The sequence below is a fragment of the Myotis nattereri genome (assembly GCF_964212035.1).
Source record: "Myotis nattereri genome assembly, chromosome: X".
Taxonomy (NCBI): Eukaryota; Metazoa; Chordata; class Mammalia; order Chiroptera; family Vespertilionidae; genus Myotis; species Myotis nattereri.
In genome coordinates this window covers 109,931,085-110,003,173 of record NC_138078.1, presented here as the reverse complement: position 1 = coordinate 110,003,173, position 72,089 = coordinate 109,931,085, and the positions used below count along the sequence as shown (strand labels likewise).

At 42.9% G+C, this 72,089-nt stretch overlaps 2 protein-coding genes across 2 annotated transcripts; both read right to left on the bottom strand.

Annotated features, from left to right (window-relative positions):
- Window positions 1-9,507: 9,507 nt before the first annotated feature.
- SLC25A5 (solute carrier family 25 member 5) lies at window positions 9,508-12,559 on the bottom strand. The gene is made up of 4 exons (XM_081081211.1): window positions 12,141-12,559; window positions 10,652-11,135; window positions 10,293-10,433; window positions 9,508-9,931 (listed from the first exon to the last, which is right to left on the bottom strand). Exons 1-4 carry the CDS (start codon window positions 12,249-12,251, stop codon window positions 9,774-9,776), a joined length of 894 nt encoding a protein of 297 aa, XP_080937337.1. The 5' UTR covers window positions 12,252-12,559; the 3' UTR covers window positions 9,508-9,773.
- Window positions 12,560-22,515: 9,956 nt separating this feature from the next.
- SLC25A43 (solute carrier family 25 member 43) lies at window positions 22,516-59,017 on the bottom strand (the record flags this gene model as incomplete). Its single annotated transcript, XM_081080972.1, has 5 exons — window positions 22,516-23,747; window positions 24,707-24,841; window positions 46,983-47,155; window positions 50,565-50,806; window positions 58,743-59,017. The coding sequence occupies 5 exons, from the start codon at window positions 59,015-59,017 to the stop codon at window positions 23,547-23,549; spliced, it is 1,026 nt and encodes a 341-aa protein (XP_080937098.1). The 3' UTR covers window positions 22,516-23,546.
- Window positions 59,018-72,089: the final 13,072 nt, after the last annotated feature.

The following is a 72,089-nucleotide window of genomic DNA, read 5'->3' as shown; positions in this document are numbered from 1 at the left end:
TCAGTGTTCGGCATCATCACCATCACAACCAGATAGCCATCAAGTACTTACTATGTGGAAGGCTCTACATTAGGGGTTCATGATCAAATAGGCAGCATATGTTATAGGACGGTAGACACACTCGATGTGGTGTCATACCTGATTTTTACACAGATTTGGGGAGGGAGGTGTCCCAAGGCCCTACCTCTCTAGTTCTCTAGCATGGACAATGTAGCAGCAGTCCAGGAACCAGGTGATTTCTAAACTCTTGCTCTATCCACAACCTCCCACTCAGTTCAGGGGCTGGGCAAACAATGGATGCAAGGTAGGAAGGCCCTGCACTATCTATTACTGTGAAATTGCTCCCAGGTAGCAAGGGGCTGGATCCAGACAAAATTCATCCCTGCCAAACCAAAGGAACAAATTCCACATGTTGTTCATTCATTCTCTCATTCATGTCTCCCTCCAGTGGGCATTTACCACACACCCACTATGTGTTGTGTTCTATGCTCCATGTTAGGAATGTAAAGAAGAACAAGACATAGCCTCTAATGGAGATAGACAAGTGAACACTTAGTTACTATACCGTGAAATAAACATCATAATGCATTCACTTACCAATGATTTCTTTCCCAGCTGGTGTGGCTCAGCGGTTGTGTGACAACCTATGAACCAAGAGGTCACAGTTTGATTCCCAGTCAGGGCACATGTCCAGGTTGCTGGCTCATTCCCCAGTGGGGGGTGTGCAGGAGGCAGCCAATCAATGATTCTCTCTCATCATTGCTATTTCTATCTCTCCCTGTCTTCATCTCTGAAATCAATACAAATATATTTTTAAAAAACAAACAAAAATGATTTCTTGAATACCCATCATGTGCCACTGTTCTAAGCACTGAGGCTACAACCGTGAGTTAAACTGACAAAATCCCTGCCCTTGTGGATTTTGGCATAGATTACATTAGCAGTTCAAAGAAGAAGGCAGAATGTGCTGGTTTCTGGAATCTGGGAAGGCATGCAGAGGAGGTGTGACCTCAGCTGGGTCTTGAAGGACCATGGCTTGGCAGCGAGGTAGGGAAGGGCAGGCCTGGGAAAAGTAATAGTGCAACAAAGCTAGTGTAAAAAACAAAAATGGAGTCACTTTAAAATGGAGCCAGAGAAACTGCCTGTCATGTCTTATGCCTCAAGCCTTGGATGTTCAAATAGGGCAAAATAGCCTTTGGACTTGGCCTAGAGCAACATTGCGCCCCAAAGAACTATTTTCAAAAATAACAAGAAAGCAGATATTATGACCACAAGAGTGATGACTACCATACTGATAATTAAAAACATTGTTTAGAATTAGCATCATTATGGTATGTTATCTTCCCCAATAGAAATGCCTTCCTTCTATTGATGCAATTGTTCCTCTTCCCTTTCTCATAAATACCCACTGCCTTTGTCTCATAATTGGAACACTGTTTGGGCTTCTGCTTGAATCAATGCATCGTGAATAGCTATCTTTTTTTAAAATCTGAAATGTGTGTTGCCTCTCACTTTGAAAGGCCTTTTATTTTTAGATTAATACTAGAAAATATGCAGATGAATGGCCTGGCTAGGGAATAGCAAGTGGCTTGGCTTGGGACTGCAGAGCATGTGTAGAAGTAGCAAAACAAGACGTGCATGTACGGTCTCTCCATATAAAGTGCAGTCAAATAAAATAGACAAAAGCCCAGGTCTCAGCATTTTTCTGAGATGCTCTCATAGGTGAGGGGGTGCCAAATACCACCTAGTCATGTGGTTGTGTTTGTCAGGTGTGGCCATATCCAATGGCCCAGTAACCCCAGCACATAACTGAGGAAGCTCAGCACATAACTGAGGAAGCTCAGCCTTCATTTCTGTCCTGAAAAAGCAAATGAAACTTGAATCAAATCAAATTTAATTCAAGGGATTTTTTTTATAACAATAATTCTTAAATTGGCTGAAAATAGAAGATAATCCATACTCTAAAAATGGATTCTGAAGATAGTGCTAGGATTATTACAATTTCTATTTAATATCTGTCATGTAGATTTTGTCTGTTGGTGTTGAAACTAGTCAGCTTTCATATTTTAATATATTTCATGACACAAAATAAATAGTTGGACAGGATCACCTTGAAGTTCTCTTTGAAACCTTCTGTCAGGTGATAAAACATCAGTTTTATCAGTTGCAAAATGGAATTAATAATAATATGTACCTCTGGCAGTTTTTGAGAGGATCGGGAGAGTTAATCCATGTTAATTGCTTAGCACAATATCCAGCATATAAGAGGCCACAATAATTAGCTATGATTCTGATTCTGTAGTTTTAGAGAAATCACTGCTACTTGGTTGTATTGATTGTATTTGAGAAGCAGGCTTAACCTAATCCAATCTGTCTAGCTCTAGAAATCCTGAAAAGTGCCATAACCCCTAGTAGAAGATTTAAGAAATTACATTGTAACTCAAGAAAAGTTGATTTCCAATTTTCCTGGTGGGAAAACTGAAGCACTAACCATGATGTGGTGTGACATGACCCAAGACAAAGAAGCATGGAGTTCCAGTGGGATTACAAATGCAGTGGCTGAACTGCCAGCTTTCTTTTTAAAATATATTTTTATTGATTTCAGAGAGGAAGGGAGAGGGAGAGAGAGATATAAACATCAATGATGAGAGAGAATCATTGATCAGCTGCCTCCTGCATGCCCCACACTGGGATCGAGCCCGCAACCCGGGCATGTGCCCTGACCAGAATCAAACTATGACCTCCTGGTTCATAGGTTGATGCTCAACCACTGAGCCATGCTGAAAACTGCCAGTGTTTTATCATAATTGGCAAGCAGAATGCTTTTACCCAGAACCCCAAGCACCTTTACCCCCTGGCTTTCACCCCAAGCACCTTTACCCCCTGGCTTTCTCGTCTTGGGTAAACCACAACAAGGCTCAAGGTTTTATAATAAACAGTCACTTGCTATTCCCTAGCCAGGCCATTAATTTGTATATTTTCTAGTATTAATCTAAATAAAAGGCCTTTCAAAGTAAGAGGTATCCTATTTAATAAAGAGGGAATATGCTAATTGACCCTCACAACATCACAAAGATAGAAGTGCCCACAGCCAATAAGGAGGGAATATGCTAATTGACTGCCATAACCTCAAAGATGGTGGTGCCCACAGCCACAAGATGGTGGCACCCAATCCCCTCAGCCCCCCAGCTGCCCAGGGCCTGCCCGAGGCACAGGCAAGCCTCGGATGGCAGCTGCCCAGCCGTCCAGGGCCGCCCAAGGCTCAGGTAACCAGGGCTGGCCGAGGCTTGCACTGCCAGCAGTGGCAGCAGAGGTGTGATGGGGCATCACCTCCCCCTGATCGCCGGGTCACCTCCCACCCCTGAGGGCTCCCGGACTGTGAGAGGGGGCAGGCTGGGCTGAGGGACCCCCCTCCAGTGCATGAATTTTCATGCAACGGGCCTCTAGTTTATAATAAATGGACTCCTGAACCTCAAACTTAATTGCATAAGTGAAAGGCAATCTTTTGCTTCCCAAGGTCTGGGTACATTGCCTTTTCCCAACAGCTTCTTTCCCTAGGGACTGAAATCATAGGATTGTGTGGGCAGGCTGGGACTTTATGGTTTCCTTGAAATACAAGAGCAAAGGGAACCTCAGTGATCACATAGTGGCTCCTGGGCCAGCAGGGCTGTGGAGTCTGGTGTGAGGCAGAACAGATTTATTGTTGGCCTTTGCTCTCTTTCATAATCAGTGTTGTAAAATGCATGCTCTGAGTTAGAGTTTACAATTATCCCATGTTCCTATTCAGTCCATTCAAAAAAGGTTCCTTTCTTTCTTTAAAAAAATATTTTTATTGATTTCAGAGAGGAAGGAATATATATATATATATATATAAATGATGAGAGAGAATCATTGATTTGCTGCCTCCTGCACACCCCCACTGGGCATGTGCCCTTTACTGGAATCGAACCTGGGACCCTTCAGTCCGGAAGCCAACACTCTATCCACTGAGCCAAACCAGGTAGGGAGAGTTCCTTTCTTTCTTTCCAACCTTCTCTCTGATTCAGTTTCTATACTACATGTGATATTTTCTTGAGACTGTTTTAGAAAATCTGTAGGTTAAAGATAAATCCATTACACCAGTATCATGAATGAAATAAAAAAAAATTAAGTCTTCCAATAAAATAATAACAGTCATAATAGCAAAATTGGGTTAAGCAGGTACCTAGCATTATTTTAAGCATTTTACATATATTAACCCCTCTAATCTTCACACTACTCCTTCCAGGTAGATACTATTGTTATCCATGTGTGCCAGATGGGGAAACTGAGGCCCAAAGCAGTGAAAGCTGGATAGCTGCCAAGTGACAAAGTTTGGTATTTGAAAATGAGACCTCTAGCCTAAAAGATTCTCATGAGTGCAACATGAGAGGAAAGATGGGGAGCAGCGGGAAGATCAGGTGATGAGAAAGTCTCAGACTGGGTCCAACCTCTGCCCTGATGTACAGGGTGGGCTGCATATTCATTCATCTAAAGGAGTACATCGCTATGACACCTCCTAGGACTGGGAAGGAGCCCATGCCAGGGATGGCTCTGAAGCTAAAGCATCAGTAGCTTCACAGTCCCTCTGCCTCTGTCTGTGAGGTGTCTCTGCGCGTCACAGAGCAGGGCATTGGAAGCTCATATAGACAGAAGAGTTTTCCTTTTCACTGCCAAACACAAAGCCCTCGGAAGTTAATCTGTCAACAGCAATTTAGCACAAATTTTGCTGTATTGAAAACATTAGAGATGGTGAAACATGTCATGTGATTAGATTCTGCACACTCTTAAATCTCCACAGTGCTAATTTCCTCCCTGCTTTACGAAAGTTGCCCAAGGAAAGGAAATCCCAGGTTGGATGCTCAGCTTCAAAGTAAGACCTCTCTTCTACTGTCTCCTTCCTTGATAGTATTGAAAAAGGCATGAATTAATAGGCTCCTCTAATTGAACTCAGTTTTGTCTCCGAAGAGAGTCCAGTGAAAACAACTGCCCAACCTGTTACTTGAACATTGTTTATATATGTTGCTAGGATACCAAAGGCTCTTTTAAGCCTTTGGTTAAGAAGAGCAACATGCATCTGAACTTGTTCACCTGCACATAAAGCAAATAATGGCTGAAATGATGGGAAAGCTCCTCCAAACATTTTGAGTGGAACAGAAGGCATTTTGTGTGTGTGTGTCCAGAAATTGCAATGCCCAATATTTGTTGTGCAAATAAATCTCCACCTGCATGCCAAAGTGCACATTACACGTAATAAGATAAATCTTTGACAAGAAAGATGTTAATTATTTTGAGGTAAATCAGATCACCTTTGACCCAAACTCTGAGCTGTAATTTTGTTGCTCAGCTTCAAGGTTCCGAAATTAATGTAAATCTTTACATTCGCAATTTTACTTGCAATGCCAACCCACCCACACAGTCTGCAAATGACTGCTCTGAGTCAGAGACTATTCACTTACGACTCTGTTAGATATTTAAAAATGTTCTCTGGAAGGATTAAATCACCTAATCCTAGCCCTTTCACAGATTCTGTTTTCTGTAAAAATGATAGAGCTAGGGAGCGTTAAGACTGGAAAGGACTTTAGAGGAGAAACTAAGGCTCTGATGCTAGAAGTGACGGGCTCCACTCCGTGACCAAAGCTACAACCAAAAAGGGAAGGAAAGTACTGGTTTAGGGTTTCAATAAAGGGTCACACTTAGAAATCCTTGCTCAGAGTCGGGAAGCTACCACTTCCCCACCCTCCTGCCTCCTACAGCATCTGTGAGCTCTGGTACCCCACGGCTGACGCTGGTTGAAAAGAATCATGCCATTTTGAATACAAGCAGTGAGAATATGATTCAGATACAAACAAATCAGCTACAATTACAAGAATATACATTCATTTTTTGACAGATATATGAGAAACTGTTCATAATGGTTACTTTTGAGGAGGGGGACTAGGGCTGGGAAAGGCAGGACAGGGAGATATTTGCTTTTCATTTTATATCTTTTCTTCACTATTTGACTGATTGCCATGTACAGATAGTAACTGTGTTAAAAACCTAAAAAACAAAATAAAAACACTATGCTCACAAACTTCACAGGAGAAATGCAATTTACCCCAGTAACATTGATACTTGAAAAATCTATCATCCAGTACAGCAGTACTTTTAAAATTTTTCTACCAAAGTATCCATAATAACAGAGGAGGCTGAATGGGTCCTCCCAGGGGTCTGGGGGCAGTGCCAGAAATGGTCCTCTGTACATAAGAACTCTCTTTGCAGCTTCTGGTTTAAAAACGCATTCAAATGGTGCAATGGACTCTCTAACATATCCACATGTCTTTTAATATGAAAATAATGGCTTAAATGACTTACCATCCACACGACAACTGCCCCTGTGGGGAGACACCCCTGGCTTCCTTCTCCAGTGGTCCGGAGCACCGGCAGCACGCTGCCTCCAGTGACTGGAGGGGCCTCTGGAATGGGAAGCTCGGCTGTGCGCAAGCTGACCTGTATTCTGGCTCTCTCACCTGGAATCAGGCTTCCCGCATCCTGTTATGCATTGAATAGTAACAAAACAACAGCATAAATTAGGGTGTTGCTAAGATTGTGTACCATCAATGTTCACATGAGCATAATGGACGTAATGAATTCTATAGCACTATCCTGCACAGCTTGGAGAGATTAAAACCATTTTGTCTTTAAATTAAATTTCAAAAATCATTGAACAACAAGAATAGAAAGAACAGAAAAACAACAACCACCACCTCATTTATATCAGTCAACCAATTGTAGGAGGCACTACTTTTTGCTTTCTGATCGTTTATGCCTAGTCCTAGGTTTATTTTAATAGCTGCAGCTTGGTGAGTCGACATCTATTGTAATAACCATAAAGGGGGCTTGGGTTCTCTTGTATTGTGGTTTTCAGCCCTAACTGGAGAGCCTCTTAGCCCCTTTCAGGGTCAAAATCTACAACTGAAAAAGACCTAAGCCGAAGTTTATTTTATAGAAATTCTACACAATATAGTATGTCTGGGCTGTTGCAGGAAAAGTGGGCTTGAATTCATTCTTAAGTAGCGCTCTGCTGGGGCAAATCTTCATTCAACAAAATGGATGCCTAATTATGAAAAACTGCCATTGGTGTGCTTACTAGATGCCAGGTGCCATACTTACTTCTCTGCATGCTTTATGTTCCTTAACCCTCATTCAAAACACCAAGAGGAAATATGGCTGGCACTATTATATCCCAATTTTACAGATGAGGAAACTGCCACTTGGGGAGCAAGGTAAGCAGCAGAGCCAGGATTCAAATCCAAGTACTTCTTTTTTTTTTTAAATCCTCATGAGAGGATATTCCTCCATTGATTTTTTAGAGAGAGTTAAAGGGAGGGGGAAAGACACAGAGAGAGAAACATCAATGTGAGAGAAACACATCGACCAGCCGCCTCCCGAATACCCGGACCAGGGCAGGGATTGAACCTGCAACCCAGGCACGTGCCCTTGACTGGAATCAAACCCAGGACCCTTCAGTCCATGGGCCTACGCTCTATCCACTGAGCCAAAACAGCTAGGGCGCAGGTACTTCTTTTTTTTTTTTTTTTAAATCTATTGATTTTTAGAGAGAGAGAAGAAAGGAGAGAAAGAAACATCAATCTGTTGTTCCACTTATTTATCCATTCATTGGTTGCTTCTTGTATGTGCCCTGACAAGAGGTCAAACCTGCGCTGCAACTTTGGCATATCGGGACAATGCTGTAACCAATTGAACCACCCAGCCAGGGCCTCAAATCCAGGTACTTCTGATTCCGGAATCCTGAAATCTTAACTGCCTCTTAATAATTATCATAGTTACTATTTATAAAGTACTTATTATGTTCTATGGCAGATGCTCTGCATAAATTATTTAATTCTTGCAACAGCTCTTCAAGGCAGGCAATATTATCCTCAATTTATACATGAGGAAAACTAAGGCTTTGAGAAATTAGGTAACTTGCCCAACAGCACAATACCAGAGCAAGTTTTGGATTTTTATTTTTTTTTAATTTTTATTTTTAATTTTTTTGCAGTTTTTAAAAGGAAAATTTATTTTGACAAGTTTAAGTTTTGGATTTTTAAAACAACTTTAAGATCTTTTTCTTTTTAATCCGTCTCACCCAAGGATGGATGGAGATAAATATATACATATTATATATATAATATATATATATATTTGATTTCAGAAAGAAAGGGAGAGAGGGGGAGGGGGGGCGGAGAGAGAGATATCAATGATGAGATTCATTGATCGGCTGCCTCCTGCACACCCCACACAGGGGATGGAGCCCCAAACCCAAGCATGTACCTTGACCGAGAATCGAACTGTGACCTCCCAATTCATAGGTTGATAATAACTGCGCCATGCTGGCCAGCTTAAACCTTGTATATATTTAAAGTGTGCAACTTTGCCCTAACTGGTTTGGCTCAGTGGATAGAGCATCGGCCTGCGGACTCAAGGGTCCCGGGTTCAATTCCGGTCAAGGGCATGTACCTGGGTTGCGGGCACATCCCCAGTAGGGAGTGTGCAGGAGGCAGCTGATCGATGTTTCTCTCTATCCCTCTCCCTTCCTCTCTGTAAGAAATCAATAAAATATATTTAAAAAAACAACAAAAAAAATAAAGTGTGCAACTTTGTTTTGACATATAGTGTGAGTTCTTAACTAAGTTACACTTTTCAAGTGACTGAAACATCTAGGGCCCTCTGGGCATTAATGCATGCCATGCAGATCCCGTGACCAGCACTGAAACTTGCCAGCATGTGTGATACTCCTCAGGAATCACCTATCACTTTCCACTATTAATGCTGTGGCTTGGTAACCATTGTGCCTTATTCAGTAATCTTGTTACTGGCTTCCTGAGGCTCAAGAACTACAGAAATTGCAAACATTCTCATGTGGATCCTAAATAAGGGTTTATCCATAAGAAACTTAAATGTCCTTCATTGACTGGGCTTATTAATATTAGCACATTAAACAAAATGCAGATACATTCCCTCTCCGGAAAATGAGTTTTGAGGTCATGGCAGTTGTCTAGATCTCCCTGTAATCTTGAACAGCACTGCAATCTCAGCACCGCTTAACTGTGCCAGCTCTAATCCTTTGCTTTGAATGGGATTAAAATGGCTTGATCCAGTTGAAGATAGATGAGGGAAGGCAACTGGATGAAAACTGCTATTACTGTATATTTTACAACTCTTGGAGAAAGCTCATTCAGCTATGACCTTCCACAGGCCACGTACCAATGGTTTCTGGATACAGTGGGCCTGAATTTCATTTTGCTAATGTACTGGGAGTGTTGACGGAGTCACACAGCCAAGCTACTTTGGTAAGCGAAGGTTGAAGGTTGGTTTTAAAAAGAAAGCTCTTCATGTCTCAGGAGACACAGCAGTATTTATTAAACATGCAGCATTTACTCAAGTGTAGCACTCACTAAATTAAACAAGACATTTTTACAGGCAAATAAACCACAAACAAAATTATACTTCAGATATTTTTTATTTCTTCAAATTTGTTGTTTATCAGGAGTGACTGAAATAAAAAATATAATTGAGTCCCATCATCATCATGGAAATGGCTTTAAGAGAAAACTGGTCAGATGAATATTATTGCTTCCCATTTTCAACCAGTAAATAGTTGCCACTGATAAAACAGACAACCAAGTCTGTCAAGAATGCTCAAGATATGTTACATAATACAACATGCCTGTTCACGGGGACTGGGGGAGGGAAGACTAGGAAATAATTTATGTGAACTTCTTGATTTCATCATACAAGACAAGCACAAAAGCACCCCCCATGCCTCTGAGAACATTGGACCATGCACCCTTGAAAAAAGCTTTGCCTCCTTCATCACGAGCAATCTTCCTCCAGCAGTCGAGTGTGCCTGTGTACATGATATCAGCTGCAAAGAAGAAAGAAAGAGTTAGTGACAAAAGGCTGATGAAAAGTCCTAGGATTTACTGAACCAAACCAGAGCCCCATCTCTAAGAGCTAACAGTTTTTTAAATCCCAACATTAACAGGTTAGTTAATGAAATATTAACTGAAATGCTGAAATATTAATGCTATGACTAGAGAACAGTCATATGTAGACTACCCATTGGACTTAACCTCTAATACCATTTAAGCAGCCTCATTCATAGGCATCCAAAGGGCCTGGCTCAAAGGCAACTATGTGGTAGATACTACCAACCCCGTCCCCTGATCTGAACAGACTATCAACCCCATGACCATGTCTTCATCTTTTGCTCAAGGAGAACTTACATCCTTTGCGCCCTGACTGCATCATCATGCGGCGACGAACAGTGTCAAATGGATAGGAAGTCAACCCAGCTACCGCTGTGACAGACTGTGCGATCATCCAGCTGATAAAGATGTGAGTATTCTTGGGATCTGGAAGCATTCCTGAGAATAAGAAAGAGGCACCTTTACTAGAAAGCAGTTTTACAGACTTGTTTTCCATATCCCCCTAACATCTCATCTGGTCACAAGGGTTGTACTGGATGACTTAGCTACCTTCAGCAATTACAAGAAAAAAAAATCTCTGACTCTTGGAAAATTAGGATAGTAACCTTCCACACTGTCTCATAAGAACACAACTTAAAAGCATATAAAAAACTTACCCTTTGCAGTGTCATAGACACCGAAGTAGGCAGCTCGGTAGATGATAATACCCTGTACCGACACATTAAAGCCTTGGTATAGGCCTCTAAGCCCATCAGATTTGTAGATCTTAACCAGGCAGTCACCGAGGCCTTTGAATTCCCTTTCAGCTCCGGCTTTGCCCACATCAGCTGCTAGACGGGTACGGGCAAAATCAAGAGGATACACAAAACACAAGGAGGTGGCCCCAGCAGCACCACCTGATGCCAGGTTCCCTGCAAAGTATCGCCAAAACTGGGCTTTGTCCACACCACCCAGGAAGATCTGCTTGTATTTATCTTTGAAGGCAAAGTTGAGAGCCTGGGTAGGGAAGTATCTGATGACATTGGCCAGGTTACCACGCCAGAAGGACAGGACTCCCTGCTCCTTGGGGATACGAACCACGCAGTCTATAATGCCCTTGTATTGCTTATCTGCAGTGATTTGCTTGCTGGCATGCTGCACCTGAGAGACAAGGAGACCAACAGGGAGAGTTATAACCATGAAAGGAAAAGGGAAGAGAATTATCTCATCTCAATCAAAGCGATTTAAGATTAGCTCCCCACCCCCCTCCCCCATCTAGTCTTCTGTATCACAGCTGTCACAGGTGGAAGAAGCGATCTGCATCATTAGAGACATTAAGCCTCCACCCCTTTGGGTGGGGAGCAGGCATGCTCACGCGGACCGGTGCCCTTTAGACCTAGGAGAAAGGTCGGGCCCAAGTTCAGAGGCATTAAGGTGAGTCCCAGGTAGGGTGCGGTCACCTTGGTGACCAGGGCCTACGCCTCAGTTCTCCGGAGCTGCTTCCCTCCCGCTCTGTTCAGACCCTACTTGTCTCCTAGAGGTGACCCGCGGGCCACCAGGCCACTTCGCCCGTCCGAGTGCGCCATCTAGAGCCGGAACGTGCGAGCGCGTGGCGCAGGCGGCCGCGGGGAAACGCCGGCGGCTGCGCGGAGGCGGACGCAGCAGGCACACGCGCTTCCCGGCACAGGCTTCCGGCCAGGTTGGAGCGCGGCCGCTCTATCGGCCGCGTGGCTTCCTCAAGGCTGTGATCTCCTTACCGCGACCTTGAGGTCTCCTGTAAGGCCAGGTGTTCGCCGGCTTTCAGGCTTTGCCCTTGACCCGAAGGCCCGGGGAGACAGCTAGGCACTGCCGGAACCGCACCCCCCCACCCCCGCCGGCCCGAGTTCGCGGCCTCTAGGATGCCGAGGCCCGGGCCTTCGTCACCTCCCTCCACCCCCGACCCTTTCCTAAATCTGGAACTTAGGGTCACTAAAAAAGAAGCACCTCCCTCAAGCCTGCCTTTTCGTCCGCCTCTGCAGCCACCCTGGCTCCCACGCTGCCACTTCCCGGGACCTATCTAAAGAGTTCATTCCCCTCCATTCCTTGGGCCCCACTTTCTGCGCGACCCTCTTCCCGACCCCTCCCCTCCCCCACTTCCTGTTCGGGCTCTCTGATCCCACGAGGTACCTGCAGCAGCAGCTTGACCCGCTCGATGGGTGCTACGGCTGTCTTGGAGATGGCTGCGGCCACTCCACCTGCCAGGAAGTCCTTGGCAAAGGACACAGCGGCATCTGTCATGTTGAAAAGAAGAAGCGGGCGACTGCTGGGCTGGGACCGTAACCGGCTGAACTCCGGGGCTCTAGGGCGGAGCGAAGCAAATGGCTGGTATATATATGCGGAGCCGGCGCCCTGGAGGCCGGCCTTGGAGGCGTGGCTGGTAGGCTGGCGGCGCGCTGAGCCAGGGGACTGCTGAGTGGCCTGGCGCGGCGGAGGAGGAGCCACGGAATTGGGCCGGGCCGCCCTCCTCCCGGCTGGTCCACTAAAGCTGACCTAGCTTGAGGGAGGGGTGGCTCTAGGGAATACCCGGGATTCGGACCCTGGACCCTGGGAGGGGCTTGGGACCAGGAAGGGACGCTGACGTCACCATGTTCTTGGACAAAAACCTCTGGAGCAGGGCCCGGACAAGGATGAGGCTCAGGATTTAAGGGAACCGCAAAACAAAACACAACAAAACAAAAAGCACACAACTCGGCAATCATGATAATATTTAATGCAACATTTAAACTTTTCCATACAGGCAAACTGCGGCTCGCTGGCCGGTCGCCTGTTTTAGTAAATAAAGTTTAATTGGAACCCCCAGGCCTGAGATAAGGGTGATACAAGTTAGGCAAGGTCATACAAGTGTGGAGGCGTGGGTATCTTGTCTTTATTTAAAATTTTGATAATTTGTTCATTATGACTTTTTTTCATTACTTTTGAGTTCTTAAAATAGTGCATTAAAAATCATTTATTTTGCTTACTAAGTTATTTGGAGTCCCCTTAAATTTTGTGCCAAGGCAAGTACTCTAGGCCTGGCACTGTCCTGAAGTTATGTCTGTGAAGCCAGAGGAAATTGGGGGAACAGCACACATGCTGCCAACATGCTCCAGACCCGGGTTTGCAAATAAAGCCTAACAAAGATCTTTCTGGGAACTTGCAGAGGAGAGTCCAAAGGACTCAGCAAGGGGTGGGGAAATTGTAGCCAGAAGCCAAATATAGAGGTTGTACAGGGAAGGTTAAGAGGCTGTATGAACTAGGTTGGCATTTGGCCTCCCCGACTGCAGGTAAAGTGCTCTTGGATTGAGTTGATTCCTGAACTCCAAAAAAGAGGAATCAATAGAATTAGATAGCCATTGTTCAATGGAAAAGTGCTTACTGAGTCCTTTAATCCCTGCACTGGGTAAGCATTTGCCACACAAATTCTTGTTAGTTTGAATGCATTCTCAGGTTCAGAACAGGAACCAATAGTATAATCACAAGTCCTATGTTCAAGTAATCACAAGAATGTTTATAAAAATAAGGATAACACCCGAGAACCGCAATTGCAGCTAAACCCTAGGGTCCCAGCATATTGAAGACAAAGGGGCATATTCCTCACTTTCCTCTTCTCCCCTCTCCCACCTTTTCCAGATCTGCCCATCAAAAGATCCTATTCGAGGGTTCCTCCGAGATTGTAAGATCCTTTAAGCATACTTTGTAATTTGTTAGCCCTCCCAAGAACCCCAGCAACATATCACGTGCTCAAAGAAGAGCAAGTTTGAATTCAGCTTTGTTGATCTTAGGGAGTATCTTTGACTTGTGTTCATGAGAGGTTGCTACTTTTCTAAATAGCTGATTGTAATTAGTAATGCAAATGATACAAAAATAACCTTGTACAGTTTCAGAGAATGACAGGATATGTTCCTTGAAAGTAATAATCACTCCTCTACTTCTACCAGGGAGAGAATTAACAGGTAAAGCAAATCTCTGCAGAGCATTTTACTTAGAGGGAGGTGGTTTTTAGAACACATTTCAAAATAAAATTTAAAACCTTTCTAGTTTGAACCCTTGACATTTTGATTAATGCTTTTTATTCAAATGTTAATTACTCTTTGAAATGCAGGGCTATCACTTATCTACCCCCTTTCTATCTCTCCAGGCCACATCTGCTACTCCCTTGGAGCATGTATTCTATTCCAGATTCCTTTCACAGTTTCAAGCACTTCCGCATTTATTGCTCTGTCCCATTTCTTTCTCTCCACACAAAAAGAAGATCAAATAATTACATAGAATTTTCCCCTTCTTAGTCTTTGGGTAACGAAATGTAGTTTTACTGTAGATGAAATACAAGATGGGTCATTTAAAAGCAACTTCATGCCATAGCTTGGTATTTTTCCAAATCCACTGTGAGCTGGAGCTCTCCTAGTTTGCCTATGAGCAGGTACACTTAAAGGAGTCGAATGTTCTCAAAAGTGTCAAGGTCTTGGAAAACAGAAAAACTGAGTACTGTCACAGATTTAAAGAAACTAAGGAGAATGATAGTTTAATGCAATGTATGATCCTTGATTGGATCCTGAAGCAGAAAATGGACACTGGTGGGACTATTGGTGAAATTTGAAGATCTGTGGATTCCTTCATAGTTTTCTACCAATACTATTATTTTGTTAATCCTCACCTGAGGATATTTTTCCACTGATTTTGAGAGAGAGAGAGAGAGAGAGAGAGAGAGAGAGAGAGAGAGAGAGATGAGAGAGACACATAGATTGGTTGCCTCCCACACGCCCTCACCGGAGTTGAACCCAAGAGAGACCCTTCAGTCTAAGGACCTGTGCTCTTATCCACTGAGCCAAACCGGGGCTACCAATACTATTCTTAGTTACAGTGGTTATGTAAGATGCTAACATTTGGAGAAGCTGAGTAAAGAATATATGGAAATTCTTTATACTGTTTTTTGGGAGATTATATATATATATATATATATGTATATATATATATATATATATATTCTGAAGGTTAAAAAATTAAAAAGTAAAAAGAAGAAAAAAGAAACCAGTAGCAAGAGCCCAGGAAAATAGAGATGAATGTTAATGATAATGATATATGGCTGGTAAGTTAATTAAAAATGGATTCCTACAGTGAGGCATAGTGGGGGTTCTGTGTTTCTGGAAACTATGTAGACTACAAGCGTATTTAAGAAAGAAGAACTAAAGATAAGGCAGTGCCTAGTAATTCTCAAGAAAAAAAGGAAGAGGGTCAGAAATGATACATAAGGTCTCAGTTATCTATGTACCAACACCCAGAATATGGGAATAAAGTGAATGTAAAACGTTAATACAGGCATAAAAACAATTGTATAGGTATTGTTCAAACTTGGTAAAATGGAACTTCTGACTGGCATCTGGAAAAGGATAAACCTGTTCAGGAAGACACCATATAAAAGGAGAGCAGAGCAGTATTTTATTGGCTGGAGGGCGAAAAGCGTTCAGTGAAAACGAAAGGGAGAAATGAAAGTGATTGTAGTTGTGCAAGTATACAAGAGACTGCCTAGATAGTTCTGAATAGTACTTCATAAAACCATCACATAATGAAGAAGTGGTAATCAGAGACATAAGCCATCTGATATTTTCTTGACTCTCTTGCTGATAATTATAGTTCTCAGAAGACTGAAGAAGCATAGAGAGGAAATTGCTGAACTGGGCTTAATCTTCACAATAAACAAGGAAGATCTGGTTAGCAAAGTAAAAATGACAAGAATCTTGGGGAAACTGATGGTGCCATCTGAACCTATTAGGCAAGAGAATGGTAGGCATGGTCAGATGGGTTAACTGAAGTGTGTGTGTGTGTGTGTGTGTGTGTGTGTGTGTGTGTGTGTGTGAGAGAGAGAGAGAGAGAGAGAGAGAGAGAGATCAAAAGGATCAGAGAAAAGATAAATACGATAATATGATCTCCTGGCCAAATATCTAAAGAGATAGCTCAAGAAGGTGAGAGATTCCAAAGATTCAGACCTGTACAATTTAGAAAAAGTCCAAAGAGAAATTAAAAAGGGAGAAAGATCTAATAAACTAAAGTGTCCTTACAGATTATTCTCTGAGGAGCTCAGATTTTGAAAGTACATATATATAGATGACAGAAAGAGGGCTAGGCTTTTAAGGATGAAAACCAAAATGTATTACAGACCTCTAGGAACTGAGTCAGAAGAGCCTAAGGTCAGAATAAATCCAGGCTTATAAAAGCATGAAGGGCCACGCAAAGAGTTCTAATGCTTTATTTAGTGCAGGACATTTAAGGATGTAGCATTGTGAAAACTGAAGGTCTTAGTTGACTGTGAGGTGACAATGCAAAAAAAATGCTAATGAGAATTGAGCTGGGCCAAGAGGATGGTGGTGAACTGATCAGGTCCCATGGGCCTCACTAGCTGGCCCATAGAACTTACTCCTGGATTCCATGTTTAAGAGGACATTAACGAACTGGAACATTCAAAGAAGGCAGTCAGGAAAGGGAAGTGCCTATAAATCACATCATATGAGAAATGGCTGCATGAATGAGAGATATTTAACGGGGAAAGAGCTTTGGATGAGGGAGGGACATCCTGTTTCATAATCGAAGGACTTTCAGGTAAAGGAGAATTAGACATTCTATATGGAATCAACAGCAGCTGGTAGAAGTTTCATGAAAGTAGACTTCAGCTGAAGAAGAAATAACTTTCCAAAATATCAGCTACTTAAAAGTGGGCGGCTTGCTTTATGATGTGGGGAACTTCTTGTCACTGGAAATGTTAAGAGTGGAATTGGCCGCTTGTTAAGGACACTGCAGAGAAAATTGTTGTGTTGGCTGAAAAGAGAGTTCTACACCCTCCCAAAATCCGATGGCTATATGTTTTTGTATCCATAAGATTGAATTGGACTTGAGCATCTGAGTTTGGGAATCTGTGACAAAATAAGAGAAATAATTTAACCCAGTGTCAACAGGGTGGGTTCTGGAGTCAGACTGCATTCAAATACTGGCTCTGCCACTTGCTGTCAGGCCTTGGGTAAATTACTTAATCTCTCTAAATTTCAGTATCTTCAGGTGTAAAATGGGAATGAGAATAATACTGTAGGGACAATTCAATGAGGTAATATATGTATAAACAAAGTCTGGTACATAGTAAGCATTCAATATATGTTAAATTTCATTACTACCTAAGAAAAATATTGATGACCAAGTCACTCCACCCCTGCTTAAGAAGGGTGATAAGCCAGTTCTCTACCCCTGGTATGGGCCCTATCTGTAATCTGGTAACCATATCAGAGCCCATATAAGCAGGATTTGAGTCTCTAAGAAGTACCCAGATCAAGCATTCTCAGTTTTCAGACCTAGCTTGCATTTGCAATATGGAAGATCCTAGCATCACACTCTTGTTGACAGTGTAATTACTGAGGGGGAAATAATACTCATCATTTGTGGGCCAATCTTGCTATCTCCAGTCTCTCACTTCAGTTTCCAGAACAATCTTGCTCACATCCAGTTTTTATCACATCATTTATATTGCTCAAGAAACCAGTTACTCCTCTTTGCTTAGTAGGTCAAACCTAAGCTCACCTGCCTAGCATTTGAAGCCTTTTTCTCTCTCCCTCCCCCAAGGATTTAATTTCTTGCCCCTCTAGGCAGGCTTACAAATTTTAGCCCTGGGGTAACTGCTTAAAACAAAAACAGTATTATTGAGGTATCACACAATAAAACTGTACATATTTAAAGTGTACCATTGCTAAGTTTTTTACATATGTATACACCTATGAAACCATCACAGTTAAGATAGTGAAAATATCCATCACCACCAACAACCTAAATTTTCTTTCGCCCCATTGTAATTCCTCCTTCTCTCCCCAAACAACCGCAGATCTGCTTTCTGTTACTATAAATGAGTTTATCTTTCCTAGAACTTCATATAAATGGAATCATAAAGTATGTGCCCTTTGAGGGGGTGTCTGTCTTCCTTCCATATACTAGTATGTAGAGTTTCACCCATGCTTTTTGTGTATCAGTAGTCAATTCCTTTCAATTGCTAAGTAGTTATATAGCACATATTGTTTCTCCAATCATCAGTTGATAGACATTTGGGTCATTTCCACTTTTTGCCTATTATGAATGATGCTGATATAAACAAATATTTTGTTTGGTTGGTTTTGTTAATCCTCACCTGGGAGTATTTTTTCCATTGATTTTTAGAGAGAATGGAAGGGAGAGAGGGAGAGGGAGAGGGAGAGGGAGAGGGAGAGGGAGAGGGAGAGGGAGAGGGAGAGGGAGAGGGAGGCTGGGGATTGAACCTGCAACCCAGGTACATGCCCTTGACTGGGAATGGGTCCTGTGACCCTTTGGTGCTTGGGGCTGATGCTCTCTAATCACTGAACATACTGGCAAGGGCACATGTACAAGTGGAATTTCTGGGCCATATGATAACTCCATGTTGAACCACTTGAGGAATTGCCAGACTGTAAAATGACTGTAGCATTTTACATCCCCAACAGCAGGATACAAGAGTTCCAGTTCCTCCACATCTTGCTTGAGGCCTTTCTTTAGCCTCCATCTCCTCAATGTCATTTTTTGTTGCTTCCCTCTCCCCCAGGAGTTTCTTCCCATCTACTCCTCTGGCGGTCTCATTCAGTCTCTGGGCTTTAAATGCCATCTTCCTGCTGATGACATCCAAATTTCTGTCTGCAGTCACCACTCTCCCCTGAATTCCAGACTTATCCAGTTTGCCCAGGACAGTTCTGGGTTATGCTTATTATTGTGACATTAGGCATTATTATTAATAGTGTTCTATTAATTTTCTATTGGTGTTATAACTAATTACTGCAAACTCAGTTGCTTAAAGAAGACAAATTTATTATCTTACAGTTAGGGAGATCAGAAGTCTGATGTGGGTCTCACTGGGCTAAAATCAAGGTGTCTAGCTGGAATGTGTCTCTTTTTGGTGTCTGTCAGGGAAAGTCTGTTTCCTGGCTCATTCAGGTTATTGGCTGCATTCAGTTCCTTGTGGTTGTAAAACTGAAGTTCCCATCTCCTCGCTGGCAGTCAGCTGAGGGTTATTCTCAGCTTCTAGAGGCCACCCCCATTCCTTAGGTCCTGGGCTCCTTTGTCTACAAAGTCAGCAAAAGTGAGTCAAGTTCCTCACTTGCCCAGTTTCTACTGCCTCTTGTTCTGTCCCACTCTTCCACCTTCCTCTTCCAATTTTAAGGACTTGTGATTAGATTGGGCCCACCCAGATAAACCATGATACTCTCTCCATCTCAATATACTTAACCTCAATCACATCTACAAAGTCTCGTTTGCCATGTAAGGTAAATGTTCACAGGTTCTAGGGATTAGGGTGTGGACAACCTTGTGTGTGTGTGTGGGGAGGCGGTGTCATTATTCTGTCTACCACAACTGTATTGGGCAATTACACAGTCTATGTTCCAGACAACTGTCTACTTGGATGTCTCATGGAGCATTTCGAATTTAACATGTCCAAAAGTGACCTTTTAATTTATTCTATACCAGCGGTTCTCAACCTGTGGGTCATGACCCCTTTGACGGTCGAACGACCCTTTCACAGGGGTCGCCTAAGTCCTGTATATCAGATATTTACATTATGATTCATAACAGTAGCAAAATTACAGTTATGAAGTAGCAACAAAAATAATTTTATGGTTGGGTCACAACATGAGGAACTGTATTTAAAGGGCCAGAAGGTTGAGAACCACTGTTCTACACCAAAACACTGGCCCTCACCAGTCTTCCCCACATTAGTAAATGGCAACATTATCTACCTTGTCAGTCAAGTCTAAAGCCAAAAACTGCCCTGGCCCGTTTGGCTCAGTGGTTAGGGGGTCTCAGGTTCAATTCCCAGTCCTGGTCAGGGCGCACACAGGAGGCAACCAATTGGCATGTCTCTCTCACAATGATGTTTCACTCTCTGTCTCTCTCCCTCCCTTCCACTTTCTCTGAAAATCAATGGAAAAAAAATCCTTGGGGGATGATTAACAAAGAAACAAACACCAAACAAAAAAGCCAAAGACCTAGGTGCCATTTTGAGGCCTTCTTTTTATTCCCTATATTCAATCGCTCAGCAAATCCTGCTGAATCCAACTCCAAAATATGTCTTGAATCTATTCACTTCTCTTTATCTTTAAAAAAATATATTTTTTTATTGATTTCAGACAGGGAGAGTTAGAAACATCAATGATGAGAGAGAATCATTAATCAGCTTCCTTCTGCACTCCCCCTACCGGGGATTGAGCCTGCAACCCGGGCATGACTGTGACCTCCTGGTTCATAGGTCGACATTCAGCAAGTGAGCCACACTGGCCAGGCAACTCCTCTCCATCTTTATTGCTACTATTCTAGCCTAAGCCATCGTGTCTTACTTGGACTTTGTAGCATAGTCTCTTATCTGTTCTTCCCACTCACAGCCTTGCTTCCCTCCAATCTAGTATCCACACAGCAGCCAGAAAGAAATTTTTACAATGAAAATCAAATTGTATCTTCTCTATATAAAAACCTTCAATGACTCCCCACTGCATTTAGAGTAAAGTCTAACTTCTTCCTATGGCCCAAATGGCCACATATGATCCGGCCCTCTATCCAATGTCATCTCATACACTCTCTCCCTCACTCACACACTGGCTACACTCACCCATTTTCTGTTCACTAAATTCTCCCAACTACCAGCACCGCTTTGGCATCTTCTGCTTTCTCAGGGAGGAATGTTCTTCCTAGTTCTTTGCATGGTTGGCTCATTCTCACCCTCCAGGTCTCATCTCAAATGTCGCATCTCAGAGCGGCCTTCCCTGGCTTCCTGATTTAAAATATTTGCCTTAATCCCACATTATTTCTATAATAAAGTGCCCTGTTTATTTTCCTCATAATATTACAATATGTTGATTTGTTTATTTCTTTATTGATAGCTGCTTTCACTAGAATGCAAGCTCCAGGAGGGCAAGAATGTTATCTGACTTATGTACCACTGTGTCCAGAGTGCCCAGCAGCTGAATAAATATATGAAGCCAGTGTTCTTCCACTCTCCCAACACCTTTTGCTTGTTTCCATCTCTGTGACACTGCGCATGACCTGCCTTCAACCTGCAATATCCTCCAACTTATTCTTTTTTGTGTGTTGTTGTTAATCCTCACCTGAGGATATTTTTTCCATTGATTTTTAGAGAGAGTGGAAGGGAGGGGAAGAGACACACAGAGAGAAAAACCTCAGTATTAGAAAGATACATCAATTGGTGGGCTACTGCAAGTGCCTGACCAGGATGGGGGATTGAGCTTGCAACTGAGGTACATGCCTTTGACCGGAATCAAAACCGGGACCCTTCAGTCGATGCTCTATCCACTAGCCAGGGCTCCAACTTATTCTTGACCAATTAATATCCTCTTACTTTCTTCAAATTTAGTTCAAGCCCTAGCTGGTTTTTCTGTGTATAGAGTGTCGGCCTGCCCACTGAAGAGTCCCGGGTTTGATTCCAGTCAGGGGTACATGCCCGGGTTGTGGGCTTGATCCCCAGTGTGTGGTGTGTGAAGGCAGCCGATCAATGATTCTCTCTCATCATTGATGTTTCTATCGCTCTCTCCCTCTCCTTTCCTCTCTGAAATCAATAAAAATATATCAAAAAACCACTTAGTTTAAGACTCATTACCTCCAAAACGCCCTGTTCATTACTGGCCCTTCTCACCTGATGGTCCTGTTAATCATTGATTCAGTAAGTATACACAGAACTCCTTAGCAATTTTGCAAACAGCCGTTACCACATTATCATGCCTTTGCTTGTATTTGCTTTGTAATCATAGTCATTTCATGTATGTAGTTAAGTTTTGTTCCCAAAGACTGTAAGTTACTCCTGGGTCAATATTGCATCACACTTTATATAATTCAACTAAAGCACTTAGTCCTGTTTGGTGCACACTGCCAGCCATAAAGCAGAACACTCCTTTTATAGCCCAGAGAAAATGCAAATAGCTGGAAGTTCATTTTAGGAACAGAACTAGTCTTTTAAAGAGTTGTTTTGAAATTAGAAAAAGGAGGCATATGCTTTTCCCTCTTTACTTTATTTAAAAATATCAAAACAACAGCTCCAAAAACATTCCTGTGTGTAGCAGTAGCAAGAATTTAGCCATCTATTTCATCATACCTATGGAAGAATGCACAGAAGATATGAGGTAAGTAAACTGAGGTTAAGATTTTAGATTTAGTTATTTTTTTTGCAGCTTTCAGAATGACAAAAAGTAGTTCACCTCAAGGGAAATAGAGAATAACAAACATGAACTAGTCACTCCAGGTAAAGAGTTTCCACCCTCCAAACTCTAAAGGATTGGGCTACCAATGAGATTTTCATGTGTGTATTAACTGCTATTCCCCATGAAACACAATCTGTCATGGCAATTGGAAAAATGAGTTATTTTGGTATATTTCAATAGGACAAGGTTCTGAGAGTTTAAAGATTTTGGCCAGTATATATTTTACCATAGTTTTATAACTCAGATTAGTAATAATAAGTGACCAACACATAATTTTTATTTGGAAATAAAAAGGTTTAATAGGAAAAATACTTTTAACATACTTGCGTAATTATAAATTAGTATCATAATATTAGCTATTTTTAATGCAAAGACAGGCACTATTTGAAAGTACAGTTCTATAAACTTGACATAGAATCTCCAAGGTGGAACAATCCAAAATTTGACTTTTTAAAAATCTGGTAGACATGAAGTGTTTGCTCAGTTATTTATGTTTTTTTGGTATGTGTGTCAAATGCTCTATTTGATCCTTTCTAGGCAACTGGGACATCTTCTGAGAATAACTTAAGTTGACTAAATAATTTATTTTCAGGGTAGGCTTGCAAAGCAAGTAAAAAAGGCAGAGAATTCAGGCCACTTACACTGTACATGACTGCAATTCAAAGAAGGCCTTTTGGAGCATAATTAGGCAATCATGCTAAAAACTGCCTTCCTGAAACAAGATTTAAGCCTGGGATGCTTCAAATTTAGCTGAAGGATGGTTCTACTATGACACTTATAACTTTTAAACGTTGAATATTTTCAGTTAGCTTCTGAGAAGGCATAATTTACACTGTGGTGTGTGCACTCAGAAGTCAGCAAAGCTTATGAGTTTCAGAGCGATTATATTAGGACTCCTCAGGTCAAATTGAGCAAAACTAAGCTGATGTGGGTTAGTACAAGCTGTGACGCTGTGACTGAGAGCATGACGTGGTCTCTGCTCAGCTGCTTCAACTACATGTTGCTTTGAGGTGTCATAGGAATGCCCTTTCTTTGGTATTGTGTAAATAGCACATATCATTACTGCTAGCTTTTGTTCTAAAATCTGGTGGAATGCCATCAGGAGACGGTCATGTTGGGAAACCTTCCTGAGCTGCAGGTGTTCCCAGGGACATCAATTTGGAGCTCAGAGGTGGCGTATGGCTGAGTCTTCTCATTTCCCAGAGCAGCAGACAGGAGTATCCTCTCCTCACTCCACAGTTGTGCAATTTTGAAGCTAAATTTATCCGTGATTGCAAAACGCCTTCAGTCAGTGCACTTCTAGTTCCATTCAGTTTTAAAGAGTTGGTTTTCTAGAATTTAGTTTTCCAGTTTTGAAGAACTTCTTTAATTCCCGTAATTCCTGGGGTTTCAAACTCTGATCCACCCCTGGGGTCAATTTATAGCTCAGAGGAGACACAATGTAACCATTGTGGTAAAGACAAATTCTCTTGCAGAACTCAAAGGTACCAAACATAACTCCAAAATATGGAACAACCTGTTTAAAAATAAAATGAAAATCATGTTAAAAATCTAAAAAAGTGTCAATGTGTCTGCAATCAATTTGAGTCAGGGTAAACTGAGTTAAAGGCTGTGGATAATACAACATAGTAATTCTTTTTGGGAATCAGAGAGGATGGGGAGGGGGTGAGGAATGGCAGAGCAGTTGAAGGGCCCTGGAGAACACAAGTCTGGATTAATATGCAGGTAGACAATCTGACACTTCTTGTCAACATATGCTTGTCTTGACTGAAACCATTTATGTGTCAATTAGTACAAGGTTTAGTCCAGAGTTCTTTTTTTCCCTCATAGAATGTAATATGTGATTTTTTTTCCTTTCTCAATCCTCTCCCGAGCATATGTTTAGAGAGTGGAAGGGAGAGATAGAGAGAAACATCGATCAACTGCCTCCCGCACGCACTTCGACTAGGGATGAAACCTGCAACCTAGGTAATTGAACCCACTGGGTTCAATTGACTGGGAATTGAACCCACAACCTTTTGGTGTACAGGATGATGCTCCAACCAGCTGAGCCACCCGGTCAAGGCAGTCTAGCGTTCTTAACCTTTTTTTTTGGTCAGGAGTTTTTTTTTTTTTTTTTGGAATACAATGAAAGCTATGGATCCTTTCCCCAGAGAGAAGCACATATGCACACACATCTGCATTTTCGCATACAATTTTAGGATGGAGGGTTAGGTTCCCTTTGGGAGTCCATGAACCCCCATGGTAGGAACCTGTACACTAAATGGTCAGCTCCTTTGGGATGGGTTATCAGATGCCCCAACACTGCACAGGGTCCTCTCTCTTCAGGGCTGACAGCTAGGTTGCACTTGAGGGCCTTGGGCTACCATCAATGCTAGAGGGGACATTTCCATGCAAACTGTCCTAGGAGTGGCAAAGGAATAGGCTAGAACTAGCAGAGGCAGAGAAACAGTAGAGACTGACCACTCTTCTCACCTTCAGTAAGTTGGCTGCCAATCCATTCCAGAGTCCCAGTACCCCATGGGCCTTCACTATCTGCCGGAAGCAGTCCGTGGCTCCTGAGAAATGGACATCTACTCCTCCACAGCGGGGAAGGAAGGGGCTCTGAGCCTGATGGAAATAGAAGTTGGGATGAGGTGATGTAGTCACCAGGAAATAAATGTTCTAGTCAAATTAGCTAAGGTCTCAAGTCTGGATTCTGGATGCCATGCTCCTGTCTAAGAGGATGGCAAAGAGAAAGGCTGTCATGGGGCTCCTCTTGTTCCATGGGCTTAGAATGAATATGAACATGCAGTAAAGTCATGGCACGTTGCTCACAAATTTGTGGCTTATTTTGCTTGGAAGGAAGCAGCCATTTGGGACAGACTCAACTTTACACTTAACGTTCCTTCCCAACTTATGCCTTCTAAATATGTTCAACACACACTCCCATGTAGTTAACCTTTTTGAAGTGCTCCCGTTTACTTTTCTTAACTGATTCATCCCCTTGTTTATTGTTTACTTTTTAAAATAGTAACAAACTCACAGATACAAAGACATCAATTTTTATTATTTTTTAAGTTGATTGATTGAGAGAGAGAGAGAGAGAGATTTGTTGTTCCACTTATTTATGCATTCGTTGGTTGATTCTTGTATTGCCCTGACTGGGGATGAAATCTTAACCTTGACGTATCAGGACGATGCTCTAACCAATTGACCTACCCAACCAGGGTTTCATCCTCACCCCAGGCCCTGCCCTCCCCGCCCCCCCCCCCGACTGAACAATGAAGATGGAAAATAAATAAATAAATAAATAAATAAATAAATAAAACCATCCACGATTGGAATCACTCCTAGAGACTGCGATTTAACTGACCCAGGTTGAGACCTGGACATCAGCATTTTGGCAAGCTCCTCAAGTGGTTCTGATGTGCAGCCAGAGTTGTGTAGGCCCTCCAAAGCACAAGGCTGCTCAGGGCTCAGACCTGAATCTCCTAGCTTGCTGCTGATACTGAGAGTGCTTGGGAAAAGTACATGGGCCCTAAAGCCCGACTGTTTGGACTGAGTCCCTGCTTTGCTACTCATTAGCTCTGTGGCCTTGAGCAAATGCCTGACCTTTCTGAGCTTCAATTTCCTCATCTATCCAATGGGTAATAATAATACCTACCTTATAGGATTGTTGTCAAGATTAAATGAAATACATATAAAATGCTTAGAACAGCCTTTGACATATAGCAAGCACTAAAAAGTAACCACCATTATTAATATCATTATTATTTATTATCTAAACTTGGAGAAGAGACAAGTATGCTGAAAACTAGACTGGAATGTTAGACTTCCATTTACCCAAATGGTATCTTACTAGTACAGAAAAACAAACATGTCAGCCTGCTAGTCAGACCTGATTCCAGGCAATTATCCCACAGATGTCTAGTTTAGTTCTATAGATCCCAGGATGGGCATGCTGCTTTTTTTCCCCTTTGAAGTTTGTTACTATTTTTCTTAGAAGACTAAAAGTGAAGGTAACGGTAGGATTAAAAATTAGTAAAATATTTCTAAAACATAACAAACCAATGGACAAAGTTATATTAAATAATTTGTAAAACAATCAATAAATAGTATAAAAGTAGGAAAGAGGAAAGTACACTATAAAATATTTTTAAACTAAAATGATAAAATGCGGTCAATTGCAACGCATGCTCAATATGTGCTAACTTTTGATAGCATTGTAAACTTTCTTTTTTAGTTTTCCAGTATATTTTTCTGTTTATTTCTTTTAAAAAATCTTTGTTGAAAGTATTAGATGTCCCCCCTTTCTTCTCCCTTGTTCCCCATACCCTCTGTTCCAACCCCACCCCACGCCTTCACCACCTATTGTCTATGTCCATGGGTAGTACATACTAGTATATGCATATAAATTATTTGGTTAATGTCTTCTGCCCTCCCCCCTACTCCCATCCTGAGATTTTCCGGTCTGTTCCATGTTTCCAGGGCATGCTGCTTTTGCAGCATAGCACCATCTGAAAAGAAATCAGAGGACACAGGTCCTACTCCTGGCTGTGCCACTATCTATATAACCTTGACCAAGTCGTTTAGTTCTTTGAATCTAAGTTTGTTCACATGTCAAGTGAGGAAATTGGAATTAAATGACCTTGAAGGCCCTGTCTTGATCCTATAATCCATGCTGTTGGCCCTACTGTACGTTCCTGACAATAAGCCTTCAAACCTGCCATTTCCTCTGCCTAGCTGAGTCTCTCTTACTGATCAGAATACATATCACTTCTTCCAGGAAGTCTTCTCAGATCCCCAAAGTCAGGAGTCTAGTAAACACATTTGGTCACCCTGTACTTCTCCTTTATGGCATGTGACACACTCTGTAATGATCTGGTGTATAATTATTTCTTTCATGTGTACTGCCCCCAACAACCCTGGCCTCCTGAGCTGTAAATACCATGAGGGCAGTGACCATGTCTGTCTTTTTTTTTTTTAATATATTTTATTGATTTTTTTACAGAGAGGAAGGGAGAGAGAGATAGAGAGTTAGAAACATCGATGGGAGAGAAACATCGATCAGCCGCTTCCTGCACACCTCCTACTGGGGATGTGCCCGCAACCCAGGTACATGCCCTTGACCGGAATCGAACCCGGGACCTTTCAGTCCGCAGGCCGACGCTCTATCCACTGAGCCAAACCGGTTTCGGCTCATGTCTGTCTTGTTTGTGGTTTTATTCGCAAAGCCTACCAACATGCCTGGCATGTAGCATGTGCTTAATACATATTGGGGGAAAGAAGAAGAAAACTTGCAGTAGATCACAATAAAAGACAAATACTTCAAAGAAAGCCAAGCATTTGATGGTTTCTGTGATAAACTTCACAGAGGCCTTCCAGCAGAGGTAACATTTCAGGTTGTTCATCCTTTCCTTGAGTACTGAAATAAACAATATTTTATAAATGTATAAAACTCATACCCTTTGACCAAAGCAATCCTACTTCTAGGAATTTATTCTACAGATATATTTGTCCATGTGAGAACTGACGCTTTTTGTTTTTTGGTTTTTGTTTATTTATTTATGTATTTTATTGTCTAATGTTTTACATATGTCTCCTTTTTCCCCCATTTGACCCCCCCCCCAATGCCTGTGTCCATTGGTTATGCTAATATGCATGTGTACAAGTCCTTTGGTTGCTCTCTAACCCCCCCCCCCACACACACCCCTGCCATTTGTCTCTGGATCTATTCTTGTTCATCAATTTACGTTGATCATTATATCCCACATATGAGTGAGATCATGTGATATTTATCTTTCTCGACTGGCTTATTTCACTTAGCATAATGCTCTCCAGGAGAACTGATATATTTTATAAGGATTTTTGTTGCAGCATTATTAGTAACTGCAGAAAATTGGAAATATTGTAAGTCCACTAATACGGGGCTAGTTAAAGAAACAGTACATCTATTATGCTAAGTGAAAGAAGTCAGACAGAGAAAGACAAATACTGTGTGATTTCATGTAAAGAAAAACAAAACAGAAACAAATTCATAGATACAGAGAACATTTTGATGGTTGCCAGATGGTAGGGGGATTGGGGAGATGTGTGTAAAGGGGAAATGGCTAATATCCATAACACTGACACCATCAAAATGCTGGCGAGTGTGTAGAGCAACAGGAACTCTTGCTGGTGGGAATGCAGAAAACCGAATAGCCACTTTGGAAGACAGTTTGGCAGTTTCTTACAAAATGAAACATTATGCTAGATCTTGGTATTTACAACAATAAGTTGAAAAGTTATGTCCATACAAAAACCTGCACATGGATGTTGATAGCAGCTTTATTCATAATTGTCAAAGCTTGGAAACAACCATGATGTCCTTTGTTGTCCTTGGGTGAATGGATAAATAAACTGTGGTACATTCAAACAATGGAATATCATTCAGTATGAAAAAGAAATGAGCTATCAAGCCATGAAAAGACATGGGGAGAACTAAAATGCATATTACTATGAAAAAAGCCAATCTGGGTGCAGCCACTGTGGAAAGCAGTATGGAATTACCTCAAAAAATTAAAAATGAACTACCATATGGCTTAATGATTCCACTTCTGGGAATATATCCAAAGAAACCTGAAATACCAATTTGAAAGAATATATGCACCTCTATATTCATTGCAGCGTTATTTACAGTAGCCAAGATTAGGAAGCAGCCCAAGTGTCCATCAGTTGATGAGTGGATAAAAAGCTGTGGTACACCCTAGCTGGTTTTGCTCAGTGGATAGAGCATTGGCTTTCAGACTGAAGGGTCCCAGGTTTGATTCTGGTCAAGGACACATGCCTGGGTTGCGGCTCAATCCCCAGTAGGGGGCATGCAGGAGGCAGCTTCTATCTCTGTTTCCCTGTCCCTTCCTCTCTGAAATCAATAAAAATATATTTTTTAAAAAGCTGACGTACATTTACACAATGAAATATACTCAGCCATAAAAAATAAGGAAATCTTACCCTTTGCAACTGCATGGATGGACCTGGAGAGTGTTATGCTAAGTGAAATAAGCCAGTCAGAGAAAGAAGAGTACCAGATGATTTCACTTATATGTGGAATCTAATGAACAAAGTAAACTAACAAACAAAATAGAAACAGACTCAGATACAGAGAACAGAATGGCAGCTATCAGAGGGGAGGGGAGTTGGGAGGTTGGGTGAAAGAGGTGAAGGGATTAAGCAAAAATCACACATAATTCATAGACACAGACAACAGTATGGTGATTATCAGAGGAAAGTGGGCTAGGGGTTGGTAGAAGAGGGTAAAGGGGGGATAAATGGCGATGGAAGGAGACTTGACTTGGAGTGGTGAACACACAATACAACATACAGATGACATATCATAGAATTGTACACCTGAAACCTATATAATTCTATTAACCAATGTCACCCCAATAAATTCAATAAAAAAGAAATGACTTAAAAAAGAAAGTAAAAAGCCAATCTGAGAAGGCTACATACTATATGATTCCAACTATATGACATCTTGGAAAACTATGGAGACAGTAAAAAGATCAGTGGTTACCATGGTTTGAGGGAGAAGGGAAGGGTGAGTTAGGCAGAGCAGAGCATTTTTAGGGCAGTGGAAATACTCTGTATGATACTATAATGAAGGATACAGGCCACTGTTAGACATGAGCAGAGCAAGGACAATGGGCCAGGTACAGAAACTCACCTGGGAAGAAAGCTCTGGATGCCTAGCAAGGGGCAAAACTGGGAAAACAAGAACCTTGCCCCCAGGGTAACCTTTTCTCAGTCAGCATATCACTGGTCATGCGGCTTGGATCGCTGATGTTTCATATCACTGATCAGGCACTTTAGACCCTCTGACCTTTTCCTCTCTACAGATAACTTCTAGGCCTCGGTTGTATTTCAGCTCCAGGCCCAGAAAAGCAGTAAAACCAGACTAGTGGCCCTGTGACTGCCTCAGGACCAGCTACATTGACGAATAACTCCTTTCCCTGGCACCAATCAATCAGTAGAGACCATGACCCTGAGAGAGCACACCTGGAAAGCTGATAAATATTCTATTGAGACCCTCCCCTGAGGACTCCCCTAAGATTTCCACCTGCAAAAGAGAGATAAATACGCTCAGGATGGAGGACCCAGTGCAAGCTCTCCCTCCAAGAAGCATGCCTGTGCCAGTCCCCCACAGGCACATGTCCCCTAACCTCTATGGGACCCCATAAGACTTGCAACCAGGGGAGCAATGGGCAGCGGCAGCTCATCCCAGGCTAACCCCCTGAACCTGTCTCCAAGGACCTCTTTTCTCTGACTTCCCAGTGAGCCAAAGCAGCCCAGCCTAGGCTCTCCTGTTGCTTCTTCTATGCCATTCCTTGTTTCATTGTTCTAGGTATATTTTTTGCTGCCATCATGGACCCAGTGCCCTTTGGCTCAGTGCTGTGTAGCCCATCCTTTTGGATATCCCCATCTCCCAGGCCTTTTCCTTAAATAAATTCAATTTTTTAAATCACTGTCTGAGATGGCTATTTAGCCTGCCCACACACCACTGATTTAAGTTTTTAGTCATTATACATTTGTTCAAAGCCATAGAATGTATACCACCAAGAGTGAGCCCTACAGTTAACTATGGACTTTGGGTGACTGTGATGTGTCTATGTAGGTTCCTCAATTGTAACATGTGTCTGGTATTCGCTGGCACCCTGCCCCGGGACGAAAGGACCCCCTCCCTCTCTTGGGCCGGTGAGAAGCTGACCTGTCCACACTGACGTCTGAAAACCACCCCACCCCGGTGAAAAATTCCTGCCGGACAAACGGCTCCCGGAAAATGACCAAACCGCAGGACAGACCGCAGGTTTCACCTGACCCTGGAAAGCCCCGACTGCCACCAGTTTCGGCCAGCAACAATTACCTCAGAAAAGTATAAAACCTTGCCCCTGCCCAGGTTTGGCGTGGCTTCTCCTGCTCCCCTCTCTGAGCAGGTGAACCCGCCCGTGTGCTCCCAATAAAGCCTGTTTCATCTGGTCTCTGTTTGGACTCACGGTTTTTCCTTGCGGCGGCGTAAAACCTAAGAACATGTAGCCACTCTGGTGGGGGATGTTGGTAATGAATTGTGCGGGCAGTGAGTATGTGGGAAATCTATATAGCATCTTTTCCATTAAAAAATGTTTTAAATTGCCGAAACCGGTTTGGCTCAGTGGATAGAGCATCGGCCTGCGGACTGAAAGGTCCCAGGTTCGATTCCGGTCAAGGGCATGTACCTGGGTTGTGGGCACTTCCCCAGTGGGGGATGTGCAGGAGGCAGCTGATCGATGTTTCTCTCTCGTCGATGTTTCTAACTCTCTATTTCTCTCTCTTCCTCTCTGTAAAAAATCAATAAAATATATTTTTAAAAAATCTAAAAAAAATGTTTTAAATTAAAGTAAGTTGGAATACAATATTGTATTCATTTCAGGTGTACAACATAGTGATTTGAAATTTACATACCCTATGATGTGATCACCATATGTCTATTAACCATCAATCACTGTGCAAAGTTATTACAATATTACTGGCTATATTCCCTGTGCTGTCCATTACATTCCCATGGCTTATTTGTTTTACAACTGGAAGTTTGTCCTTCTTTTTCACCTTTACCTTTTTACCCATCCTCCACCCCTTCCTGTCAATTTTGAGGTCAACCTAAAACTGTTTTTAAAAAATAAGTTGAAAAAGGCATTTAAAAGGAAAGATGAAAGAAAAGAAACAAAAGAAAAAGAGTCTGCTAGTTGGAGCGAACAGGAGCTCAGAAACCTTGCTTGTTATTTGGAAATGACATTATCTTCTGTGGACATATAGGACACGAGCCGGAGACGAAGCCACCCAATTCCCAAACATTCCCAGCCATAACCATCCAATTCCCAAACAACTGCCTGGAAGACAGTTGTGGTGGGAGGCTTTTGTCATTTGGTAAATCCCCAATAATCAAACGATCATATTGAAGTAAAAGAACCTTTTGGTACTGTGAACCACACGGCCCAAGTTTCTTTTGGCAGAGCCAGGTGCCCAGAGTTGGGACGCACTCAGGCTCTGCAGTGGGGATGTCCATAAAAGTGGGTGTAGGCAGCCGCCCCCAGCATGGCCTGCCTCGAGGATACCCTCCATCCTGGCTGAAGTTGGAGCCTCCTGGTTCAGCAGCAGGCTATGACTGACCAGCTGCTCAGAAAGCCCGGGATAAGGAGGGGGGAGTGGGCAAATGGACAGCAGGTTAGTATTCTGCTTGGAAAGAGAAGACAAACAGTCTGTTCCTGTGTGATGGTGGGGGGTGGGGTGGAGAAACAAATAGTGCAGCTGGGCCAGGCTAGAGAAAGCAATTGAGATGCAAGTGAGAGGAGCTGCTGGAGCTGCCCAGGAGGCGGCCAGGGGAGCTCAGGCAACAATGGCTGGAAGAGCTAACATTTAGCATCACCTTGATTGGAGTGTGATCCAGCAGGAAGGGTGAGGGAACCGATTTGGAAGATGAAAGTTTTCAGGAGGCTGAGAATGTACAGATAGATGCATTACTTGCATATGGTGGTCTCTAGGTAAATGCCTGTTAAAGGAACCCAACAAATAAATAACTAACTCTTCTACTGTCCCTGCTCATCATTATCTATAGAGTTGAGGGTCTTTTGAGGTTTTGTGATGCTAACTCATTTGTGTATTCATAGAAATCATAGGGAACATAGAAACACATCTGGGCCAGCTTTTATCGTTCTAATCAGGCCTTCAATGCCATGCATAGATTCTGAAGAGATGCTTCAAGAACAATAGAAATAGCACCTCGGCTTTATTGAATATTTATCATGTGCCTGGCTCTGGATCTGCATTAACCCAATTCAATGTCCTTTCTCGGTATATGAGCTAGGCACTCTGCTTCTCCCCATGTTTTACAGGTGAGGAAGATGAGGCTCAGAGAGGGTTCATGGCTTACCCACATCCATGCAGGGGTAAGGGCAGAGTTGGCATCCAAAGTCCACACTCCTAACCATGGAGCTACTCTACTGATTAAACCTTTAAGACAACACAGCCGTAACCAAAGAACTTATATGCATAGCGCAGACAATATACATATGCATGGACACAGACAGTAGAGTAGTGAAGGCCTGGAGTGGGGCAGGGGCTGGGTGGAGGGGGGCAAAAGGAGGGAAAATAGGGGACGTCTGTAATGCTGTCAACAATAAAAAATAAAGTACAAATAGGCAGTTAAAGGATGTCCAGAAAAGTGGGTATAGGCAGCTTCATCAGCATGGCCTGCCGACAAGGTACCCTCCATCCCATTTCTAAAAGTGGCTTGAGGCCAGCGGGGGGAGGGGTCAGCAAGCTAGGCATCTTCTGACAGCAGTTGCAGATGACTGCTCACAGCTGCGGGTCTTTCTTGGCTGACAAGCAAGCCTTTTCTGGGACCTTTGTTTCCCTTTCCCCTACCTCTCTCTTCACCCTCACTTTGGAGGTGGGCTGGGAGTGGAGAGAGGGGTAAGCTCCCATCTTAGCTGCTATTACTGTTTAGCTGGAGCTGAAAGAAGTCTGCTTAGGACATTTTGATTCCCAGACTTTATCTCTTCAAAGGAGTAGGCCAGCTCAGGTCAGGAGAAAAGGGCAGAGTGATTTGACAAAGAGTGGAATGAAGGTTCCTCCCTACATTCTCCTGGCTTGCCTTCTAGGGACAGTCTTGTTTCCAGGGTCAACAACTGCCATCCCTACTATATTTAGGGCATTCTATACCTTTTGAAAAAAAAAACAAAGGGGAGCGTTTTCCTTTCCCCATATTTTAACAATGATGCTCAAACAAAGCCACCCAGCCTAAGGAATATCCAGACATCTACCTGGAGCTGAAACGTGACCTTTTTTCCCCTCAGACTGCCAAGGCAATGCTACTGACTTAGGCAGAAGTCAGTCTCCAAAGGGGCCAGATCCCAAAGTAAGATGATAGGAAGGAGCTGAAAATGCAACAAACTAAAGATACTGGTATATCCTTACCCACTACCCAATCAACTTAAAGCCCAGCAGTGTTTGCACTTCAAGTCAGGTAAGCTGGTCTGTTCCTGCTGAGAATATATGCTGTGTCAACCAAGAAATGTTGAACCTGGCAGAAAACCTGAAACTGTTAGCACTTCCTAGCAGGTATGCTGACCACGATTTCCTTTTTCCTCCTTGAGTCTGCTCTCCCAGGGACTCAGAGAGTGAGTAGGGCTTTCTTCCCAGTCCCTCTGAGCAGCGTGGCCAGGTGTGGCTGGCCAAAGGTCCGTGCTGCTGAACGATATATGCTCTTCATTATGTCTGCCGGTTTCAAGTCTTCCATTGTCAGGCTGCCTGACAGTCTACTTTTCCAAAGAATTTTTTTCTCCCCTCTAACTTGAGTTAACCATTCCCAGACCAAAGCTGGGCTCTTGCCTGTTTTTGAGATTACACACTATTTTTTTTTTCAACTGCTCTTGCAACTGTGAGGGGAAGCAGAATTTGTCACCCCCAAATATGCTTCTTGGGATACTGATTATTTTAAGCTGGTTATTAACAAAGGACTCAGAAAGTACCTTTGGCCCTCCCCCTTACCTGCCTAAAGGAATTCAGATAGAAAAACCTGCTTAAAGGAAGGGAGCATCACCTTAGCATCATAATAGGAACTAAATGTGGCAAAGTCTGTTAGACTCCAATATATGTGTCTCATTGTTTCTGGGTGGCGAAGCAAGAAATTCTTCTCCACGTTTGCTCCTTCTTATCTCCTTATGAATTGCCTATTTTCCTTTTGAAGTCCCAGACCCCTGTCTCCCTCTCCTTAGCCCAGAATGGCACATAAGCCTCAACTACCCAATTGTCCTCAGGTCTCATATTCTTAGGGAACCCCTGTACGTACATATGTAATACATTTTCTCCTGTGAATCTGTCTCATGTTGATTTGATTATTAGTCCAGCCAGAAGAACTTAGAAGGGTAGAAGTAAAATTATTTTTCTGCCCCACCCTGTGAGCTCCTAACTCTCAAGGTTAGGTTTTCTTTTCCCTCTTCCACTACTCCCAAGCCTCAGGCAAAATAACTGAAAAAAAAAATGAACTGATTACTTAGGATCTAGGAACAAGCCCCTCTCTGTGCCTCACTTCCTCATCTAGAAAATAGGAATCATAACAATACTTACTTATTTTACAGGGTCTATAAAGAGGGTGGAATGGGGTAATAATCTGCCTTGTCCATATTAAATGACCAATAAGTGGTAGATATGTTATTATAATTTTTGAATCCCAGGGAACACTCTCCTTTCATTACCTCCTCCTGACATAATTTGTCCCTATCCTCACCCATGACAAAAGCACCCCACCAAGGAGAGCACAGATTTAGACACATTTATTTACATCAGGTCACATTTACTGAAATCAAGAAACTAACAAATACAAATTCTATGATGCTAGGATTTGTCAAGAACTTCTAGGCACCATACAAAGTGGTGGGAGGTTGCATTGAAGAGGGGGTGCATATCCAAATGGTTTCATGATGTTTTTTGCTCTGTCCTTTGAGCATTTTGCCTATCTTGAAATGGTAATAGCTGTTTGGGCTGAGATAAACAGAACATGACTGCTAAGGTAGGAGATAGAAGACAGTTCATTATCAGAGCGAGGATTATAGGCAAGGGACAAGCAGAGGCTTCCTTAGAGCAGGCTGTTATTAACTTCCTCATGAGTAGAGACCAGCACACAGACTTGGAGCTCACTCAGCAGCAGCTAAGGTTCGATTCTGTACTCACAGTGAGATCCCATAAGCTGGCCCTGAGCTTCATTCATTTTTAAACAAGTATCAAGTGCCTGCTACGAGAGGCAATGTACTGTGAGGATATACAAATGTGTAAGACATGCGTCCCAAAGGCAAAGAGCTGTAGAGGGAATAGTGACATAGAAGATCATAACACAACGAAACATGTGACATGGGCCTGAGAGAGCGACAGTGAGTGTATGCTATGGGCATTCAGAAGGAGGAGACTCCTGCTGCAGGAGGTGAGAGAAGACTTCAGAGTGTGGCTCTGACAGGGTGGAGAGACAGAGTAATGATGTAGAAATGGGAGCAGTGGGGGCATGTATAGAAGTGCTTTGAAAATTCAATTGGTTGGGTCAAAGGGCACACAGGCTAATAGCATCATTTAAAAGGGGCTATTCACCCACAAAACTCCCACAATATAACAGTGCCCTTGGGGGTGGGGTGGGGGTTACAGTGAAAACATAGCATCTTCAATTGTATTGCTAGAGCACATTGTTAGTTAACTGGCTTTTCCTGCTTCACAATCCCCTCTGCAGCGGTCTGGAGCACCCCCATTGTGACTCTGCAAAGGCAAAATACCTGCCTTTATCCATCAGGATGGGGTAGCTGTCGGGGATGAGAAGCCAACTCATTTGTCAAACAAAAGCAATACATATGTGCTATTTTAGGTCAGAAGAGACAGCGACCACTGAGGCAAACTTTAGTTGAGCCTTTAAGGAGATGGAGATAGATCCTCCAGGCAGAGGTGCCTGAAATGGGAAATACACTTATTCTTTAGGGAGATGGGGGAGGTGGACTGAGATCATTGTGATTGAACTGGAGGTTTGAATAGAGCAGAGGATTTTGTTTAACCCAGGCAGAATTTTCCTAATTTTATTTGCCAACATTAGACAATTGGGAGATTTTACATAAAAATATGGATTTCGGGCTCCCTTGAGAAACTGGACCCACATTTCTAAATGGCATCCATGCTTTGGAGAAGGGGAGCTTGCCCACAGCCACCACTAGCTCACTTTATTTCTTCCTGCTATTCACATTTAGATGCTAATCACATTTTGTGAGCACAGCGCCTTTAGCTCTCCACAATGCTTTTGAAAGCCAAAAGCCTGATGGCTCAGAACACATTCGATAGCTTATTCTTTAGGGGGCAAGTGTATGCTATTTGGGTTTCCCTATTTTCTCTTTTTTTCATGTTACTTCCAAGTTCCTGCTAGCGTTTGATTTTGCAACTTCTCATATAGAGGGTCTCTGTGCCATGAGGGTGGCAAAATTGGTAAGGGCAGCATGCCAGTCCCAGGAACTCAGCCTTTGTTCTCTAGGGGCGAAAAAGAAGGCCAAAACACAGGCAGATCTTAAGAAAGTTAGTCTGGAAGAAGCTACGAACTGGGCTGCAGGGATTGAAATTAGTATTGGCCCTGGAAGCACACTATCTGGTCTTAAATTTCAGCTCAGTTACTGGGTGGGTGAGCTCCGGCAGGCTACGGAAGCTTTCATTGCTTTGATTTTCTCATCTGTAAAATGGGCTTGAGAGGAACAGTACCCACGACATAGGGTTGTTGTAAGAATTAAATAAGATACCAAACATAAAGCACTTACCACAATGCCTGGTACATTATTGTTCCAGGATCATTTTTAGAATTAATCCTGGAGGCCAATTAGAGGATTACTGCAATAGCCTGGTATGAGCTGGTAAGTCCCAGATTAGGACAGGGACAGTGACAAAAAGAAAGACCAGTGTGGGAACATTGGGAATGTTGGGAATGAAGAACCAACTGACCTCAAGGTTGATTGGGGATTGGGGAAGAGGAAGTTCAAAGATAACTTGTGAATTTCCAGCCTGGGTAATGGGGAATGATGGCATTGAAATGGAAAACTCTGGGAAGACATTTTCAGAGGAAGGGAAGTTAGTCTGATATATATTCAGTTAGAGGTGCCAGTGGAGAGGTGATAGCCAAGTGGTAATGCCCAGCGATGTGGGAGCAGGGATGGAGATGTGGATTTAAGCATGAAAAACGTGTGAGGAAGGGGCACTCTGGGAGGGCCTGGCGAAGCAATAGTGTTCAGTTGACCAAAGACAGCCCGAGACATTAAGCATCTGGGTCAGGCTCAGCATCTCTGTTTGAACAGGCCGGGGCCTCACTTCACGCAGGTCCGGTGTGTATTCTGCTCGGTCAGCTGTGCCACTCAGAGACTACCTTTGTCCTTCATCTTATGTGCTTTCAGTTCAAATGCTGACCTGGCCCAATCCTGCTTACCTTGTGAGCTTGATGGGGTCAAAGTCCCCCGGGGTGTAAAGCAACAGGCTGACACTCAGTTTTATATTTGATGAAATGGAGTCACCTAATACAGGCAACAGGGGAGGGTGGCAGGCAGAGTTGTGGGGGGACCAAGCTCGTGCCTGGTGCCTCCCTTCTGATCCTCTCAGGAGATCCCATGTTCTCAGCTGCTCCCTCGATTTTCAGGGCAGTCTGTCTCCCTCTCTCCTCCTCATGCGCCTGTCCAGAGAACCATTTGCTCAGGAATTCCAGGTCAGATAAATTAATCCCCATCAATATTTTACCCTTTCAACTCTCTCAATACACTAGGTGTTGCCAGCCTCTTCAGGCCCAGGCTCTGAGCCACGTGTGGGAGTTTGAAGATGAAAAGGCCAGGCCATACCTGGAAGAGCTGGAACTAAAACGCACTGAAGTGTGGCCATGGAGATTTCAAGCAGGGTGCTTTTAGGGCAGTGGTTCTCAACCTTGGCTGCACATTAGAATCACCTGGGAATCTTTTTAAAATCCTGATTTCTGGGCCTCATCCTCCGGAAATTCTGTTTCTTTGTTACTACTTTTGTGGCCCCACCCCATAACAAAGAAACAGAATTTCCGGAGAATGAGGCCCAGAAATTAGGATTTTAAAAAGATTCCCAGGTGATTCTAATGTGCAGCCAAGGTTGAGAACCACTGGTTTAGGGTCTGTGAAAGCGCACCAAGTGGGGGGCAGCTCATTCCATTTGCATAGAGGGCTGACCGATCCCCCTTCCCACCAGAAACCATGCCATCAAAACATGCACATGCACAATTTATTTACCTCTCCATTCTCTAGCATGTCAGCCAGGAGCCAGGGCAAGAAAAAGAAAAAGGAATAAAATGAATGTAAGCACAGTGAAGGAAGGGCTCAGCTGATTAAACAAGACTTCTGATTATGGTCATTAATGTTCAAGAAAATTCCAACTTGACATGGCATTAAACAGGCTGTGTATGTAAAAATATATTAGGAGACATTCAAAGTGGCCAGTCAGTGTCAGGGTTGACAAAATTCCCTGGCCAACAGGTTATCTAACAGACACCTGACATGGATTTGCTTCCTACAGGCAATGCAGCAAGGAAAGCCAATGGAATGCAAATGTTCTCACTAAACCTGCTCAGGTAAGAGCAGCCTGGCTGCCCTGCAAAGCTCCCTCCTTACAAATTCTCCTGGCAAACCTTGTCTACTCCCCTGGGAGGAGACTAAAGTTCTCTCTTCTTGGGGAATTTGGATTGTATGCTTTGCAGGAAAAAAAAACACAACAACTCCAGAAGAATTTAGAGTTCGACTGTTGTTTCTAGAGGTCTTATCTTCCAAACTGAAGATGTATTTCGAGCAGGGATTAAGAGGTTGTTAAGTGGACAGAGAGATCACTAGCTCCATGGCTCTAATACCCTCAGATAGTGCTCAGATACCCTCCATTTACTGCAGCGACATCTATTGGCCAGAGAAAGCAATGCATGTTTACATTTAAAAAAGCGCTGGTTCTATCTTGGGGATTAGTTGTTTGTTTTTAAAGTAGAGTGGACAAGATATTATTATGTTTATTAACCCCTGTTAAATAACACTTTAACCGCAACCCTAAGAATTCCTTTTCTATATCTTTGTGGTTTTTTCTTCTTTTAATCCTCACTCAAAGATATTTTTCCATTGATTTTTAGAGAGAGTGGGAAAGAGAGAAATATCAGTGTGAGAGAATCACATCGATTGGTTGCCTCCTGCATGAGCCCTGACCAGGGCCCGGGCCAGGGAGGTGCCTGCAACCAAGGTATGTGCCCTTGACTGGAATCGAACCTGGGACCCTTTGGTCCGCAGGCTGACGCTCTATCCACTGAGCCAAACTGGCTAGGGCCCTTTTCTATATCTTTGGATGACATTTATGATGTTATTCATAACTGGATACTGACCATACTTTTTGAGAACTGAGCAACTGCCTCTTTGGATTAAAAAAAAAATACATTTTTATTGACCAGCTGGCGTGGTTCAGTGGTTGAGCATCGACCTATGAACCAGGGGGTCACAGCTCAATTCTCGGTCAGGGCACATGCCTGGGTTTCAGGCTCAATCTCCAGTGTGGGGCATGCAGGAGGCAGCCAATCAATGATTCTTTCTCATGATTGTATCTCCTATATTTTTATTGATTTAAGAGAGGGAAGGAGAGCGCAAGAGAGGCAGAAACATCAATGATGAGAGCGAATCATTGATCAGCTGCCTCCTGCAGACCCCACACTGGGGATTGGCCCACAACCCTGGCATGTGCCCTGACCGGGAATCGAACTGTGATCTCCTAGTTCATAGGTTGACACCCAACCACTGAGCAACACTGGCCAGGCCTCTGGATTTTTTTAAACAATCATTATGACTTTGCATTTATTTTAAAGCTTCTTATTGATGCTCTGTGTATGCATTATCTAGAATGTTTCTATATAAGGGGAAAGATTAACAAGTTTACCTCAAAAAACCCACTTCCAGTGTATCTTACCTGGGTTTATAGTACATTGTTGTATATAAGTAAATATTCTAGAGTAGTGATGGCTAGATTCCCCCAGAAGATGTCATTGTTCTAGCTTTCAGGTGGAGAAAGGAAAGCTGAAAGTTTTTGGGGAAGACTGAAACCCGACTCCCACATTTAGATGTCATTGAATTTTATTCAAAAAACCTCTGTGATATTGTGATTTATAATAAGAAATATATATTTGGTCTTCATTCCCTTTGCTGGCACAGAGCTCCTAAACCCTTGGAATTTCCTAAGTGATGGAAGTGATAAAGATGTCTTCATATCTGTAACAACCCCCTTTCAACCACACCTAAGTCTATGTGAATGAGGTGACTTTTGGAATACACCTAGAGTGGGGGCTGGTTGCCAGAGGAACCAACCATGTGATCAAAGGGTTGAACTTTCAGTCCCACCTCCCTGACCTGAGAAGGATGAGGGGCTGGAGGTTGAATCAATGGCCAATGTCCAGTGATTTAGTCAATCATGCCTATGTAATGAAGCCTCCATAAAAACCCCCGAGCACAGGGCTCAGAGAGCTTCCAGCCTGGCGAAGCAGAATGCATCCATGTGCCACAGTGTTGGGTCCCAAATTCCATGGGGACAGAAGCTCCTTTGTTTGGGTCCATGCCCTATATATCTCTTCACCTGGCTGTTGATTCATATCCTTTAATACCCTTTGCAATAATCTGGTAATCTAGTGAGTAAACTGGTTTCCTGAGTTCCGTTAGCTGCTCTAGTGAATGAAGCAAACCTAAGGATGGGGTCCTGGGAACCTCTCATTTATAGCCAGTTGGTCAGAAGCATAGTTAACAACCTGGACTTGTGATTGGCATCTGAAGTGGGGGTGGCTGTCTTGTGGGACTGAGCCCTTAACCTGTGGCATCTGATGCTGTCTCCAGGTAGATAGTGGCAGAACTGAGTTGAATTGTAGGACACCCAGCTGGTGTTGGAGAATTGCTTAGTATGGGGAGGGGACCCCTCACATTAGAATTGGTCCCATAATCTAACCCTTTTTCATTGATCACCCCTACCCCTAGGCTCGAGGCCTTGTACTATGCATGAGGAACACTAAATTATAAGAGGTGGCAGAAAGTGCTGATGAGATGCCTCTGGCTCTATCTACTATTTCAAAAAAGTGATCTTCAAAGCATGGAAATCATTGCTATAAGTGATCAACCAGCAAGAGCCGATTCTCACTCCTGACAGTAAGAGAAATTCCTAGGGTTAGGATTTAAAAAGAAAAGAAAAAGCTTCTAGATTTTTATGATCATAACTCTTTCCCAGTAAACCTCTCCCTGGTGTGTGTGTGTTTTAAAAGAAGCTTTGTTTTTTAGAAAAAGCATGATTACCATATGAAGAAATCAACTTTTCTGAGGGTTGAACCATATGAAATTACTGTTTGAGTATGTCAAGAAAGGTAGAATATTGGCAATTTCATATGGTTCAATCTAAAGAAAAAAGACTGAAACTAAAAGAGATATATGACATTCCTAAGTGAAAGACGGAATCTCTGACATGAATTATTCAAGCTCATAGGTTTAACATATTCCATTCACAATCACAAGGTAATTCTGAAGTTCATCAGGGGAAACAAATGACTGAGAATAAGCAAGGAAATTTTGAAATGAAGAGCAATGAGGAGGGAGATGCCATGCCACATAGTAAAAGGCATTATAGAGCTAGAGGAATTGCAATAGGGCACAAGCACAGACTGACAGATCAACAGAACAGGATACACAGCCCAGGATAGATCCTAGAATATGTAAACATCTAGGAGATGGTAAAAGCTGCATCACAGAATAGAGGGAGAAATGATTATTCCAAAAATGGTATATTAAGAAAAATAACATAAACGGAGCCACTTTAAAATGGAGCTGGAGCTGCCACATCAGAAAGACTGCTTTGCACATCTTACACCTCAAGCCTTGAAATGTTTAAACAGGGCAAAATAACCTTTGGGCTGGGCCTATGCAAACTTGTGCCCCAAAGAACTGTTTGCAAAGATAACAAGAAAGCAGATATCATGATTACAGGACTGATGACTACTGGACTGAAAATTAAAAACATTAAAAATATATTTTTATTGATTTCAGAGAGGAAGGGAGAGGGGGAGAGAGAGAGAAACATCAATGATGAGAGAGAATCATTGATTGGCTGCCTCCTGCACGCCCCACACCAGGGATCGGGAATTGAGCCCACAACCCGGGCATATGCTCTGACTGGGTATCAAACCATGACCTCCTGGTTTATAGGTCGATGCTCAACCACTGAGCCACACAGGCCAAGTTAAAACATTGTGTGTGTGTTTTTAAATTAAAAATATGTGTTTTTGTTGTTTTTTAGTTTGTTTTTTTTTTTTAACCGATTTTATAGAGCGAAAGGAACAAGGAGAAAGAAGAGAAAAACATTGGTTGGTGGCCTCCTGCACTAGCCCCAATCAGGAATTGAACCTGCAACCTGGGTATGTGTCCTGACTAGGAATTGAACCTTCGACCTTTTGGTGCACAGGACGATGCTCAACCAACTGAGCAACACCAGCCAGGGCTAAAAACATTGTTTAGAATTATGTTATCTGCACCAATACAAATGCCTTCCTTCTATTGATGTAATTGTTCCCCTTTCCTTTCTCACAAATATCCACTGCCTTTGCCTCTCAATCAGAACACTATTCAGGCTTCTACCTGAATCAGTGCTTCCCAAATAGTTATTCTTTGACCTCAAATAAGTTGTTCTTGTCTCTCACTGTGAAAGCCCTTTTTATCTTTAGGTTGACACATCCTTAAACAATTGGTAAACTATCTTTGTAAAAGTCAAATGATTACTGCACATATCATATCCCAGGTAAATCCAAAATATATTAGTAGTAAGTGCAAAAATTATAACAAAATTATTTAAAGAACTGTATATAAATGAATAGTCATATGATTATGGGATGGGGTAGGTCTTTTGCACAGAAAAGTAAAGTTAGAAACAAAAACCAGTAATAGATATAATTGCATAAAAATCTAAAAATATGTACAACAGTTCATAAACAGCATCAGAAGCCAAATGTTGAACTGGGAAAAATATGTGTAATGTCTGGCAAAGGGTTGATATCTTTAACATATAAAGACTTCTTACCAATCAGCAGAAAAACCTGGCTATCCTAGAAAAATAGGTGAAGGACATAAACAGAAAATTTACAAAAGAAATACAAAGGGTCAATTGATATCTGAAAAATGTGCAATCTGCTTATGATCGATGAAATTCAAATTAAAACAATGATAGAATTTGTTAGCTATTAGGTTCACAAGGAATTAGAAAGTGACAATAATTCCTGTTAATAATGAGAGTTGAGATGAACCACTCTTACTGCTGATGCAAGTATAAACTTATAACCTTTCTAGGGCACAAACTCCATTAAGAACCTTGGAATTATTTTTATCTTGTAACCTGTAAGTTGATTTCTAGGAATATAGCTGAAGGGTGCCATCACAAATGTGAAAAAATACAATGGTTTTTACTGCAATGTTATCATATTGGAGAATCAGAAACAGCCTAAATATTAAAAAACCGAGAAATTGTGTTTTTTTGTTAATCCTCACCCGAGGATATTTTTTCCACTGATCTTTAGAGAGAATAGAAGGGAGGGAGGGAGAGAGAGAGAGAGAGAGAAAGACAGAGAGAGAGAGAGAGAGAGAGAGAGAGAGAGAGAGAGAGAGAGGTGAGAGAGGCACATCAATTGGTTTTTTCCAACACAGGGCCGGGGATTGAATCTGCAACCCAGGTAGGTGTCCTTAACCGGGAATTGAACCCAAGACCCTTTGGTGCATGGGCCAACACTCTTAACCACTTAGCCACACTGGCCAGGGCGAGAAATTGTTATTTATGGCATGATGGAGGCAGAGATTGAAGTTATGTTGCTACAAACCAAGGAACTGTCAGGATTATCAGAAGCTGGAATACAGGAAGGATTCTCCCCTAGAGCACTCAAAAGGGGCATGGCCCTGCCAACACCTTGATATTAAACTTCCAGCCTCCAGAACTTTGAGAATACATCTTTGTTGTTTTAAAAAATATTTATGACCCGGCTGGTGTGGCTCAGTGTTTGAGTGTCGACCTGTGAACCAGGAGGTTATGGTTCGATTCCTGGTCAGGGCACAAGCCTGGGTTTCGGGCTTGGTCCCTAGTGAGGGGTGTGCAGGAGGCAGCTGATCAATGATTTTCTCTCATTGTTGTTTCAATCTCTCTCCCTCTCCCTTCTTTTTTGAAATCAATAAAAATATATTAAAACATTTATGACACATCCATATGGTGGAATATTGAGATAATTTAAAAAGATATTCTCAATATTTGATGACCTGGGGCAATATCCATTATATAATAAGTGGAAAAAGCAGGATACTAATTTTTATATACAGTAGGAACATAATTTTGTAAAACAAAACGTTCCATATACATGTATTATATATATTTATGCACACATGTACATACACATGCGCACACATACAAATATACATAAAAGAAAAACTATTAATTATTACACTGCATAGGTATTGGGCTTATAAGTAATTGTTGTTTTTTTATACTTTTCTATAATCTGTGCAAAGCAGATAACATAAAATTGACCATTTTAACCACTTTTAAGTGTATATGCATTCCTTTTAAAATTAGAAATAATGGTTTACAAATAAGCATGCAGTGAGCAGGCTCTAAACTTGCACCTACACTACCATTACAATAGTGTGACAATTATTTCTTTGTTTTGATAAAGGACAGGAAAGGATCACAACCCAGAGAGATGAAAGGTTTGATGGACTGGAGCAGCAGAATTGGGTGTCATCATGATGTGTATTATTCTGAAGGCATCTTTTCATTATAGGTTGAGATAAGTACCTTCAGGCTTTTCAGTGCTGAGGTAAGTGGAGACCAGCTCAGCCAAGAAAGCTATGGAGGGAAGCCGGGGGCCACTGAGACTTCGGAGGGACAAGTTACAGACAGGTGGAAAAACAAACTCAGCTGGGACTGATATTTAAAACTGGATTCAACTGAACCCAATTTAATATGCAAGCAGCTCCTCAGGAACATATATCAATTATATAAATCAAGATTTGTACCCTAGCCAGTTTTCTCAGTGGATAGAGCATCAGCCTGCAGACCAAAGGGTCCCGGGTTCGATTCCAGTCAAGGGCACATACCTCTGTTGCAGGCTCCTCCCGGGCCCAGGCCCCAGTCAGGGCTTGTGAAGGAGGCAACCAATCAATGTGTTTCTCTCACATCGATGTTTCTCTCTGTCTTTCCCTCTTCCTTCCACTCTCTCTAAAAATCAATGGAAAAATAACCTCGGGTGAGGATTAACAACAACAAAAAAGAAACAAAAAGAAATCAGGGATGGAAGAGGAGCCTTCCTACCTCCTGGAACCCTATTCTCTGTGGGAACTGAGGCCTTAAAAAAAAAAGATTTGCCCAGAAGAGGTCAGGAAGGCAGGCAAGCCTGTGGACTGGAGTTGAGTTAAAGGCACATACAAAACCTCAGAGTTGTTAATTCTGAGCCCTCCCTCAGACTTGCTTGTAACCCCCAACCTTACTTGGCCCGCTGATTTATTTTCAATCAAAATTGACTGATTCTAGGCTAAGCCAGTTACTCACTTTGGAACCTTGGATACCACCATGCTTTTGCCTCTGTAGCTAATAGAGAAAATCTGAGTTTCCCAGGCAACAATTAGGAAAACGCAGGGCGACTCCCACTAAGACACTGACCCATTTCAAATGTAGTTACTTCCTTAGCAAGGGAGTAAGGGACTATTGGAGCTTGGCTATGGAACAGCTCCTGGCTTATTTTGTTTCTTTCCAGTTTGTTTCACAGAGGTAAGGTGTGGCCAGGAAAGTAAGAGTGCCCTCCTCTCACTGTGGAGGCCCAGGGAGAGGGAGCTAGGAGGCTGCTTTGATGTCAACTATGCTTTGGTGGCAACTGTGGGAAAGAGAGGAAAGAAAAGTGGGCCTTGTCTGGAAGGGCTAAAAAGTCCTAAAAAAGCAGAGTATGTGAAAGAAATAGAAGCTTGGGCTGGAGCCAATAGCCCTGAGGTTAGCAGCAGAAATGCCCGGAGTGGAGGTTTGCATAGTATTTGTGTCAACAGTCATGATTCCCTTGGAATCCTGGCATTGCTCAGGGTTGGTGTTCTCTGCTGTTGTTACCAGCCCACCAACACTTCAAGGAATCTCCTCACTGCCCCGCTCCAACAACACTCCTCACCTGCATCTTCCTCTTCACTGTATCGAAGGGAAAGGAGAGGGTCTGGGTCACCGCAGCAGCCAGGCAGATGTTGGCAAAGTTCTGGAGGAGAGAGAAGCGATCTCGGGGTCCATTCCAGATTTTCTCCAGATTCATGTAAACTAGAAGAGAGCCAGCAGAGAAAGGGAGAGCACCTGCAAAACAAGGCCAGGAAGAGGCTGCTGAGGTCTAGGCAAACACCAGCTTGGGAACTTAAATGCCTGTGGGGCATCCGGGGCAAATAAACAGGACCCCCTCTGGGCTTGTTAAGACCATTCCAACCGAAGCACCAGGAAGGAACTTTCTTGGGTGATGATAATGTGCTCTATTTTCATAGGGGTTGTGTCTTTTGTCAAAATGCATCACATGGTTCGCAAAAGGTTTGCGCACTTTACTGTATGTAAATTTTACTTTAAAAAGTAATAAACAGCCCAGCCGGTGGTGCTCAGTTGGTTGAGCATCAACCTGTGAACCAAGAGGTCACCGGTTCGATTCCTGGTCAGGACACATGCCTGGGTTGTGGGCTTGATTCCCAGGGGAGGGCATGCAGGGGGGCAGCCAATGGATATCTGTATCCCTCTCCCTTCCTCTCTCTCTAAAAATCAATAAAAACATATTTTAAAAAACATTTACAAATATTGAAGTCTAATCTAGTTTATGATACAGGTATCAAAGGGTTGAGGGGTGAAGTGCATCTGATGTTTGCAACTTACATGCAAATCATCAAAAATATATAAGATGAACTGATGAATGGCTAGAAGGATGGATAGATGGACAGATATGTAATAAAGCAAAATGTTAATTATAGCATCTAGATGGTGGGTATATGTGCATTTCTAATTCTTTTAACATTTCTGAGTGTTTGAAATTGTAAAAAATAAAATGTTGGAAGAAAATCACTCTCATAAGAAAAAGTTAGTGCCTGTTCTTAATCAACTTTTGGAGGGTAGGAGGGAGTGGTCTCCAGCTGAGAAGGAAACATTCTGTGAAAACTGGAAAGAGGGAGGTTACTTGACCTTGGAAATGATGTGGCCATGTCAGGGTTCAGTGGGCACCCTGCACTGTATGGCATTCTCACCTTCCTAGGAAAATATGGTGAGCAAGGAGTACAGTAGATGGCAATTTCACAAACTTCCAGAAACTTTGGGAACCATCTTAATTTTACAGAGTGACTAAATTTCTCCCTCAAAAAGGGATTTAAAAGAGGGGATAGCCCAGCCGGCATGGCTCCGTGGTTGAGCGTCAACCTATGAACCAGGAGGTCACGGTTCGATTCCTGGTCAGGGCTGGATCCCCAGTGGGGAGCGTGCAGGAGGCAGCCTATCCATGATTCTCTCTCATCAACGTTTCTGTTTCTCTCTCTCTCTAAAATCAATAAAAACATATTTTTTTTTTTAAAAAAGAGGGGATAACACAGTGGGGTTGCTTGTCCTTAAAAAAATATAATACTTATATTTAATAAACACATTTAAAATGGTGAACCCGCCTTGGCTGGGTAGCTCAGTTGGCTGGAGCATCATCCATACACCAAAGATCACTGGTTTGAATCCCGTGGGTTGTGGGTTCAATCCTCAGTCAGGGCATGTACTGGAGGCAACCGATTGATGTTTCTCTCTCATATTAATGTCTCTCTCTCTCTCTCTCTCTCCCTCTCTAAAAATCAATAAACATATCCTTGAGTGAGGATTTAAAAAAAATTTCAAAAAGATGTACCAACCCCCCATTTACCTTCATTCAGAAAACATGTGTGAAATAGGTGTGCTGGGACCTAGGCCAGGTGCAGGAATACAAAGAAGAGTAAGTAGGCTAATTCCTGGAGAAGCTCACCATCTAGTGGTGAGACAGCTCATAGATGCCATAAGGGCAGGGCTGGAGCTGGGAGGGCTATACAAAATGCATTAGGTACACAAGGAGAGGAGTTAATTTTGCCTGGGGGAATCAAGAAGGATTTCACAGAAGATAGAACTTTTCAACTGGGTCTTGAGGAATGAATAGGAGTTCATCAGACATAGAGTAGACAGGAATTGTAGGCAGAGGGAACAGCATGTACAAAGGGAAAAATGTTTCCAGGAAATGCAAGTATTTCTGTATGGCTGGAGCATCAGTGCAAGTGGAGGTGTGACAGGAGAGGAGGTTAGACGAGCTGTTCTGAAGGATCTGGTAGGCTATAAAGAATTGGGGTTTTCCTCTGTAGTTCAGGAGGCAGTGAAGACTTTTGAGGAGGGCAGTGGAGTGAGGGTGGTGAAATGATCATTTTGCATTTAGAGAGATCACCACACCCTGGCTGCAGTGCACAGGGCAAACTGGGGTGGGAGAGAACCAAGACTGGGAGCAGATAAGAGGTGCTTCTTGTGTCTATGGGAAATATGGTGATGAGAGTGCAACCTAGGGCAGAGGAGATGGAGATGGAGAAGGGATAGATTTGAGAGTTCAAAGAGGTCATTTCAAAAGTACTTGGTGACTAAAGCAAGAGTGGAGTGAGAGGTAGAGTTGAAGTGAGTCTAGGTTTCTTCTGTCTCAGGCCACTGGGTGAAAGAAAGGTCTTATTAGGGGACACAGGAGGAGAGCAGGTGTGAGACTAACGAGTTTGATGTGCCAAGGGAGCATCAGGTGAGGGTGTCCAATAGCAGGTATTCATACTGCCACTGGGAATTGGTAGCAGCCAGTGGTTAAGAGTGAGGGCTCTGGGTTATATTGCTAAATTCCTTCACTTTCTATCCATGTGACCATGGCAGGTAACTTAGCTTCCCTAAGCATCTATTTCCTCATCTGTAAAATGAGGCTTAAATGAGAATCTGTATGTACAGCATTTAACTCACTGCCTGGCACATAGTAAGCACCAATAAATGTTACTATAGAGATTATATCAGGGGTCATTAGAGTATAATGATACTGTTCAAGCTACTAGCTTAGATGAGGCCACCTAGGGAGGGTATGGAGGGTGAAGGAAACGTTAAGGAAGGAGCTGGGGGAATAGCGATATGTAGGGGGCTAGCAGTGTCAGATGAGCCAGATGAGTCAGACAAGAAAGCTGCCAGAGACATAAGAAAGACATCCAGGAAACAGTGGGGTCCTAGAAGCCAAGTTTCCAGAAGGAGGTGTAATCAATCTCATCAAATGTTGCAACAAAGGTCAGACAAAGAGCAAAAGTCTGCTGTATTGGCCATTGGGGATCCCGGTGACCTGTGTGTGTGTAGTCCTGGCACAGGCTCCAAAGACCACAGAAGCTACAACTGCTACCCTGGTTGTGCTCATGTTTGCATGTATGCACACTGAGACTCCTTCCCATAGTTGGATGAGGAGTGTGTGGGATTGTCTTCCTATCAGTTTGTTCAGAGGCATCTCCATGCACTGTCATCCACCCCTCTCTGGGATGCAAAAGGTCAAAGTTAGGAGTGGGGTATACAGATGTGGAATAGAATGAAGTTAAGTGGCCCTATATGGACTTATCCATATGACCTTGACCTCAATAAAGTGTATTAACTGGTTACAAAGGCATACAATTATTCATATATGTCAAAGAATGCAGCCTTTCCTTGGACAAGGAAAAAATTTCCATCTTACCTAAAACTGTAAGGGAAACTCCTCGATAAAGGGCCAGGAATCCTTCCTGTTGATAAACAGTAGAAAAAGCATGGAGGATCCCCCTATAAGATGGTTCCAGCATATTCTGCACAATCAAGCGCGTTTTGATGAGGTCTGTAGGATACGTTACAATGGTGGAAACCATGCCTGCAAGACTTCCAGCCATGATGGCACTCCACTGGGATATATGGCCCAGGTCATCCATGAAGAGTACGACAAACCTGGGAGGAAACAGAGGATGAAGGACAAGGGAATCAGCTATAGACTGTGCTAGAGTGTTCTACATTACTCTCACATCTTCCAGCATTTGGAAATGCTTTACAAAGTGAAAACTACCATATTAATGAATTAGGATTAATGACTAACACATTCAGCTCTACTATATTTATACTAGAGGCCTGGTGCATGAAATTTGTGCAGTCAGGGGGGAGGGGGGGTCCTTCAGCCTGTCCTGCACCCTCTCGCAGTCTGGGAGCCCTTGGGGGATTTCCGACTGACAGGGAGCAAGCTTAAGCCAGCAGTTGGACATCCTTAGTGCTGCTGCAGAGGCAGGAGAGGTCCCCCCCTCCCCCTCCACCGCCGCCACCACCACCACCACTACCACCACCGTTGCACTGGGTTCTGGCTGGGAAGCACTCCCCTTGTGGGAGAGCACAGACCACCAGGGGGCAGCTCCTGTGTTGAGTGTCTTCCCCCTGGTGGTCAGTGCATGTCATAGCAACCAGTCGTTCTGCCATTGGGCCGAAACCGAGGGGTCCCAGATTGCGAGAGGGTGCAGGCCAGGCCAAGGGACCCCACCAGTGCACAATCAGGCTGGGGAGGTACGTGGGAGGTTGGCCAGCCGGGAAGGCTCCAGGGCATGTCTGGCCTGTCTTGCTCAGTCCTGATCGGCTGGACCCCAGCAGCAAGCTAACCTACTGGTCCGAGTGTCTGCCCCCTGGTGGTCAGTGCATGCCATAGCAAGCAGTTGAGTGGCTTTAGCATATCATTAGCATATTACGCTTTGATTGGGTGAATGGCCAACTGGACGACTGGACACTTATATTAGGCTTTTATTATATAGGATAATTCTAGTTAGCTATAGGGAAAAGATGCCCAACTCTCTTATTTATAGCTAACTTAAGTCCTTCCCATTTCACTTTAAGAATTTCCGTTGTTTATCCACATAACTGTCAACTCTGGCTTGCCTGTGGGGTGTAAATTTGCAGAAGTACTTGGTAAATATCAAATTGTAATGTATTACTTTGCTTCTGTTGAAACTTAAAAGAAATGAAATCGCTTAAAATGATGACTTTGAACACCCCCAGAAATTAAGTTTAAAAAACATATTAGCTTAATTATAAGAGAAGCAGCACCCCACTAATTGTCAGGGAAATAAAAACAATAACAAGATACAATTTCTCACCTAGCAGATTGGTAAGGATTAAAAAGTCTTATAATATTAAGTGATGGTGAGGATGAGTGGAAACAGGACCTCTCATTCACTGCTTGTGGAAGTGTAAATAGGTATGGCCACTTTGTGGTATCTAGTAAAAAAAAAGCTGCCTACTTTCACTCCAGCAATTCCATATCTAGGTGCATATCTTAGAGAAATTCTTGTACATGTACATATGAACACACATATATCATTGTTAGTAAGTGTGAAAAAGTCAAACCACTATAAAATGGACACTATAGTTTAAATGAATGAGCTTAGAACTATGTAATAACATAAACACATCATAAAATTAGTGAAAAAAGCAAGTTGCGGAATGACTTATAATCTATGACAATGATCTATTTTATTTTTTCTTAAATATATTTTTATTGATTTCAGAGAGGAAGGGAGAGGGATAGAGAGATAGAAACATCAATGATGAGAGAATCATTGACCAGCTGCCTCCTGCACACCCCCTACTGGGGATCGAGCCCGAAAACCAGGCATGTGCCCTTGATTGGAATCGAACCCGGGACCCTTCAGTCCATAGGGTGACGCTCTAGCCACTGAGCAAAACCAGCTAGGGCAGTGGTCGGCAAACTGCGACTCACGAGCCACATGCGGCTCTTTGGCCCCTTGAGTGTGGCTCTTCCACAAAGTACCATGCGTGGGCGCGAACGTACAGTGCGATTGAAACTTCGTGGCCCACGCGCAAAAGTCGGTATTTTGTGGAAGAGCCACACTCAAGGGGCCAAAGAGCCGCATGTGGCTTGCAAGCCGCAGTTTGCTGACCACTGAGCTAGGGCGACAATGATCCATTTAAATTAAGAAACACATCCACAAAATCATACCTTATATTATTCATGGAGAGATATAGATACATATAAAAACTATAAAATAGACCTTTGGGAAAGTGGAAGAGGGGATGAACTGGGAAAGAGAGTGAAGAGGACTGTAGCTTGATCTATAACATTTTATTTTCTATATTAAAAAAAATTGAGGTATCTTTTATACTACCACGATGTCAATTCTGGATGTGGGTATTTGCTAGATTATGTTTTGTGTTTCTCTGCAGTTTTACAATGCAGTAAAAAATGGCTTTGGGTGGGCTTTTCCAAATGCAAAATAGAAAGCCATTTTGTTACAGTTCCTCTTTTTGGAAGGAGCACATCCCCAGGCACGAGGGCCTATTCAGCAGAAGTTGTTATAAGGGGACTTTTATATGACACATGTTTCTTGGTCAAGAACAAAGGAATTTCACTCCATCTTGCTGATCAGGATAAAATAATAAAGGTCTTGAAAATTAGGGGGGGAAAGATTTCTGCCACAGTGGGGAGGGAGAGAGGGAGAGAGATAGTAAGGGTTTAAATAAAAGAAAAGTGAACAGCCGAAACCGGTTTGGCTCAGTGGATAGACCGTCAGCCTGTGGACTGAAAGGTCCCAGGTTCGATTCCGGTCAAGGGCATGTACCTGGGTTGCGGGCATATCCCCAGTAGGAGATGTGCAGGAGGCAGCTGATCTATGTTTCTCTCTCATTGATGTTTCTAACTCTCTATCTCTCTCCCTTCCTCTCTGTAAAAAATCAATAAAATATATTTAAGAAAAAAAAAAAGAAAAGTGAACAGAGCTAGGATAAAATAAATGTATTGTAGAACATCCCTAGTGCTTTGGCTTTCAAATTTCCAATGAAGTGGTGCCTTTCCTGCTCCTCCAGTTTGGCAGAAAACCAGGGCCCTAAATAAGATGAGTGGGTGTTTAGGTGCAGTTATTTAAGGGGTTCTAAGATGGCTCCTTGCTCCCAAGTAAACACTCATTGATAAAACAAACATCTCCTTCAAGCTGTAGGAAAATCTTGACTTCATTTTGTTAATGTACTTTAACTGCACCACCTGAAACAGTCAGCTGAGTTAGCCAGCTACCTTTTAAAGATGCAGGTAACTAAATCTGGCAATCACCAATGGACCATTTACCTCAGTTTCACTCCCTGCACACTTCCTTGTTTCTTCTGTTTAAATGTTTTTATTTATTTTAGAGAGAGAGAGGAAGGGAAAGGGAGAGATAGATAGAAACATTGATGAGAGAGACATCAATAGGCTGCCTCCTGCGCACACCCTACTGAGGATGAAGCCCACAACCTGGGCATGTGCCATGACCAGGAATCGAGCCAGTGACCTTTTGGTGCTTGGGACAATGCTCAACCACTGAGCCACACCAGCTGGGCCACGCTTCCTTGTTTCTTACTCCTCTGTCCTCTGGCCAGTCCAGTTGGGGTGGGGGGGGGACCTTAGAAGGGGAAGGGGAGATTGAGGAAATGAAAATGCTTGACTGGAGGAGTGGGCCGCAGCAAATTGGAACAATCTGAAGATGGAGTTCGAAATGCCAAAGGAAACACAATTCATTCTCATTGCCTTGTCCTTATTCTCTATCCCACTTGGCCATTTCCATGGCATTAATTAATCCATTACCCATTTATTAAATATCTACGTGACAGACACTGTGCTAACACTCAGCATAGATTACAAGAAAGTTCAACAGTCCTGCTGAAAAAACAACTGATAAGGGTAACAGGAGAGGAAATAAGCTTTTGGTTGACTGAATGACTTGATGAACTAGGAATAAGAACCCTGTCTTATATCAGATTGCCTTATAAAGTCATGTCTTACTATCAAATACACAAAATGAAAAGAAAAAACCCCCAGCCTGGCTGGCATGGCTCAGTGGTTGAGCATCGACCCATGAACCAGGAGGTCACGGTTAGATTCCCAGTCAGGCAAATGCCCGGCTTGTGGGCTCGACCCCCAGTAGGGGGCATGCTGGAGGCAGCTGATCCATGATTCTCTCTCATCATTGATGTTTCTCTCTCTTTCCCTCTCCCTTCCTCTCTGAAATCAATAAAAAATATTTTAAGCCAAAACCGGTTTGGATAGAGCGTCGGCCTGCGGACTGAAAGGTCCCAGGTTCGATTCCGGTCAAGGGCATGTACCTTGGTTGCGGGCACATTCCCAGTAGGAGATGTGCAGGAGGCAGCTGATCGATGTTTCTCTCTCATTGATGTTTCTATCTCTCTCCCTTCCTCTCTGTAAAAAATCAATAAAATATATATATAAAAAATATTTTAAAAAGTAAAAACCAAAGGAAGTCCCTTCTTCTCAAACTTTGACCATCTGACATGGAGACAATGACCACTAATGGTTCCCCTTGGAATCACAGAGTCAAGGCAGGCAACCCTAAGAGGTCATCGATAATGTCATCCTGGTTCCCACATCTTAAGATCTTGTCTGATTGGCCAGGGCACCAGTGTTCCCCTTTATGTTCTTCTCTCCCCCACCCCCACAAGCTGGTGAACAGCAGTAACCCCTTCTTTTCAGCTACACAAATATTACACACACCCTGGATATATGTAGTTAGAACTGCTAACACTTTGACCTAATACAGGTTAGCAGCCAAACACAAGCTCATGAAGTCATTATACAATAAGGAGTTGGTGTTGGTTATGAACAATTTCAGAGCTGTAGAGATCCAAACCAATGCTTATACAGCTAGACAAGTAGTTGTGGTGTAAAGTTGGATGAGGGTCTACTATTTGATGTATTTGCAAGCCATCTTTTGTGTTAGGTTTTATTTATTTATTACAAGTCCCTAGCTCCTAATAGATACTCCTGAGCAGACTCTTTTGATCATTAACCCAAGCAAGTAGACATTTCAGCATCACAATGGTGGGCAGAGTCCTGGACTGTGAAGCCAGAAGACCTGGTTTCAAGCTCCAGGTCTGTCATTAATTGTGTGTGTGGACAAATTATTTAACCACCCCATTCTCTGAACATTTGGGATGTTTGTTTTGCTGAAATCCATGATCATAAGCTTTACCCCCAGTCAACTATTTTACAAATTCATGGTCAGGAAAGAGTAGAGATGAATCAGTATAATGATGGAGCAAAAGTATCTTCTTTATGTAGGAAGGATGGCACCATGATTAATCAACTATTTTGCTTTCTACCTATGCCTTGTCATTCGCTGAAATACTACCTTCTAGTTTCAAGAAAGAAAATAATATTTTCTTTGTCCCCTGCCCTCCCCCCGCCCCCACCCCATTGTCCTCTCGCCAGCCAAGAAAATCTTGCAAGGGAAAAAAATATTAGCAAACCTAGCTCGATAACTATCTCTTCTTCCTCTCCCACACATCAAATCTTCTTTACTCCCACTGTCACCAGTCTATTTCAGGTGCCCTCAACTGTCACAAGGAATAGTGCAATAGGTTCCTAACTGGTCCTGCCACCCCTCTCCAGTCTTCCTCCTCTCTAGTCATCCTACCCTGCTTCCAGGTGACAATTATTCCTGAATTGCTTTAATCAGAGCACTTTCCCCTCAAAAAACTCCCACAGCTACTCTTGCATACCAAGTAAAGTCCATACTCCTTAACCCGACCCTCCAACATCTGATTCTAACCTGCTTTTCTGGTTGTATTTCCCATTACTGCTGTAGACACACCTTATGCTCCAGTCATGCTACATGCCTTCCCACCCCTGCACTTTTGCTCATGACATTACCTGCAATATCTTTCGCCCCATCTTTGCCCAGCAAACTCCTACTCATTCTCGTAAGACCAAACTCAGATGGTTTTTCTCCTCTGTGAAGTCTTCACATCTATTCCTCCTCATCCATCACTGGAAGTCTTTCCTTCTGTAGCACTTCAACCATGGCAATCACACGCTATGGACACACTACTCTTATTCTTCTATTACTTTTCAGTTCTGGGGCACAGGGACCATGCCCCTTTCATCCTTGCCTCATTCCCAGTATTAATGCACATGATGAGTACTTAATGAAGACTTGTTAAATTAATGTGAAATAAAGACAGAGAGAAAGGCAGCATGATGTAGTAGAATATGAGATTTGAAGTTAGAAAGCCCAGTCGTCATTGACGAATGGTATGGCCAGTCTGAGTACAATTCTGCATCTGTAAAATGGGCATATTTCTCATGTTATGGACCTTACAGGGAAGGAGGCAGGAATTTTAAAAAAAAATCAATGATGTACACATGCATGTATACACACACACATAAAATAACTCTATAGAGGTGATATATGTTAATTAGCACGACTGAGGTAATAATTTCACAGTGTATATAAAATATCAAGTTGTACACTTTAAATATAAACAATTTTTGTGTCAATGACATCTCAGTAAAACTTTTAAAAATCAAATGATGTATATATACTAGGCCAGTGGTCGGCAAACTCATTAGTCAACAGAGCCAAATATCAACAGTACAACGATTGAAATTTCTTTTGAGAGCCAAATTTTTTAAACTTAAACTATATAGGTAGGTACATTGTTATTAGCTTAATTAGGGTACTCCTAAGGCTTAGGAAGAGCCACATTCAAGGGGCCAAAGAGCCGCATGTGGCTCACGAGCCGCAGTTTGCCGACCACTGTACTAGGTGGTTAGCAGAAAAGCCACAATACTTAAACCAGCCTTTGAAGGTCTGCCTTTCTCCCCTGGGTTTGCTTTGTGGAGGAGAAAGTGAAGTGGGGAGAAGATGAGCCATTAAAACTCAGCTGTTTACAGACTTTAGGCCAGAAGTTACTGAGGGCAATGGAGTGCTGGGGAGGAAAGAGAGCCTTGACAGAAACGCCTGGTGCTCTCACTACCTTCCCTTCCCAGAGGAAGACAAGGTAACTCTACTCCCAGGCTTCGGTGAAATGAGCCCTGGCCTGGAGGACTCCGTGATAAGGCTGATTGAGGTAATAATTTCACAGTGTACACTAGTATTACATCTTGCTTGTCAGCTGCCAGGTGAGCCTTCCAGCTCTGGAAGGGGAACAAGGTGGCATGCCTGCGCCTCTACCCTTACAGCACTGTGTTCCCCTCCCAGAGTCAAAGGCAAAATTCTTTGACTATTAGCCTCCAAGGCTGAACAATGTGGTCAAGACTGTGGGCTGTTTGTCTAATTCAGATCCCAGGTCAGTCTTCAGAGCTGGCACTGTATTCTCCTTCCTAATATAGGAATATCCCCTCTACTTGAAATTCCATCACTTACCATTTCATTATTTTAGGCTTTGTTTCCAGCTTAAAGGAAAACATCTTTGAGCTCTGAGGAAGCTTTAAGACTCATCTGGCCTCATCCTTTCCTAAGAAGCAGCTGTTGAGGTAAGCCTGAAGCCTTAGCAGAGAATGAGGCCAGTGAGCCTGAGGAGAAGCTCTGGCCTCTGCTGGACCCTAAAGGCAGGCTTCATTTATGTGCATGTGTGTAGAAATCTGTGGCCTTTTTGTGGCACTGGATTGAGCCCTCTGCCCCTCTCAAACACTTTCTTCTGTGGGCTTTGGTCACACACAGTTGCATACACAGGCCTTCCAACGGGTCTCTCCTAGGCTAGCCAAAGCAGTTTCCAAGTTGGTGGACGGTGGGAATGGTTAGGAGCCATCTGTGGAGATCTCTTCACTCCGTCCTCCAAATCTCCTTTTTTCCCATTCCACCTCCTCACCCATCCAACCCGTTGAGCCTCTCTGGGCCAGTGCTGCCCCCACAAAACCGCACCTGGAAGGGCAGGAATCCCAAGAGCACGTGACAAACGTGGGGATTGCGCTTTGGGCCCTAGTTGTCACCTTTTCGCCAAACTGCTCCGAGGGGCTCCCACGCGATCAGGAAAGGGGCTGGTGCCCACGGCAGGGCCCTGACCCCGGGAACCCCAGCGATCCCTCCTCCTGGCCCCGCCCGCCCGCTCGCCCGGCCCTTACTTGCGGTAGGCAGTGAGTTGCACGGCGCTGTAAGGGAAGAGGCGCAGGCACGCCACCGCGTTCCCCTTCCACAGAGCCCGGGGCCCCTCGGCTCGCCACACGCCAAGCCCCGCGGCCCAGGGCCCCCGGCCGTGACCCCGCACCACGCCGACCTGGGCTAGCACGGTGGCGAGCTCCAGCGGCGCGGTGAGGCTCAAGCTGAGCACGCCCGCCAGCCCCGCGCACAGCAGCCGCTGGCTTCCAGTCAACCGGACGTCACGTCGCCATGTCGCCATCGCGCCCCACCAGCCGAGCCCCGGCCCGGGACTCCGGGACACCAAGTGTCTCGGGCCTGGGGTTCCCGGGTTCCCGGGCTCTCGGCGGAGGGGGCGGGCATGGCCCGCCCGAAGGGGGACGGACGCGCGGCGGGCCGGGAAGCCGGTCCCGCCCTGGCGGCTTCAGGGGTGGGGTGGATGGGGTGGGTGGGGCGGAGGAGGCCTCCGGAGTCGGAAGCCTCTCGGATTTGCCATCTGCTCTGCAGTTGGCAAGTTTCTGTTTGCTGTTGAGAAAGAGTCACCGTGTTCTCTCCAGGCCCAGCCAGTTAGACTCTTGTTTCCTAAGTATTCAGGGTTGCCTCTCTTCTTGTTTACCCTGTAAGGATTCAGAACCAGTCACCCTAAGATGTGCCTCTGTGGTATGCAGACTATTTTGAGCTAAAAGGAACAACAGAGACCCTGCAGGTTCATGATAAACCTTTACCTCTCCTTTAAAGAATTTAAATTAGGGCCCTTGCACATAAAAAGACTTATCATCAGAAATGACTTTTTATGATCTATCTATAAGGCAGGGCAAACTTCTAATTACCCAATACCTGCTCCTCTTATCAGCCTGGGAATGACCTTTCTCTCCACTAAAGCCCCAAGGCACTTTACTCATCCTTAGCTTGGAATGCCATATATACCTCATTTTTCCTTTCTGTCTCTGAACCTCTCATGCATGTGAGGTCCCCATAAATACATATGTAATTAAATTTATTGTCTCTTGTTAGTTTGTCTCATGTCTATTTAATATTAGACCAGCTGAAGGAACTAGAAAGGTAGAGGAAAGTTTCTTCCTACCCCACAACCCCACTACTCCTCTTCCATATTCTACCTCACCCCTTTCTCCCCTGGCTTCTGTTCTTTTTCCTCCAACCTCTTTTATTTTTCTATCCCAAGACAAAGCCATGCAGATTTCTAAGTGCAGAAGGAAAAATCTATAACACACACACTGCTACCTATCAGACACTTGTCATATATTGGGCTTTACATACATTATGTCATTAATCCTCATAACAGCCCTTAGTAAGTACAGTCTCATTTATTGCCCTCATTTGGAGAGGCTGTACGTGTGGTGGTTAGAACCTGGACTCTGGAAACCGCATTACAATTTTGGCTCTTCAGGTTACCAGCCGTGTGCCCTTGGGGAAGTCAATTTTCCTCTCTGTGCCTCAGTTGCTTGCAGGGGTGGGGAACATTTGGCTCATGAAATCATTTAGTCTGGCCCTGCCAAGGCATTAGGGTTGAGTTAATTAAATGTTTGGCCAAATTATAGCAGGTTAATTTTTTAAATTTATCTTTATTTTCGAAAGTATTACAGATGTCCCCTTTGTTTTTTTTCCCCATTGACCCACTCCATCCCACACGCTATCCTCCCAGGCTTTCACCACAGTATTGTCTGTCCGTGGGCTATACATATTTCAATATATGTTCCCAGTTAATCTCTCCCCACCCCATTCCCACCTCCGCCTTCCATCTGAAATTGGTCAGCCTGTTTCATGCTTCTCTGTCTCTGGATCTATCTTGTTCACCAGTTTATTTTGTTACTTAGATTCCACATATGAATGAGATTATGTGATACTTATCTTTCTCTGACTGGCTTATTTCGCTTAGCATAATACTCTGCAGGTCCATCCATGCTGTTGCAAATGGTAAGGGTTCCTTCATTTTTACCGATGCATAGTATTCCATGGTGTAAATATCCCACAATTTTTTAATCCACTCATCTGCTGATGAGCACTTGGGCTGTTTCCAAATCTTAGCTATTGTAAATTGCACTGCTATTAACACAGGAGTGCATATATTCTTTCTGATTGGTGTTTCAGGTTTCTTAGGATATATTCCTAGAAGTGGTATCACTGGGTCAAATGGCAATTACGTTTTTAATTTTTTGAGGAAACTTCATACTATTTTCCATAGTGGCTGCACCAGTCTGCATTTCCACCAGCAGTGCAGAAGGGTTCCTTTTTCTCCACATCCTCTCCAGCACTTGTCATTTGTTGATTTATTGATGATAGTCATTCTGACAGGTGTGAGGTGATACCTCATTGTTGTTTTAATTTGCATCTCTTGGATTGCAGGAAGCCACTCTTTGTCTTCACTAGCAGAGAAGTGCAAACAAGGATCCGGGAACGCTGGTGAACCTTGAACCCATGGCAAGGGCTAGAGTTATGCACTGATTGTCTAGTCCAGATAGTGGGGGCTCAAGCTATTTCCTAATCAAATAGTCTCAGAGTAAATCCTTCTAATATTTACTGACCTTTAAGATTGTCTGTTACCACAATTACCTGCCTGACTAAGAGCTAGATGTGTATCCAAAGTTGAATAAAAGGCTGCGGAGGCCTGAGCACCAGTGGAAGTCCTTTCTCTTACATTGGGCTTGCCTTCCTGGCCCCCAATATTTCCAAATTATTATTTCTTGTCTCGTCTCTTTCATTTGCGTGAGGCCCCTCCTCCAGATCCTGAACCCTGAATCACTCAGGACATGGGGAACACTCACACGAATGATTAGTGACTTTGAGAATTTTTTAATATATCTTGTGGCCTTCTGTATGTCCACTTTGGAGAAGTGTCTATTTAGGTCCTTTAGCAGGCTAATTTTTTAAAAAATCTTTATTGTTGAAAGTATTACATATGTTCCCTTTTTTCCTCCATTGACCCCCCTTCAGCCTGCCCCCACCCTCTGCCGCAGGCTTTCACTACCCTATTGTCTAGCAGGCTAATTTTTCTATTTTTATTTTTGTAATATATTTTTTATTGATTTTAGAGAGCAAAAAAGAGGGAGAGATAGAAACATCAATGATGAGAGAGAAGCATTGAACGGCTGCCTCCTGCATGCCCTACACTGGGGAGTGAGGCCACACTTGAGCATGTGCCCTTGACCAGAATCCAACCCGGGACCCTTCAGTCCACAGGCCGATGCTCGAACCACTGAGAAAAACTGGCTAGAGCTAGGAAGCTACATTTTAAGTTGATAATTTTGTATGCCCCCACCCCCCCAATGATGTTATAAATATCCAAATAACCCTTGGCAGAGAAAAGGTTCCCCAATCCTGACAGTTTCTTCCTCTAGGGCAGTGGTTCTCAACCTGTGGGTCGCGACCCCTTTGGGGGTCAAATGACCCTTTCACAGGGGTCGCCTAAGACCATCGGAAAACACATATATAATTACATATTGTTTTTGTGATTAATCACTATGCTTTAATTATGTTCAATTTGTAACAATGAAATTGGGGGTCACCACAACATGAGGAACTGTATTAAAGGGTCGCGGCATTAGGAAGGTTGAGAACCACTGCTCTAGGGGGTGTTACAAGAATTATTTGTATGGTAAGCACTATATATGTGTTAACTATGATTAGCTATTTTTTAGAGAGGCGGAAACTAAGAGAATGACTTGATCAAGGTCACACAGCTACTATAGGCAGTTAGGATTCACATCTAGGCCAGTTTTGTGGCAACATCCACTATCAGCTACACTACACATCCACCTGACTGCAGAGTGTAACGAGTAAAAACATTTTCAATGGTTCTCTTAGCTAAGAGGACAATAGAGGGAAATAAAGGGTAAGAATAAATTGGCAAGAATCCAAGACAGATTTTGATAAATTTTTTAAAATTGAGAATTTTCCCTGTCTCTTTAGCTTTCCTTTTTGGAAGAAATTAATCCAGAAATTTAATATTGGTTTATTGGTGATTTAATAACAGGATATGAATATATTTCTAAAAAGGTGTTTATATATAAATTAAAAATAAGTCATATTTGCCCTAGCCAGTTTGGCTCAGTGGATAGAGCATCAACCTTCAAACTGAAGAGTCCCAGGTTCAATTCTGGTCATGGTCACATGCCCAGGTTGTGGGCTCAATCCCAGTAGGGGGTGTGCAGGAAGCATCCGATCAATGATTCTCTCTCAGCATTGATGTTTCTACATCTCCATTTCTCTTCCTCTCTGAAATCAATAAAAATATAAAAAAACAAGTCATGTTTCATAAGAGTATATAGCAAATTAATGGGGTTGGAAATGTGTTTTATATGAATCGGGATCTTGTAAGGTTGGCTTGGTAGGATATGGTATACTTAGCATTACCAAGAGTGTGACATCAAGTTGAATTTAGAATTGGTCACTTGCCCAGTGTCTTTGTTATATATCACATAACCCAAGGCCAAATTATTTTTAGCCACTTATGGATGTATGGTGGGTAGTATTGTTCCATGGTGATGTGAGGAGGAGTGGTTGATGCCCTGAACTGTGGTTTTTATGGCATAAACCAGGGCAGAGAGATTAGAACCAATATCAATAACAAGAATAGAAAGGAAAGGGGCAGACAGCAGTCTGTTAATATAAGACATCCCAGGTACACAATTGCTTTTAGGCTTGTATGGTTATGCTCTACATTTATTTAATGATACACATGATAAAGGAACCTTTTCTAAAAGGTGTTGCAAGGTTTAGGTTGACAGGACTTGCTCTAATTACAGAAACCTTGTTCTACTCTCAACAATTGGAGTGTCGACGTGAGAAACATCTAAACCTGTAGAAAATTTTTATAAGAGTTTATCTGAGCCAAAAAGAAGATACTACCTGGAAGCAAAATCTCAACAGACTGAAATAAATGCTTTAGAGAATAACCGTAAATTCATAATTTTAGTAGCTTTATCTGTTTCTTCCAATTTAAATAATTGATCGGCCAGAGTTGCTAGTTTATTGGCCTGTGTTGCTGCCCAGTTTAATTCATGTTATTTAATCAGAATTACAAGCTCCTCATCTAATCCTTCCAGAAATGCTGAATTGAGCATTATATCATTTTGATGATTCTAAAAACTGTCTGGAGACAATCTTGAATATTGTTTGAAAAAAATTTCAAAATGCTCAAAGAAAGCTAGTATGGTTTCATCAGGTTTTTGTCTACATTACTAGATTTTTATCCAGTTTATTTTCCAGGGGAAAATCTCAGGGATGTCTTGGTGAAGCTGGTGGGCTAATTCCCTGCATTTTTCTTGGTCTATTTTTCTTTGTTTTAAAAGTTCCTCTATAGGAGTTTCCCAGCAGAACTTACCTAGCCATTCTGCTGCTTTGCTCTGAGAAATCAATAGGTACATTAGATGGAATAGGTCAGAATAGCCAAAATCATGTATTCTAACAATTAAAATGTCTTTACCAACTGAACAGGGTCTTGGAGAGGATTGGTAAAATATTTAGTTAGATCCCTTAATTCTGCTTTAGTTCAAGGAGAGTAAATTATTGCTTGTTCCCCCTGTGCTGGGACTGGCTCATCTCAAAAGGCAGCTGCCAGAATTTCTGGTTTTTCTAGCCTATCCTGGTCTGGCTTTCAATTCTTAGTTTCCCCTAAGTGTATAGGGGGTTGGTGGAGAGGAGAAAAGAGGAGAAAGGGAGGGCAAGTTAAAAAAAGGGAGCTCAGCTGACACCGGTTTGGCTCAGTGGATGGAGCGTCGGCCTGCGGACTGAGGGGTCCCGGGTTCGATTCCGGTCGGGGGCATGTGCCTGGGTTGCAGGCATGTCCCCAGTGGGAGATGTGCAGGAGGCAGCTGATCGATGTTTCTCTCTCATCGATGTTTCTAGCTCTCTATCTCTCTCCCTTCCTCTCTGTAAAAAAATCAATAAAATATATTTAAAAAAAAAGGGAGCTCAGAAAGTAGTGGGGTGTTTGGAGAAAGGGGGGGAAGTGGGGTGTGGCATTGAGCAGTTTTGGAAGCTTTCTTTAATTCAGAGACAGTCTCTAAAAGTTTCTTATTAACTTCCTGAAGATAAGAGATTTTTATTTGAGGGCTCAAAGACAGTCTTTAAAATTTTATTAACTTTCTCAAAGGAAGAAAGTTTATCTGTGTTTCTTTAAACTTATTTTTAAGAAACATGTTTTTAATGATTTTCAGAGAGATGAAGGGAGAGGAAGAGATAGAAACATTGATGGGGTACCTCCTGCACGCCCCCTACTGAGGATTGAGCTGGGAACCGGGCATGTGCCCTGACCAGAATAGAACTGAGATCTCCTGGTTCATAGGTCGATGCTCAGCCACTGAGCCACACCGGCCAGGCTATCGGTGCTCCTTTTAGAGGCTTCTATTTTCCAATCAAGGTAAACATCCCATTTACTCAGTTCAGTTTTAGAGCCTGCTTTTGCCAACTGAGCAAACCAAAAAAATTAATTTTGAGGTGTCAAAAGAGCACCCCATTTTGGCCATCGTCAGCTGATATCAATTTTAGTTAAACTTCCCCATTTCTGTAGATACTAGCAAGTTGAGGCTCTGTATGTATTGTACATAAAACTCGCCAGAGTACTAAAGAGAGGCTGACTGTTATGGGGTTTGTTTGCCTCGACAGCAGGATTTCCCATCTTAATTTTAACTTTTCTTTTGAGCCAATTTAAAAAAGCTGAAATTAAAACCAGTTACATCTCAAGGTCAGGAACCACTACCTAAAGTAGCTACCTTCAGGATTCCAAGAAAAGACTCATTCAAATTCACCTGATGTGAAGTGAGGAGCCGGTGGTGCAGAATGAGCCCTTGCTGGTACCTGGCACCTGGTCTAGGCCTGAGGGATGGTCCTGGGTGGGCTTCTTCAGAATCCTGCTGTACTACACCAAGTAAATGTCCCTGTAAGACATGCCCAAACCTGTATATAAGAGTCTATTTAAACTAAACTGAGGACATACGCTGGGGAGCAAGATCTCAAATGCTCCAAAGAATTATAGTTTCCAGTTTCTTTTTCATTCATTCATTCTTTTTTTTTACTCTTTATTGATTAAAATATTACATGTGCCTCCTTTCCCGCGGCCCCCTTCCCCATTGACCTCTTCCCAGCCACTCACACCCTCCAGCATCCAGTTTCTTTTCTGCATTTGAAATTAAGGAGGGACCATAAGGAAGATTACATGAAGGTAGGAGAAAGCAAGGTAGGAATTGAATTACAGGAAGTTAAGATTATGTGCTCTCTTGAGGGTGGTCACATTTTAATTTTCTTTCTTTTTTTTAGAGAGAGAGAGACAAAGGGAGCGGGGGAGATAGAGAGAAACATTGATGTGAGAAACATCGATCTGTTGCCTCAACATGCATCTCCGTGATCCAATTCATAATCTGGGTATGTGCCCTGACTGGGAATCAAACCAGTGACCCTTTTGTGCAAGGAACAATGCCAGCCAAGTGAGGCACACCAGTCAGGGCAAGGGTGGTCATATTTTAGAAGGAGGATTCTGCCAGGAGGTCACAGTTCCATTCCCAGTCAGGGAACATGCTCAGGTTACAAGCTCGATCCCAGCAGGGGGCGTGCAGGAGGCAGCTGATCAATGGTTCTCTCTCATCACTGATGTTTCTATTCCTCTCTCCCTCTCCCTCCCTCTCTCTGTAATCAAGTAACAAAAAACATTTAGAAGGAGGATTCTGAAAGGAGGCATTTCAAAGGTGTGTTAACGTATCGTATGTGCACAGAAACAGTGACCAAAGCTTGCTTAAGGCAAAGTTAAGCTTTTTTTTTTTTTTTTTTTTTTTTTGTAATCCTCACCCAAGGATCCTATTCCACTGATTTTTAGGAAGAGTGGAAGGGAAGGGTAGAGACAGAGAGACAAGCATCGATGTGAGAGAGACACATTGATTAGTTGCCTCCCGCATGTGCACCAACCAGGGCCAGGGATCAAGCTTGCAACCAAGGTATGTGCCCTTGACCAGAATTGAGCTCTTGACTGGAATCACACCCAGAACCCTTCAGTCCGCAGGCCGACACTCTCTCTATCCATTGAGCCAAACCAGCTAGAGCAAGGTAGGCTTTTACTAAAGAAGTTATATGCCTGGGGTGTGGGCTGTGTGAGCCTTTTCATTCATTCATTCATTCATTCATTCATTCATTCCACAAATATTTATTGAATACTTACTCTATATCAGGAACTATGCTAGAGATACATATACCACTTAATGGAATTTAATTTGCTCCCATTATCAGGCTATGATAGTACAAATTTCAATGGTTTTTCATGGGAGTCACATGATATTTTTAGTTTCTTTGCCATTGATATTTTTACATTAAGAGATGGTTCAGATGATGGAATGATAAATTTCTGATACCACCCAGCCGGCATGGCTCAGAGGTTGAGCATCAATCTATGAACCAGGAGGTCATGGTTCAATTCCAGGTTAGGGCACTTGCCTGGATTATAGGCTCGGTTCCCAGTGAGGGGCGTGCAAGAGGTGGCCGATCAATAGTTCTCTCATCATTAATGTTTCTGTTTCTCTCTCTCTCTCCCTTCCTCTTTGAAACCAATAAAAATATATTTAAAAAATTTTCTGATGCCTATCTGAAGACCTAAGACTAAACTTCATGTTTTAATCACTTCACCTCTATTCTTTTGGCAATTTATGTCTGGTATAATTACCTTGTAATCTAGGAGTTTTAACACTAGATCTGTGTGACTATTACCACCACAATCCGAATACAAAACTGCTTCACCAGCCCTCAGAATTCTCATGTGCTGCCCCTTTGTAGTCAAGGCCTTCCCCCACCCCCAGCCCTTGGCAACCACTGATCTGTTCTCTGTCCCTATAGTTTTGCTTTTTGAGAATGTCATATAAATGTATTGATGTACAGGGACCTTCAAGATACAAGGCCCCATACTGTTTTTCTGGGTTGTGAAGTGCTTTGCAAGATGGCAGGGATCATTGGCAATGCACAGATGGAGGAAACAAGAGGCCTGGGTGCTGGGTGGTTGGCTATGTGAATGTTGAAATCACTGAGGATGGGAGAAGTTGGGACAAAAAGGACAGATAGTGAGTCAAGAGCTAAAGCCTTCATGAAGGAAGGCAGTGTCCAGGAGGGTGACAGAGGACTACCACCAGGTTGGGGAGAGGGTGAAATATTGTGATGGTATGAGCCAAGGAGGAGCCAGATGTTTCTCAAAAGTGGGAAGGAGCAAAGGTCAGAAAGTAGCTTTGGGGAGCAAGGAAGCTCCAGCTCTGCCTCTTGGCATTCAAAGTCATTTAGCTGTAGGGAGATGAGAGAGAAAAAACAGCCTGCATTTTAGAAGGGCCAGCAGAAAGCCAAGGTGTCATTTACCAGCAAGATGTAGAGGGAATGAGGAGAGGTTCAAGGCTACTGGGACTTAGCTCATGACAGACTGGGAGTTCTAATCTTAAACCAACTCTAACCTTAACTTATCCCTCATCCTCACCCTAACCTGTTAGTAAGTTCCAGGTGTAAAGGCATAAAGTGTTCCTTTTCTTCTATGTCAGCTGGTGTTGGCAGCAGCAATGAAGGTAGCAGCAGTTGGCTGCATTAAGCCATGGAGCCCTATGCTATTGGGGTCCTGGGAATGGTGTTCAGTGTGCCCTTTGGGTGTTCTCCAAGACAGGGCCTGAGGGCCTGGTTGGATTTATAGGGCTGAGATCCTCCTGCAAGTGTGACATGTATGGTTCTGGTATTTAACATCCCCATTCAGAGACTAGCCACATCTACCACAATACGGCCATGCTGTTTCTATTTTGCATATAATCTGCATGAGGTTTGTTGCATTTAAAAGACGTCAAAAGGAAGACTCACTGACTACTTAGCCAGACTTCACAGGACCGCAGTACATTGGTGGGAGCCCCTGCTATCTATTTCTTAGTTTTATGGATCCAGGAATTCAGCTTTATCAGTGTATCCTGTAGTGAGCTAGTCCAGGGGACTGACTCTTGGTCAGTCCTCAGTCTCAATGGCAAGTTTTCCCTCATATCTACAACCTCTAAGTATTGGAATGCTCCAGGCTCAGTCTTTGAGTCTCTTCTCTATTTAAACTGATATCCATGGCAATCTCATCTAGTCGTGTGTCTTGAAATACCATCTATGTCCTGATTATTTTCAAATATATATCTCCAGCCTGGAATTTTGCTCTGAACTTCCAGATCCTCATACCTAGATGCTTCATTAATAGCTCCACTTGACCCTATCTGGTTTGGCTCAGTGGATAGAGCGTCGGCCTGCAGACTGAGAGTCCCTGGTTTGATTCCAGTCAAGGGCACTTGCCCAGGTTGCGGGCTCGATCCTCAGTGTGGGGCATGCAGGAGGCAGCCAATAAATAATTCTCTCCCATCATTGATGTTTCTATCTCTCTCTCCCGCTCCCTTCCTCTCTGAAATCAATAAAAATGTATTAAAAATAGATTCATTGGACATTTAATGAGCATCTCAATCCTAATGTATCCCAAACCAAACCCTTGGTCTTTCCTACTAAAGCTGCCCCTCCCTCAGTCTTTCCCATATCAGTAAATCCCAAAACTTGGTTCTTATGGTAACTCAGGCCCAAATCTTGTAGTCATGCCTGACACCTTTCACTTACATTGTTGGAATTTTCTCCCAACAGGTCTTTCTTTCTGCTTCCACCATTGTCCATTTCCCTGCTTTCTTTTTCTTTATAGAATTTATCACTATCTGGCATATTATTGATGAGGGATGGAGAAACTTTTCCCTTCCCCTCTTAGTTCTTCTGGCTGGTGAAATAACTCAAATGACATACAACAGTGTAACAGAAAAAAAAAATCAAGTTTTAATACCTGTGCACCTGGAATTCACATAAGCATGAAAATTACAAAGATAGTGAGGCGAGATGAGGTATATTCTGGACTAATGAGAGAGAAGTAGGGGTCTGGGATTTCAAAGGGAAAACAGGCAATTCACAGATAGATGGAAAAGAGCAAACATTTGGTAAACCAATTCTTGCCTGGACACTCAAAAACAATGGGATACAGATGAGAATAAAAAGAGAGAGAGAGAGAGAGAGAGAGAGAGAGAGAGAGAGAGAGAGAGAGAGAGAGAGAAAGAAGAGAAGAGAAGAGAAGAGAAGAGAAGAGAAGAGGAGAGGAGAGGAGAGGAGAGGAGAGGAGAGGAGAGGAGAGGAGAGGAGAGGAGAGAGAGAGAGAGAGGGAGGGGAGAGAGAGAGAGAGAGAGAGAGAGAGAGAGAGAGAGAGAGAGAAAGAGAGAGACAGACCAAAAACAAACAAACAAGAAAAGCAAGCCCTGGTCGGTTTTGCTCAACATCATCTTCAAACAGGAGGGTCTCAGGTTCCATTCCCAGTCAAGGGCATGTACCTTGGTTTCAGGTTCCCTAACTCCAGTAGGGGCTCATGCGGGAGGCCATCCATTGATGTTTCTCTCTCACATTGATGTTTCTCTCTCACATTGATGTTTCTCTCTCTCTCTCTCTCTCTCTCTCTCTCTCTCTCTCTCTCTCTCTCTCTCTCCCTTACACTCTCTCTAAAAATCAATGGAAAAAAAATATCCTTGGGTAAGGATTAAAAAAACAAAAAAATAAGAAAAGGCTTGCCTGGATCCTCTGTGTCTGCCACACTTAGTTCATATTATGCTAAGGTGGATATACTAAGATTTCCTTCCTGAAGCAAGTGTTTCTATTTTAATTTCTTTAGGCAAGTAGAGGGGGAGGTAAAAAACAAAAACAAAACCTTTTTTGAGTTTGTTGATCTTTATTTGCCTTCAGCTGGAAATAATCTGCATACCAGGGTGGTACATTCTAGGGAGACTCTTTTTTTATTATTATTATTATTAGTTAAGGTATTACAAATGTGTCCTCATCCCCCCCTTTAACCCCCAACCTCCCCCTCACACACAAACTCATGCTCCCATCCCCCCGTTGTCCATGTCTATTCTAGGGAGACTCTTTTGAACCCCTACCCTATGTATTTTCCTTTAAAAAACTGACTCTTTTTAGCCCACTAGAATATAAGCTTGAGGGCAGAGGTTTTGTCTGTTTTTTTATACTTACATATTTCTGGCATGTGGAACAGTATCATGGCACATAGTAGGCTAGTCTGCACTCAATAAATATTTGTTGACTGTATGAATGATCTAACACATACTATATATGAATCATAGTGTCTGTTTATCAATTGACCAAGATAAATATGAAGCTAGGAAGACCTGAATACTCACATTGGATATTCAGGGTACTTTCTTCCTTTTAGGAGAGTCTTTTTTTTTCTTTTTTTTTTTTTTTTTTTAATTAAATCTTTATTGTTCAGATTATTACATTTGTTCCTCTTTTTCCCCCCATAACTCCCCTCCTCCCAGTTCCCGCCCCACCCTCCACCCTCACTCCCCACCCACTGTCCTCATCCATAGGTGCACGATTTTTGTCCAGTCTCTTCCCGCATCTCCGACACCCCTTTCCCCCCCAAGAATAGTCAGTCCATTCCCTTTCTATGTCCCTCATTCTATTATAATCACCAGTTCATTCTGTTCATCGGATTATTTATTCACTTGATTCTTAGATTCACTTGTTGATAGATGCATATTTGTTGTTCATAATTTGTATCTGTACCTTTTTCTTCCTCTTCCTCTTCTTAAAGGATACCTTTCAGCATTTCATATAATCCTGATTTGGTGGTGATGAACTCCTTTAGCTTTTCCTTATCTGTGAAGCTCTTTATCTGACCTTCAATTCTGAATGATAGCTTTGCTGGATAAAGTAATCTTGGTTGTAGGTTCTTGGTATTCATCACTTTGAATATTTCTTGCCACTCCCTTCTGGCCTGCAAAGTTTCTGTTGAGAAATCAGCTGACAGTCGAATGGGTATTCCCTTGTAGGTAACTGAGTTTCTTTCTCTTGCTGTTTTTAAGATTCTCTCTTTATCTTTTGCTCTTGGCATTTTAATTATGATGTGTCTTGGTGTGGTCCTCTTTGGATTCCTTTTGTTTGGGGTTCTCCGCGCTTCTTGGACCTGTAAGTCCATTTCTTTCACCAGGTGAGGGAAGTTTTCTGTCATTATTTCTTCAAATAGGTTTTTAATATCTTGCTCTCTCTCATCTTCTGGCACCCCTATAATTCTGATGTTGGTACGCCTGAAGCTGTCCCAGAGGCTCCTTACACTATCCTCGCATTTTTGGATTCTTTTTTCATTTTGCTTTTCCGGTTGGGTGTTTTTTGCTTCCTCGCATTTCAAATCATTGACTTGATTCTTGCGCTCCTCTGTTCTGCTGTCGGGAGTCTGTATAATATTCTTTATTTCAGTCAGTGTATGCTTAATTTCTAGTTGATTCCCCAATATAACATCGAGG

What these genes read in the sequence shown, in the direction of transcription:
- SLC25A5 (XM_081081211.1), bottom strand. Translation starts at nt 12,251, where the DNA reads ATGACAGATGCCGCTGTGTCCTTTGCCAAGGACTTCCTGGCAGGTGGA. An exon ending in GGGTCAAGCTGCTGCTGCAG is followed by an intron (nt 11,136 to 12,140) that starts GTACCTCGTGGG and finishes CTTGTCTCTCAG; the next exon opens with GTGCAGCATGCCAGCAAGCA. An exon ending in TGTCTATGACACTGCAAAGG is followed by an intron (nt 10,434 to 10,651) that starts GTAAGTTTTTTA and finishes TCTTATTCTCAG; the next exon opens with GAATGCTTCCAGATCCCAAG.